The 72,089-nt window shown below is 39.2% G+C and overlaps 3 pseudogenes; 2 read left to right on the top strand and 1 right to left on the bottom strand.

Annotated features, from left to right (window-relative positions):
- Positions 1-16,214: 16,214 nt before the first annotated feature.
- On the bottom strand, positions 16,215-16,422 carry LOC118999311 (uncharacterized; annotated as a pseudogene).
- A 6,894-nt stretch (positions 16,423-23,316) lies between these two features.
- LOC118999312 (uncharacterized) lies at positions 23,317-23,445 on the top strand (annotated as a pseudogene).
- A 19,676-nt stretch (positions 23,446-43,121) lies between these two features.
- LOC118999305 (AP-1 complex subunit beta-1-like) lies at positions 43,122-67,780 on the top strand (annotated as a pseudogene).
- Positions 67,781-72,089: the final 4,309 nt, after the last annotated feature.

Here is a 72,089-nt window from a genome sequence, read left to right as displayed (position 1 = left end):
CAAAACTGAATATGATTATGTCTTAATTAAGAAGTACCTACTACTTTCTGGTTGAGTCAGTAAAAACAGCAGCCAGGATAGGTATAGTGGTGCAATAGTGCAAGTGGTGCTTGTTTGGTGTAGATTGGTCTTCAGCTAATCCCTGAAGTGAGTGTATGAGGCAAAGCTACTCTGAGCCAGAATAGTGCCAGCATGACTAAAAAGAAGAAAATTCTGCAGAAAAATGAACAGGATTTGGAGATTATTTGGATACTAGAGAATGGTATGGAGAAATTATTGAAATCTTGTGTTTGGAGCCATTGGACTTGGAAAAATGTTATCATCATTCAGATAAATGGGGTAAGGAGATGAGAAAGGGAATTGCTAAAGAAAATGATCAGTTCCACTTGGAAATATTGCTTGTAAATCTAAGAGGAGCAAAAATGTAAATGCCATGCTAATGATATAAGATATTAAGCTAAAAATTGATTAAAAATAATGGAAGAAAAGTGAAAACTGAGATTGAAGGTAACTTTCAGGGAAAGAGATCAGTGTATATCAGGGTGGAAGGATAAAATAGAGCCCTGGAAGGAGACACCAAAAGAAGAATCAGTGCAGCTAGAAAAGAATTCAGAACATTGTCACAAATAGAGTCAGACGCAGACAAATAAAGTCACTGCAAGTGAAGACTGAGGAAAGAAATTGCTTTTACCTTACCTTATAGAAATGTTTATAGACTGATAAGGACAAGATATTAAGGAGTGATAATGTTGGATCAGATTTCCAATGTGTTGAGTCTGAGAAGCCACTAAGAACTTTGTGATGTCATGCTGCTTATTCTTACATCAACCTCATATATCAGGGAGAGAAATTCAATTTTTTTAATTTTGCCTATTCTTAAGTATAGTATTTTGCCATGTATTAAGTACACTTTTTGCCCAAATTTTTGTGGGAAAAATAAAGATGTGCATTATATGAGGGTAGTACTAATTCTGTATCTGTATAAATAGTTTTAGATTTTATATAAATATTTTTAATTATTTTATTTATACTTATGCATTAAAAGTATAACTCCAGAAAGCAATAGTGATATCTATATGCAAAATAATACCCTGGAATATGATAATAAGTTTTGCTTCTAAATATAAAAAATAAATAATTGAATTAAAAAATTATAAGGTTTTTTTTTCTGAAAGTTTGGACCAAACACGTGAGTTACAGTATACACAGGAGTGCATTATACACAGCAAAATACAGCAATTGATTACTTCCAAAGTTGTACTTCCTCCATTAAGTGAAACCTACTTTAAATAGCCAGAAGATTTTTTTTAAAGATTTTATTTATTTATTTATCTTTAGAGGGGAAGGAGAGAGGGAGAGAAACATCAATGTATGGTTGTCTTTCGAGCGTCCCCTGCGTCCCCTGCTGGGAGTTGGCCTGCAGGGAACTGGATCACAACCCAGGCATGTGCCCTGACTGGGAATGGAACCGCGATCCTCTGGTTTGCAGGCCCGCGCTCAATCCACTGAGCTACACCAGCCAGGGCCCAGAAGATTTTTTTTTTTAATTTATGGCATGCCCTTCTGCCAACGTTTGGAATTCAGCAAGTAAGCTTTGTCAGGAAAAACCCCAACTTTATACAAGATGGTAAGAAGTAACAAAACTCAAAAGGAAATTACTAAAGAAGCAGATTAGCTTGTCACAGGTGCAAGAAATAGACAATAAGGCTCAATGTATCAGAGCAAGAAAATTTATTGCCCACAGCACAGCAAACCTCAGAAGCAAAGCATGGAACTACTGGATCTCCTAAATCCAAGTCCCATGGAATCCAATGGACCCATATGTCAGCTACATGTGCAATAGGTTATGCCACAGATGATAAATCCAGGGTTAAAGGCTCTGCACCTTGGTAGCAAACAGTAAACTAACCAATACATCACCTCCATAGAGTGAGTAGTACTACAGTAATCACATTGTGTCTCCTTGGCCTCCTTAATTGTCTATATGACTAGCTATTGAAACTGTTCATGGACAGAGTACAGGTGGGCCTTGAAGAATGTTACTATCAGCAAAATGTGGAAGTACACTCAGGGACCATAGCAGACTGCCTCTCTCAATTAATTGGAATTCTTTATATCTGTTAAGCTTTGTAAATTATGTAAATTTTGGTCAGCAAAAGTTTCTTTGGTATTCATTCTTTCTAGAATTAAATAGTCTAATGTTAGAAGTCTTTCTTCCTGTAACTATCAGTACTCCTCATTCCCCCAGCATCTGGAATTCCCAAACATCTTAGTCATTTTGACTCTCTCCTCTAGAATTTTTTCCATTTTTCCCAATCCTCTATTTGTTTTCTGTGGAATAATGACTGAATTTATTCCCAGATTTCCACATCTAGATGCACCATGGTTTAGAGCAGGAGCAAGCAAACATTTTCTGTAAAAGGCCTAATAGTACTGGCTTGACATACACTTTTGCAAGTCACATGGTCCCTATTACTACTATTGAAATCTGTCATTATAGTATGAAAGAAGCCATTGACAATAATACATAAGTGAATGAGCCTGGTTGTGTTCTAATAAGGCTTTATTTACAAAAATGGATTGTGGGCCAGATTTAACACAAAGGTCATAGTTTGCTGCCCCTGGTTTAGAATGATAATAGGATGTTTGTGTATGTTATAGAATTACAGACTAATATGTCTGATAAACAGAGGCAAGTGGTTTTTCAAATACAAACAACTGATCCAGCAACATATAGAAAATATACACCATGACCAAATGGGGATTATCCTATATATGCAAGATTAGCTTAACATTCAAATTAATAAATATAACCCCCATATTAACATCATACAGGGGGAAAACATAATCATCTCAACAGACATTTGACAAATTTCAGTACCTACTCATGTTAAAAAATTCTCAGCAAACCATGAACAGAAGGGAGCTTCCTCAATCTACTAAAAGGCATTTATGTAAAATCTACAGCAAATATCTTATTTGCTGGTAAAAAAAAGTCTAAATACTTTTACTGTAAAATCAGGAACAAGGCAAAAATTGATTTTCACCACTTCTATCTAACACTGTATTCAACATCCTAGTCACTGAAAAGCAAAAAAGTAAAATAAAATGAAACATAAGATACACAGATTGAAAAGGAAGAAATAAAACTGGCTTTATTGGTACATGCTGTAGCTGTGTACATTTTTTAAAATTCTAAAATACCTCCAAAAATGCTATTAGAACTAACAAGTGAATTTAGAAAGGGAGCAAGGTAAAAACACAATGTAAAAACTCATATTTCTATGCACTGGCAATAATAAATTAGAAATTTAAATTTAAAAATATACAATTTACAACAGCATCACCAAACATGGCATGCTTAAAAATAAATTTAACAAAATATAAGCAAGGCCTATACACTGAGAACATTTTCAAGAGAAATTAAAGTAAATATACATAAATCGAGAGATACACCATGTTCATGTATTAGAAGGCTAAATATTTATAAGATAATTAATAATCCCAAAGTTGGCTTATAGATTCAATACAATCCCAATAAAAATACCATCATGCTTTTTTGTGTGTAGAAATTAGCAAACTGAATCTGTAAAATATATGGAAATGGAAAAGATCTAGAAAGGCCAAAGTAATTTAAGATATAAGCAAATAAAACCAAACAAATTTTAAAGCAAACTATTTGATTTCAAGACTAACTACAAAGCTACATTAATCAAAGATAAGCACATAAATCAATGGATTAGGATAGGGAGTCCATAAATAAACGCACACATACAGAGTTAATTGATTTTCAATGAGACTGAATTAAAAATTCAATTGGGAAAAGGATAATCTTTCATGCAAGTGGTGCTGGAACTACTGGATACACACCTGGGGAAGACTAAACATTAATCTTTATCTCACACTGTACATAAAATTAACTTAAAATGAATGAAATCTGCATATAAAAGCTAAAACTATAACATTTCTAAAAGAAATCATGGAAAAAAGTTCAGTTTGAATTAAGCAAAGATTTCTTACATAGGATACAAAAAGAATAAGCCCTAATAGAAAGAAATGATAAAATGGACTTAATAAAAATACAAAATTTCTGCTCTTTGAAAGACATAAATAAGAAAATGACTGGGGTGGGGGGAGTGGTGGGGGAAAAATGCAGACAACAATAATTGAGCAACAATAAAATAATTTTAAAACATTTTTTAACAGAAAAGAAAATGAAAAGACAAGCCACAGGGTGGGAGAAAATATTTTCAATGCATACATCGGGTACAGGGCTTGTATCACGAATATGTAAAGAAGACTTACAGCTCAATAAGCAGACAAACAACCTCCCCTTTCAAAACATGTTCAAAAAGCATGAATAGAAAGTAAAATATGTATATATATAAGAAACAAATAAGTACATGAAAAATGCTTGACATTATTTGTCTTCATAGAAATGCAAATTAAAATCACATGAAATACCACTACACACCCATTAGAATGGCTAACCTAAAAAGACTGACAATCCCAAGTACCAGCGAGGATGTGCAGCAAATGGAATTTTCATATATTGCCTGCAGGAATGTAGAATGGTACAACTACTTTGGGAAACTCCTTGGAAGTTTCCTATAAAAATTGAACATTCAGCCCTGGCTAGTGTGGCTCAGTGGATTGAGTGCCAGATTGCAAACCAAAGGGTCGCAGATTTGGTTCCTGGTTGGCCAGGGCAAATGACTGGGTTGTGGACCAGGTCCCCAGATGGGGGCACACAAGAGACAACCAAGAGAAACTGATGTTTCTCTCCCTCTCTTTCTCCATCCCTTCCCCTCTCTCTAAAAAAATAAATAAAATCCTTAAAAAGGTAAACATTCACTAACCATATAACCCAGAAATCCTACCGCTAGGTATTTACCCAGGAGAAATAAAAACTTTCATCCTTGAAAGATTTCTACACAAATACTCATTGCATCTTTATTCTTAGTAGCCTTTATTCTTTTTCTGTAGTAGTATAACTGGTTCCCTGGAAGAAAAAATCCTGCTTTGTCAATCTCTTTGGTGTAACTCCCACCATGGTTCATTTCAAGCTACCAACCTGGTGTCACTGAACATGGAGTTGAGGAGCATGCACCATCAGCTCTTGCAAACAAGTATAAAACAATTTCAGCACAGTACTAATTTTTAATTTAAAGTTTGAAAGGACCCATTCATCAGCCAGTGAGTGGATAAACAAACTGTAGTGTATTCAATGTGATGGAATTCCATTCAGCAATTAGAAGGAGTAAACTGCTGATACATACAACATGGATGAATCTCAAAGGCAATAGGCTAAATGAAGGAACCCAGACACAAAAGAGTGCATACTGTATGCTTTCATTGTATGAAATTCTAGAACTAGAATTCTAGAAATTCTAGTTTGCATCTAGAAGATGAAGTTCATAGAACAGTGCCTGACACATAGTAATTTTTATGCAAATGTTTACTATATGAAGTATTTAACTAGTTTTTAGATGTTTAAATAATTATTTTGTTGCTAGGGATCCAAATATTGGAGTTTTTCAGGCTAGTGATATTATTACTGTGTGGGAGTAATACCATCATCTTCATGTACATACCACAGGAAGACCAGCCCTGGGAATGGAGAATTGATGATAGAGGAGAGACAAATAGGAAACCAATTTAGAGAGTGTAGAAAGGGTAAGAACTAAAAAATACTTTTTTAGTTAAAGATGTGTTAACAAGGGGACATATCAGTAAAAATGTTGCTGCGTGAAATATCTGAGATTTTCCTGCCAATGTTCTCCTCTAGGACTTTAATGGTGTTACAGCTTATATTTAAGTCTTTTATCCACCTTGAATTTATTTTGGTGTATGATGTAAGTTGGTGCTTGAGTTTCATTTTTTTTGCATGTAGCTGTCCAGTTCTCCCAACACCATTTGTTGAAGAGGCTATCTTTACCCCATTTTATGTTACCGCCCCCTTTGTCAAATATTAATTGACTGTAGAGAGTTGGGTTTATTTCTGGGTTCTCTATTCTGTTCCATTGGTCTATGTGCCTGTTTTTATGCCAGTAGCAGGCCGTTTTGATTACAGTGGCCTTGTAATACAGTTTGACATCAGGTATTGTGATCCCTCCTACTTTGTTCTTCTTTCTTAACATTGCAGCTGCTATTCGGGGTCTTTTATGGTTCCATATAAATTTTTGAAGTGTTTATTCTATGTCTGTGAAATATGCCATTGGTACTTTAATAGGTATTGCATTGAATCTGTAACTTGCTTTGGGTAGTATGGACATTTTGATGATGTTAATTCTTCCAATCCATGAACACGGTATACATCTCCATTTTTACTGATATGTCCCCTAGAGCAAGGACTATAAAGGAAAGAATAAACAAATGGGATCTCATCAAAATAAAAAGCTTCTGCTCAGCTAAAGAAAACAGCATTAAAATAAAAAGACAACCAACTGTATGGGAAAACATATTTGCCAATGATACCTCAGACAAAGGTTTAATCTCCAAAATATGCAAAGAACTAACATGACTTCACTCTAAGAAGACAACTAACCCAATTAAAAAATGGGGAAAGGACTTGAACAGACACTTCTGCAAGGAGGACATACAGAGGATCCAGAGACACATGAAAAGATGCTCAATATCACTAGCTATCAGAGAGATGCAAATTAAAACTACAATGAGATACCACTTTACACCGGTGAGAATGGCTATCATAAACAAAGCAATAAACAACAAATGTTGGAGAGGGTGTGGGGAAAAGGGGACTCTGGTCCACTGTTGGTGGGATTGCAGACTGGTACAACCATTATGGAAAACAGTATGGAATTTTCTCAGAAAACTAAAATTGGACTTGCCTTTTGACCCAGCAATTCCACTGCTAGGATTGTATCCTAAGAACCCTAAAACACCAATCCCAAAGAACCTATGCATCCCAATGTTCATAGCAGCACAATTTACAATAGCCAAGAGTTGGAAGCAACCTAGGTGCCTGTCAGTAAATGAATGTATCAAAAACCTATGGTACAGATACACAATGGAATTCTATGCTGCAGAATAAAAGAAGGAGCTCCTACCTTTTGCAACATCATGGATGGAACTGGAAAGCATTATGCTGAGTGAAATAAGCCAGGTGTTGAAGGACAAATACCCTATGATCTCACCTTTAACAGGAATCTAAACAACAAAACAAACAAGGAAGCAAAATATAACCAAAGACACTGAAATAGAGAACAGGCTGACAGTGACCAGAGGGGAGGGAATTTCAGGGGAAATAGGGGAGGGATTTAGAGGAACATATATAAAGGATAGATGGACAACAAGTGAGAAGGGTGGAAATGGGAGGGAGGGGGGAGCATGGGGGTGGGATGGGATGGGAGTAATAAACAGAAAACTGTACTTGAAAAAGAATTAAATAAAAAAATTGGAGAAAAAAAAAAAGATGTGTTAACAAGGTGCTTTCCAGGGTGCTAGAAGATGCAAACTAAAAATAGATGACAGAAAAAATATCAATGATTCTCTGAGTCTCTAAGTGGCGGGGGCGGGGGTGGCGGGGAGTGAAGGTGATTTTGATAGCGTTTACTCTGGTGAATATACTTATTGAAACTCATTGAACTATCTTCTAAATGGGTATAGTTTATTATATGTAAATTATATCTCAATACGGTTCATTAAAAATCTTATTTTCTAGTTTTTGCCCACTAACTAGGAAGCTCTCCCTCAATTTTATGTCCATTACTTTGGCTTTTCACTAATGGAAGAACTTAGTGATATATATAAAAATAAACATCTATATGTGCACTGTTACTTGGAGAGCATTCATAAAAATGCTAAACTGAGTAGCTCTAGCACCCTGGAAAGCACCTTGTTAACACATCTTTAACTAAAAAAGTATTTTTTAGTTCTTACCCTTTCTATACTATCTAAATTGGTTTCCTATTTGTTTCTCCTCTATCATCAATTCTCCATTCCCAGGGCTGGTCTTCCTGTGGTATGTACATGGAGATGATGGTATTACTCCCACACAGTAATAATATCACTAGCCTGAAAAACTCCAATATTTGGATCCCTAGCAACAAAATAATTATTTAAACATCCAAAAACTAGTTAAATACTTCATATAGTAAACATTTGCATAACAATTACTATGTGTCAGGCACTGTTCTATGAACTTCATCTTAAATTAATCCCTTTGATCCTCAGAACAATGCTCCGAAGTATGTACACTATCATTATCCCCACTTTACTAATGAAGAGACTGAGGTACTGAGTGGTTAAGTAATCTGTCTGAGGACACACAGCCAGTAGTGTGAGTTGTGATTCAATTATCTTTGCTTGCAAGGACCTTTGTTCTTCAAAACATAAGACTTTTATAATAAATACAAAAGTCATTTCTGTGATAAAGACAAAATGGGAGGAAACATTCTTTTCATCAGAGCCATACAAACTAAGAATCTGAACAGTATGTATAATACAAGTCCAAAATTGTTACTGCATAGCACACACGGAAATGGATAGATAGATAAAAATCCATCAAAAAGTTTTGGAACATAAAAACCAAATGACAACAAAGATTATCTCTAGGTGGTAAAGTTATATATGACCTCTTTTCTTTCTTCATGCTTTCTGTATTTTACAAATGCTGTGTAATAAATACTCATTACATTTATAATTTGAAACAAGTCACTGCCTTTTAAACTATGTACAAATTTCAAACATTGGCACTCTATGGTATTGAAAAATCAAGGAAGTAAGTAAAAATTTCTTCCCACAAACATCACAGTAAAGAGCAAGGAACATTCAAGTTATACGTGATGCGATACCTGTTTTATAGAATAATTTCATAAATTATTTTATACTACTCATAATGGTTTGGCTTTGTGTATTTTAACAAGGATAGCTTTTAAGCAAATGCTGCCAACATTATGACAATCAACTTGTTTTGCCATACACTTTGGAAAAGAGATGGATTAATTGAAAATTTATATGCAATAGCATGGCAGTAATTATATGTAGTGAGCCAAATTTACTTATGATAATAGCCTTAATTGGAAAATTCTTTAATGTAAAATTTTAATAAAGGCATTAAAAATTGGTAAATTTGAAGAACATCTAATCATTTCTGAATTATAATTGTAAATGAGTGCAGATGACCTAATCTGCTTACATAAATGATAATTATTAATTTAGCGATTGTACAAATGAGCTCAAAGCATGAACTACAATAATTACAATACAAACCAATAACTCCCTTGTCTGCCATTTGTGCAAATGATTAAATTATATGAGAAATATTTTGTCTATATTTTAAAGGCTAATGTAAATTTAAGAACTCAGGGAAATTATTCTTGTAATTAAAACTAATAGGTATCCACAAATACAGAAAACAAACAGCTATATGTGTAACCTTGAAGAAAATTTCATTTTACTTTAAATCCTAATACCATGCATCTTTTATTATACAGTAACTGTAACGAATAATGAATTACTAGAAAAACAATATTGCTTCCTGTAGTAGGTTACCACCTATGCTATTGGTTTTCAACAGCATTTTTCACTTACAGCTTTCCCCAAGAACAATGTCTTCTAATTACCATTTCACCACAAATAATTTTTGCATTTAGAAAACAATGCTATGGATTATCAGCTAACCAATGGCACTAAGTAGAAACTCGAGGTAATTTTCACAGCATCTTTAAATGCCTCATACCTTTCGTTATTTGTGATTCACATTAAAATAGTTTATGTAGGAAAAAAATGAGATGGGGAATATCAGAAAATTGCAGCTCTTTGGTCTTTTGTTATTAAGGATGGGAGGAAGCTAAAGCACAAAATCTCTTGTCAATTAAGGAGTAACACTACCCAGCACTGGTAACCCGGAGCCCATATTCAGTGTGCCACGCCCAGGATATGGGAGGGCCGAGGTAGAGCTCTGAGGAGGGAAGAGCCCCAGATGCTCAAGGCCCTCGCCTTTCATGCTGCGCTCCTGCTGTCCCTTACGAGCGTAGCCCCAGTTACATTCTGAAATGGGATTTTGAAAAAATCCCATTTCAAACAGGGAGCGACTCGCTAGCCCCAGGGTAGGCGCGGGCAGTGAAGGGCTCCGAATTTCGGGTGACACCGACACAGGAGAAATTCCAAGACTTCTATTTCCTTTTCTGGGGTGTGTGTTTTCAACCCAGGCTGTACACACAGTAGGCAAGGCTCGCAGGCAGGCCAGGCCACCTATATCCCTACACCCGCCCCCACATGCCTTGCAGACATATGAGAGCTGTAGACACAGCCTACAGGGGATAAGGGAAACCATACGAATGTTCTGGAAGGCCTGCCTGAAGGGGGCACGTGGAAACCACCACTAGAGCTCAAGGAGGCCTGAGCCCTCCTTGACCAGCCCTCCTTGAGCCCTTCTTGAACCCTCCTGCCCACAGCTCTCCTTCTTGCTGCAGCAGCCAAGTGAGTCACTAATCTTAGTGCTGGGTTTTGGAATACAGCCTTTGAAGATTAACAGAAGCTTCTTGAATCCTAGATTTACTACTTGACTACTTTGTATTTCACATTCCTTATTTGTAAAAGAAAGACAATTATAGAGCTTACATTGAGGTTGCTTTAAGAGTCAGTGAAATGATATGTGCATGTATCTGACATGTAGATGCTCATTATTAGCACTATAATTATTGTGTATGCATGACTCATGTTAACAGTGATAGACAATTGCTCCATTGATAACCTAATGGAAAGTGAAAAAAATACACCACGTTTTTTAGTTTCTCCAGCAATGGCCATGTTCCATGGAAGGCTCCAGATGCTGCCAGGAAACTGAGAACCTAAACTCTGGTAACCCTGCCTCTGTCCTCCTATCAATGTATAAACAATTCCCTGAACAAGTGCTGGAGAGGATGTAGCAAAACAGGAACCCAGGTGTATTGCTGGTGTGAATGCAGTCTGATGCAGCCACTGTGGAAAACACTATAGAGTTTCCTCAAAAAACTAAAAATGGAACTGCTGTTTGACCCAGTGACTCCACTTCTGGGAATATATCTTAAGAATTCCAAAACACTAATTTGAAAGAATATATGTACCCCTATGTTCATAGCAGTGTTATTTACAATAGTCAAGATCTGGAAACAGCCCAGGTGCCTATCAATAGTTGAGTAAATAAAAGAGGTATTGTACATTTACACAATGGAATACTATGCAATAATAAAAAAGAAACGATGCTTACCTTTTGCAACAGCATGAATGGACCTAGAGATTATTGTGCTAAACAAAATAAGCCAGTCAGAGAAAGACAAGTATCATATGATCTCACTCATGTGTGGAATCTAATGAATACAATAAACTGGTGAACAAAATAGAAACAGGAGCATGGACAAAGCATGGACACATTGAACAGATGGGTTGATCTCTGAGGGGAGGGGGTGGGAAGAACTGGAAGAGATTAGCCGAAGAACACATACAAGTATGCATATATGCATAGCCCATGGACACAGACAAAAATATGGTAGAGGTGGGGGCAGGGTCTGGATGGAGGGCGTAAAGTGAGGAGGAATGGGGGACATCTATAATAGTGTCAACAATTTAAAAATTGGAAGCAACCTAGATGCCCATCGGTTAATGACTGGATCACAAAACTATGGTACATTTACACAATGGAATTCTATGCTGCAGAAAGGAAGAAGGAACTACTACCCTTTGCAACATCATGGATGGAACTGGAAAGCATTATGCTGAGCGAAATAAGCCAGGCGGTGAAAGACAAATATCATATGATCTCACTATTAACAGGATTCTAAACAAACCAACCATGCAAGCAAAATACGACCAGTGAGACTCATATATGGAACAGGCTGCAGGGTCCAGAGGGGAGAGGGGAGAGAATTATAGGGGAAAAGGGAATGGACTCACATGAACAAGTATAAAGGACACATGGACAATAACTAACGGTGGGGGGTGGAAAGGGGAGGGAGGCGGGGAGCATGGGGTGGGGGGCGGGCAGGGTTGGGAATATAAGACAGAAACCTGTACGTGAACAAGAATTAAATAAAAAGTATATTTAAAAAAACAATTTAAAAATTAAAAAAAAAACCCTGGCTGATGTTTCCCAGTGGATTGAGTGCCAGCCTGTGAACCACAGAGTCACCAGTTCAATTCCCAGTCTAGGGCCCATGCCTGGGTTGCAGGCCAGGTCCCAAGTGGGGCGGGGGAGCGCATAACAGGAAACCACACATTGATGTTTCTCTTCCTTTCTTTCTCCCTCCCTTCTCCTGTCTAAAAATAAATAAACAAAATCTTTTTAAAAATAAATAAAATACCTTTAAAATTCTGAGGTATATCGCACCTTCAGAAAAAGTGCATAAAATATGTAAACTTCACAGGGCAATGCTTCTTAAATTTTAATATGCACAGGGATCACCTAGGGACCTGTTAAAATGCAAGTCTAGGGTAAAGCCTGATGTTCTGCATTTCCAATGCTTCTGGTAGCTTGCATTGAAACAATAAATATAAATCCAATCACCATCCTCATCAAGAAACAGAATATTGCTCTCACACCAAAAATACTTCAATCCATTCCTGGCCACTTTCAAGAATTAACCATTCTCCTGATTGCTGTAGTAATAATTAGCTTGCTTTTATTTATATTTTTGAACCTGTAGATGAGTTCCTAAATAACATGGTTTATGCTTGCTTATGTTTAAATTTTATATGAATGAAATTATGCATGTTTCTTTGTAAGTTGCTGTGTCTCAATAATATGCTTGTGAAATTTATCCATATTGATAAGTACAGCTGCTATTTATTCTTTTTCATTGTTGTAGGGTATTCTATGGCATGATTATACCATATATACCTTTTCAAACTTTTACTGAAGTATAATTGACATTATTTTGTTAGTTTTAGATGTACAACATAATGACTTAATGCTTGTATATATTGTAAAATGATCACCGTAGTAAATCTAATTGACATCCTTCACCATACATAATTACAGAATTTATTTTCTGTGATGAGAACTTTAAGATTTATTGTCCGCAATTTTCAAATATGCAGTACAGTATTATTAACTATAGTCACCATGCTAACACCTCCCTATTATTTATGTATTTAAATGTTTTAAATTTGGTTAAATATATATGTATGTAACATAAATTTGTCCATTTTAACCAAATTTAACTATACAGCTCAGGGGCTTTGATTGTATCCACATGTTGTACAACCATCACCACTATCAATTTCCAAAAGTGGTGATAACCCCAGGGAGAAACCATAACCATAAAGCAACAGCTCCATGTAAATTTTATTTTTTATATTTTTAGGCTTGTTCAGATGCAATTGACATATAACATTATGTAAGTGTAATGTGTACAACATGTTGACTTGATATGTTTATATATTGCAAAATGATTACCACCTTAGCATTAAGCAACACTTGCATCATAGCACACAATTACCATTTTTTGTGATAAAAATATTTAAGATCAAGTCCCTTAGCAATTTTCAAGTATATAATAATTAATTATAATAATCATGTTGTACATTAGATCTCCAGAACTTATAACTGAAAGCTTGTTCCATTTGACTAACTCTTCTAATCCTTCGTCAATCACTACAGCCCCTGGTAATCACCATTCTCATCTCAGTTTCTATGAGTTTGGGCATTTTAGAATCCACATATAAATGATATCACCCAGTATTTATCTTTGTCTGTCTGACTTATTTCACTTAACATAATGCCCTCAAATTCCATCTATGTTGTCACAAATGGCAAGATGTCCTTCTTTCTCATGGCTGAATAATATTCTGGTATATATCACATCTTTATCCATTCATCCATTGATGGGCACTTAGGTTGTTTCTATATCTTGGCTATTGTGAATAATGCTTCAGTAATGCTTCCTCTTCTTCCCCCCATTCTCCCCCTCCCTCCTGGTTACTGTCAGTTTGTTCTTTATTTCAATATCACTGGTTATATTTTGCTTGCTTGTTTGTTTTATTAATTAGGTTCCACTTATAGGTGAGCTCATATAGTATTTGTGCTAAGTGGAATAAGCCAGGCAGTGAAACACAATTAACTTTTTAAATTAACTCATTTAATCCTCACAAGAATCTTAAGAGATAACTACTATCGATATCATCTTGTTTCAAAGTTGAGAAAACTGAGAGACAGGAAGGGCAAATAAATTAAATAAGTTAAAACATGTAGTAAGTAGCAAAATCAGAATTCAAGCCATGGCTATCTAATTTCAGAATCTCTACTGTATGCTATACAATCTTTACTGTATGCTACACAATCACTACTATATCCTAACTTTGAAAAATTACACTAGCTTTGGAGGTTTAATTTCTTTATTTTTGAAATAGAGAAATCCTAACTCATTGGGAATATGAAATGAAATAGTGCATGTGCTTGGCATATGGTAAAAGTGCTCAATGAATGTCAAGTATGGTAGTTACTGTAGCCTTACTATAACTCCCAGGCCTGGAGAGGTCGGTAAAGTGTATGGCATATGAATCTGGTCTACAGACATTTGGAAATAGAATGTCTTTCTGGCTAAGCTGGAAAATGAGTCAATTCACTCTAAGGTAGAAATGTATCACCTCATTCTAATTTAAGATTGTAGAGAATAAAGGATTAGAGACAGAAGAGTTCAGATACTCCTACCCCCTCACAATGAAGCTTTACATTATATTTATATCCAGTAAAGTATCTCCAGGACTGGAAGGCACCTTAAAGACCTTAGAGAGGATGTATAAAGTACTTAATGAGAAATGCAGTATCATAGGCATCTATCAAGTTCCCTTTTCTGCTGGGGAGGGTCTAGAAGTCAAAATATTCAGGCCCTTCCTTTCCCAATTTTCACACAACTAGTTGTTATTTTAGTAGAAATTGGAAGAGGTGCTGAAAAGGCTGCATTTGTCTTCAGTTACATTTTTTTTCCTGCTTTATTTTCAGGTGTAGATCACTTATTGCCTTTTTTACCTCAGGAAGAACAGTGACTGAGGGGAAAAAATTCACTGATTTTAACAAATCCCAAGTGTGTGTTCAGTCTTCCTGGAGGAGATTAATCGACCTGCTGAGTGAGCAGAGTATTTCAATCAAAATATACAACTGGCACTTGGAGTATAGAAGGAAAAAGGAAAAAGCATGAAGTAAATAGAAATCCTTTTATTCTGAGAGTAGTGGCAACTCAGACAGCAGCTTATACACCTGGGTTCCTGCGATACTCTTTCCATCACAGCTGTGAACAGCTTTATGAACCTTTTGGCTGCCATCCTTTTACATCCATGAAGCTCTTCTGTTTTATGCTACCACCACCTGCTGTCCTATTCCTACCACACAGAAACTGTTCTCCTCTTTCCAGAAAGAAGTAATCTGACTGCAAGCCCACAATAGGAAGATTTTTAAAGGAGTTTAAACAGTGATATAGCTCTTTCAGGCTTAATTTTGAAATTAAAGATTTAAAAAATAAAATGCCTTGATTTTTAATTATTATAAATAAATTATATTTCTTTCTAGACATGTAATGACAGAGAGCTGAATGTGATTTTTTTTACTACAGCAACAAGAAATTATATAGGCTGTATTTTATTTATTCTATTTAACAAACTTTTCTAGCATTTACTGTTTGCTCTCTAGCCAGATACTATTTTAAGTGTTCTACCAAAATAAGTCTTGTAATCTTTATAACAACCCTGTTAGGTAGGTTCTGTTATTATTCCTATTTTAGATATGAGAGAACCAAGGCACAAAGACATCAAATAACATGCTCCAGGTCACTGTTGAGGATTATAATTGTGTTTAAAATATTAGGTTCTACTTCTAATTTACATTAACCTTGGCCATGTTACTTTTGTTGACTTTGCACCTCACCACTTACATTTACTTTCACCAAGTCACTTGCTTTGTCCTATGACATATGAACAGAGGTAAAATATTCTGAATGAAAGTGTTGAAGTCATCTTTGAGTTAACCATGTTCTTCTTTTCCCTTTATCCCATGAGACCAACTGTGTTTGAGAGAGGAGCCGTTCCCTCATATTGGTTCTGATAATGAAGACTGTTGGAGAAGAACGAAGCTGACCCAGAGGGTGCACATAACATGACTGAGAATTAAACCATTGTGATTGTAAGCTACCAAAATCCTTGGGTTTTTTGTTCATGTGTTTAGCAGTGTAACAAACAACCACAAGATCTCATTGGCATTTAGTAATAAACATTTATTTCTTGCTTTCAAGTTGGCAGGTCAATGGGGCAGCCCTGCTCCATGTGTCTCTTTCTAGGACCCAGGGTGGAGAGCCATTAACTATCAGTGACATGTTCTTCTCATGCAATGGCACAATTGTAAGAGGGCAAACTCAACTGTCCAAGCATATTTTAAACTGATAAGAACAGATACTACACTTGATCTTAGCCAAAAGGCCGAGAAGCGATGTCCAAGCATATTTTAAACATTCTACTGGCATTAGGTCCTCTAGCATCCTATTGGATAAAGCAAGTCATATGGCCAATCTCAAAGTCAGGAGGTTCAAAAGTATAATCCACTCACCATAATGCAATGAAAAGAGTATGAATATTTAATAACACTATTAGTATAATAAAGAATTGGGACCAAGTTATTGAATGGTTGCTAAAACCATCCATGGTTGCTAAATCATAACCTAGCTAAGGTAAATGGTTATGTCAATAGCCAAAATTTAAAATCAGGCAGCCTGGCTTTATATATTTCTGTATAATTTTTTGAGAATTAATTTATATACCATAAAGTTCACCCTTTCAAAGTATACAATTCTGTGGTTTATAGTGTATTAACAGAGAAATAGCCATACACTATTACTTTGTTACTGGTATTATTTCTTGTGCCATTATCATCACTAATTCCAGAGCATTTAAATCATCCCCCAAAAGAAACACCATTCCTTTAGCAGTCTCTTTCCATTGCTTCCTACTTCTAGCTCCCTGAAACCACTAATCTCCTTTCTCTCTATGGATTTGCCTCTAGAGAGTTCGTATCAATAAAAACATGCAATTTGTGACCTTTTCTGTCTGGTTGCTTTCACTTAGCATAATATTTACAAAGCAGATCCATGTGTAGAATGTATCTGTACTTCATTCTTTTTATGGCTGAATAATGTTTCATTATATGTATATATCACATTTTATCTATTCATTCAACAGTTAGACTGACCTTTGGGCTATTTACATTTCTGTTTATATTCTCATACTATATAACTGGGAGTGAAATTTCTGGGTCACATAGTAGGTTATCTAGTGCACTGGCATCCAACTATTCATAATATTTCCTTATAATTCACTTTTATTTTGTAAAGTCAGTAGTGTATCCTTTTTCATTCATGATTTTAGAAATGTGATACTAGTATCTTTTTCCTTTGTCAATATAACTAAAGATCTGTCAATTTTGTTTATGTTTTAAAAAAATACCCTCAGCTTTATTACTTTTCTCTACTGTTTTTCTGTCCTCTGTTTCATTTACCCTAAATTTTATTGTTGCCAGACTTGTACATTTGTTATAATTGATAAACTTAAAATTAAATATCATTATTGTCCAAAGTCCATAATTTGTGTTAGATTCAACTCTTATATGTTCTATTGGTTTTGACATATATCCATCATTATAGTATCATACAGAATATTTTCACTACCCTAAAAAAACCTCTATGCTTTGTCAATTTACTCCTCACTCTCTCCCACCTAACCCCTGGCAACCACTGATTTTTTTACTGTCTCCACAGTTTTGCCTCTTTTTAGGATGTCAAATAGTCAAAATCATATAGTATGTAGCCTCTTCAGGTTGGCTTCTTTCACTTAGTATTATGCATCAATGTTTTTCAATGCCTTTTCATGTCTTGATGGCTCATTTTTTAGCACTGAATGATACTCCATTGTGTGGATGTACCACAGTTATTTAACTATTCATTTACTGAATGATACTTGGTTGCTTCCAAGGTTTGGTAATGATAAATAAAGATTATATAAACACCTATATGCAGGATTTTGTGTGGACATAAGTTTTAAATTCCTTCGGGTATATAGCAAGGAGTGTGATTGCTATATCACATAGTAAAAGAATATTTAGTTTTGTAAGAAACAACCAGACTGTTTTCCAAAATGGCTGTACCATTTACATTCCCACCAGCAATGAATGAATGTTCCTGTTTGCTTCACATCCTCATCAACATTTTGTGTTGTCAGCATTCTGGATTTTGGCCACTCTGATAGGTATATAATGGTATCTCATTGTTGTTTTAATTTGTAATTTTCTAATGACTCAATTCTCTAAATCTTTTCAGATGATTCTTTAGCATCTGTATATTTTCTTTGGTGAGGTGTCTATTCAGACCTTTTATCCATTTTTAATTGGATTCTTTGTTTACTTATTGTTGAGTTTTAAGTGTTCTTTGTAGCTCTGTTAATTTTCCTTCATTTTTTTATTTCTATGAGTCAAATTGGATAATTTCAATTGATTTAAGTTCTTTGGTTCTTCTCTCTAATTACATTTGCTGATGAGCTCCTCTGGTGACCATTTTATCTCAGTTATTATATTCTTCATCTCTCAAGTTTCCATTTGATTCTTTTTTCTATATGTAATTTATGCTCCTTTATCAATATTTCATGAGACATCCTTCTCATAGTTTCCTTTAGTTCTTTAGACATGGCTTCATTTAGTTCTTAAATATATTTAAAATACCTGATTTTAATTCATTGTCTAGTAAACTCTACATCAGAACTTCCTCAAAAACATTTCTATTCATCACTTTTTTCCTACATATAGATGACATTTTTTTCTGTATGTTTGATATTTTTCTGTGGCAAACTTGGTATTTTAAAGCATATAATGTGGCAATTCTGAAAATTAGGTTCTCTCTACTCCCAGAATTTGTTGTTGTTCCTGTTTATTGTTGTGTGCTTGTTTAGTGACCTCTCTGAGTATATTATGTAAAGTGTATATATTTGTTTTGCATGTAGTCTCTGAAGTATCTGCATCACCTGGGAGAGGCCTTATTAAAACACTTCCTTTCTAACCTCAAGGGCTACCACAGAATTCAGATAATTTATACCATACAATTCAGCCACACTGATTTATGATTAAGAGGGTGGGCTTAAAAGCCAGGCTCCCTGGGTTTAAAGTCTTATACTTAGTAGCTGTATGAAATTCAGCAACTCATATTATTTTTCTATTTCCTTTTCTTATCTTTTAAAAAATGTGTTTATTTATTTTTAGAGAGAGGGGGAGGGAGGAAGAGAAACATCGATGTGGGAGAGAAACATCCATTGGTTGCTTCTCCCAAGCCCCCAACTGGGGACCTGGTCTGCAGCCCAGGTATGTGCCCTGATTGGGGCTTGAACCAGTGACCTTTCAGTTTTAAGGATAACATGCAACTAAGAGTCACACCAGCCAGGGATCCTTTTCTTATTTTAAAAAAGGGTCCAGGACTTCCGCCAAGATGGAGGCATAGGTGGAAACACTGTGCCTTCTCCCACAACCAAGTTTGGATACAACAAAAGTTTCGTAGAACTAACACACACCCAGAGGCCAGAAAACCGAATTATACGGAAGTCCGACAGCTACGAACCGTTCAATGAGGACGGTAAGAGGTGGAGCCAGCAGCAGAGCTGGGTCAGGCAGGGCAGACCTAGGAGTGCAGGCAGCCCAGAACTAGTCAGGGTGTGGAACAGACTGACCAAGGTCGCACATTCGCGCACAGTGAGACGGACCACACAGGCCCCAGGGGGCAAACCCAGTGGTGGAGGGCTGACAGTGGTGGCACACTCGCGTGCCGAGGAGCAGGGCGCGTGGCCCTGGTGACGGTGGTGGCTGCAGTGCTGGTGGGGGTCGCGGCGGCGGGCGCCGGAGGGAAGCCATTGTCCCTCTTTGACCCCGCCCCCACATACAACCTCACAACCCAGCGACTTAGTTGCCCTGCTCTGGTGAAAACCTAGGGCTCTGATCCTGCTACTTAATAGGCATGAACAGCCCAAAGGATGGCTCAAGAAGAACTCAAAGTCCCAGAGCCAATAACTCTAAGTGACCGAGAAATTGCCAGCCTCTCAGAAGCACAATTCAAGACACTGTTTATCAGGATGCTCACAGAATTGGTAGAGTACAGTCACAAATTGGAGGAACATATGAAAGCTAAACTAATTGAAATGAAGGGAGATGTCCAGGAAACCAAAAGGAAACTGGGACTCAAATCAATGGAACGGACCAGAAGGAAGAACGAAACATCCAACCAGAAAGGAATGAAGAAATGAGAATTCAAACAAATGAGGAGAGGCTTAGGAACCTCCAGGACATCTTTAAACGTTCCAACATCCGGATTATAGGGGTACCAGAAGGGGGAAGGAAACAGCCACAAGTGGAAAACGTATTTGAACAAATAATAAAGGAGAACTTCCCCAGTCTGGCAAAGGAAATAGACTTCCAGGAAATCCAGGAAGCTCAGAGAGTGCCAAAGAAGTTGGACCCAAGAAGGAACACACCAAGGCACATCATAATTACATTAGCCAAGATTAAAATGAAGGAGAGAATCCTAGAAGCAGCAAGGGATAAGGGGATGGTCACCTACAAAGGAGTACCCATCAGACTGTCAGCGGATTTCTCAAAAGAGACCTTCCAGGCAAGAAGGGGCTGGAAAGAAGTATTCCAAGTCATGAAATCCAAAGACCTACATCCAAGATTGCTTTATCCAGCAAAACTTTCATTTAGAATGGAAGGACAGATAAAGTGCTTCTCAGATAAGGTCAAGTTCAAGGAGTTCATCAGCACCAAGCCCTTATTATATGAAATGCTAAAGGGACTTATATAAGAAGGAGATGATGAAAAATATTAAGAGTGAAAGGACAGCAAACTCACAGTTATTAACAACCACACCTAAAACAAAAGCAAACCAAGAGGACAGCTAGATGAGGAGTGGAACCATAGAAATGAAGAACACATGGAGGGTTAGAAACAGGGGGGTGGGAGGGGGAGAAGTGGGGAGAAGGCACAGAAAATAGCATAGATGGTAGGTAGAAAATAGATAGGGGGGAGGGTGAGAATAGTGGGGGAAATATAGAACCTAAAGAACTTGAGACACATGGTTATAAACTAAGGCGGGGAGAATGTTGGGGGAGGGAGTTTGCGGGTGGAGGGGAATGAAGGGGGGAATAGTACAACTGTAATGGTATAATCAATAAAATATATTTAAAAAAATAAAAATAAATAAAAAATAAAAAAGGGTCCATAGCCCTGGCTGGTGTAGCTCAGTGGATTGAGTGTGGGCCTAAGAACCAAAGAATCATGGTTTGATTCCCAGTCAGGGCACATACCTGGGTTGCAGGCCAGTTCCTGGCAGGGGACACATGAGAGGCAACCGTACATTGATGTTTCTCTCCCTTCCCTTCCCCTCTAAAAACAAATAAATTTAAAAAATTTAAAAGGGTCCATAATAGTACCTGCTTCATAGAGATATTTGGTGTGCATTAATAACTATATAATAAAAATAAGGTTTTAAAAATAACCCCTGTACAATACAAACAACATACCTATCATTATTAAGAGTATTGTCATTATTATATTTCTTCAACAGGTCTTTTATGCCTTATGTAGTCTCTGTCTGCACATTTCTTTCCCTTGGATTTCTTCTGGCTTCTCTCTTCTTGTCATTTAAATCTCTACTCAAATGCTACCTCCTCAGAGAGGCTCTCCTGACTACTTAAATGTAATGAATTCTTCCTCCAACATTCTTCATTACAATACCCTATTCATTTTATTCAGAGAACATGTTACTCTTTGAAAAATTTCATTTAATTACTTGTTTCTTCTTTATTGTGTGCTTGTCCAGAACATTCCCAAATATAATGCTCCAAGAGGATAAAGAACATGTCTACTTTTGTTTACTTGTCAGTGGGTTCTTAGTGCCTAGAACACTGCCTGATGCAAAATGGAAACTCAATATGTTTTGATGAATGGATTTCCTTTTCTGAGCCTTTATAGAAAAAACTAACAAAAGTTATGTAAAAGGAAATTAAGGACCTAAATAAATGGAGCAACATACAGCAGTTCCTCAAGAAATGTTTTTTTTAATATTTTATTTATTTATCTTTAGAGGGGAAGGGAAGGGGAGAGGAAGGAAACATCAAGGTATGGTTGCTTCTCGTGCATCCCCTGCAGGGAACTGGCCCCTGTAGGGAACTGGCCCCTGTGGGGAACTGGCCTGCAACCCAGGCATGTGCCCTGACTGGGAATCGAACCGCGATCTTCTGGCTCACAGGCCCACGCTCAATCCATTGAGCTACACCAGCCAGGGCAAGAAATGTTTTTTTTTTTTTAATATCCTTTTTTTATAACTTTGATGAGAAAAAAATTGATTCCTGCCCAAGGTTACTATCTGTGTGGAGTTTGGATGTTCTCCATGTCTGCATGGGTTTTCTCCAGGTCCTCTGTTTCCTCCCACTTCCCAAAGGTATGCATGTGAGGTGAACTGCATGTCTACACTGTCCTAGTCTGAGTGAATATGGGGTTGTGTGAATGCACATTTCCAGGGAAGGGGTTCCTGACCATAGTGGGTTCCCACCTTGCCAGGATAAGCTTCTGCCACCCAAGACCCTGAACAAGAATAAAAAAGTTGAAAGCATGCTTGTTTTTATTTTCTTAAATGTGTATATAGTTCACATTCATTTCAATGTTTAATATTAGAAGTGTTTGGGTGATGTTTTTTCTTTTTTTAAAGATTTTATTTATCTTTAGAGGGGAAGGGAAGGAGAGAGGGAGAGAAACATCAATGTATAGTTGCCTCTTGTGCTTCCCCTGCTGGGAACTGGCCTGCAACCCAGGCATGTGCCCTGACTGGGAATTGAACTGTGGTTGTTTGGTTTGCAGGCCCATTCTCAATCCACTGAGTTACACCAGCCAGGGCTGGGTGATGTTTTTATTTATTTAGAAATTCGGTGATACTTTTTGTGACCAGAAATATTCCATAGGAACTTAACTCTTGTTTATATCAATTAGCCAATGGTGAAATTGTTTCATTATATGTGGTTTTGCAATTTCCAAGAACCTATTGATGATGATATTAAGTGAGGACTTACTGTACTATATTCTTGGATGAGAAGACACAATGTCATAAATATATAAATTCTTACCCTAGGCAGGTGGCTCAGTTGGTTGGAGCATTATCCATACACCAACAGATTGTGGGTTCGATCCTCAGTCAGGGCACATACCTGGGTTGCACATTTGATCCCCGGTCATGGTGCATAGGGGAGGTAACTGACTGATGTTTCTTTCTCATATTAATGCTTTTCTCTCTCTAAAATGGATAAACAATCATTTCTTGGCCTTTTGGCTAAGATCAAGTGTAGTATCTGTTCTCACCAGTTTAAAATCAATAAACATATCCTCAGGCAGGATTTTTTTTCACAAAAGATACAAAATATTTCTCCTAACTAGTCTATAATTTAAATGAGTTATAAATATGAGTTTTTCATAGAACTTAACAAGTTAATCTAAAATTCTTATGAAAGAATGCCCTGGCTAGTGTAGCTCAGTAAATTGAGTGCAGGCCTGGGAACCAAAGGGTCATCAGTTGGATTCCCAGTCAGGTCGTGTGCCTGGGTTTCGGGCCAGGTCCACAGTAGGACTGTGTGAGAGGCAACCACATATTGATGTTTCTCTCCCACTCTCCTTCTCTCCCTCTCTCTCTAAAAATAAAGAAATAAAATCTTTAAAAAATAAAATAAATAAAATTCTTATGTGAGAATAAAAGAATAAGAATAGTCAATATAACTTTTCAAAGAATTTGGAGGAGAAAGTTGGAAAAGGGTAAAATTGCAAGAAGAAATAGACAAATGGATAATTATGACTAAATATGTCAGTAATTCTCTCTGAATGATATAACAAGTAAGCAAAAAACAAGCAAGATATATTAGTTTGGAAAAACATTATAAACTGCCTCGACCTAATTGTCATTTATATTATACTCCACATAACAGCAGAATACACATTCTTTTCATGTGCACGTGGAGCATTTATTAAGACACAACATATTTTTGGCTACAAAACAAGTGTTCATAAATTTTAAAGTAATCAAATAAAATAGTTTTCTGAGTCAATGGAATTAAAATGGAAATACATAAGAGAAAGCTAACTGGAAAATTCCAGGACTTCCGCCAAGATGGAGGCATAGGTGGAAACACTGTGCCTTCTCCCACAACCAAGTTTGAATACAACAAAGGTTTGGAGAAACAAAGACACAACCAAAGGACATAAAATTGAATTATACAGAAGTCCGACTACATCTAACCGTTCAACGGGGATGGTAAGAGGGGCGGAGCCAGCAGGGTCGGGCAGGACAGGGCCCCCGACCCAGGCGCGCAGGCAGATGGGAACCAGTTGGGGTGTGGGGCAGACCGTGGGCGCATATTCGCGCACAGTGAGACAGACCACGCAGGCCCCAGGGGGCGAGGGCTGACGGCGGTGGCACACTCGCTTGCAGTGGGACGAAACGCATGGGCCCGGTGACGGCAGCAACTGCGGCACTGGTGAGGGCCGTGGCGGCAGGCAGAGGACAGGACGCCATAGTCCCTCTTTGACCCCGCCCCCACATATAGCGTCACAACCCAGCGACTTAGTTGCCCTGCAATACCAGTGAGAGCCATTGTCCCTCTTTGACCCCGCCCCCACATACAACCTCACAACCCAGCGACTTAGTTGCTCTGTTCTAGTGAACACTTTAGGGCTCTGATCTTGCTATGGAACAGGCACGAACAGACCAAAAGATGATGCAAGAAGAACTCAAAGTCCCAGAGCTAATACATCTCAGCAACTGAGAAATTGCAAGCCTCTCAGAAGCATAATTCAAGATACTATTTATCAGGATGCTAACAGAACTGGATGATTATAGTCACAAATTAGAGGAACATAGTCACAAATTAGAGGAACATATGAAGGCTAAACTAATTGAAATGAAGGGAGATGCACAGGAAACCAATAGTGATGGAAAGGAAACTGGGACTCAAATCAATGGAATGGACCAGAAGGAAGAACAAAACATCCCACCAGAAAGGAATGAAGAAATGAGAATTCAAAAAAATGAGGAGAGGCTTAGGAACCTCCAGGACATCTTTAAACGTTCCAACATCCGGATTATAGGGGTACCAGAAGGGGGAAAGAAACAGCCACGAGTGGAAAACTTATTTGAACAAATAATAAAGGAGAACTTCCCCAGTCTGGCAAAGGAAATAGACTTCCAGGAAATCCAGGAAGCTCAGAGAGTGCCAAAGAAGTTGGACCCAAGAAGGAACACACCAAGGCACATCATAATTACATTGGCCAAGACCAAAATGAAGGAGAGAATCCTAGAAGCATCAAGGGATAAGGGGACAGTCACCTACAAAGGAGTACCCATCAGACTGTCAGCGGATTTCTCAAAAGAGACCTTACAGGCAAGAAGGGGCTGGAAAGAAGTATTCCAAGTCATGAAATCCAAAGACCTACATCCAAAATTGCTTTATCCAGCAAAACTTTCATTTAGAATGGAAGGACAGATAAAGTGCTTCTCAGATAAGGTCAAGTTCAAGGAGTTCATCAGCACCAAGCCCTTATTATATGAAATGCTAAAGGGACTTATATAAGAAAAGAAGATGAAAAATATTAAGAGTGAAAGGACAGCAAACTCACAGTTATTAACAACCACACCTAAAACAAAAGCAAACCAAGAGGACAGCTAGATGAGGAGTGGAACCATAGAAATGAAGAACACATGGAGGGTTAGAAACAGGGGGGTGGGAGGGGGAGAAGTGGGGAGAAGGCACAGAAAATAGCATAGATGGTAGTTAGAAAATAGATAGGGGGAGGGCGAGAATAGTGGGGGAAATATAGAATCCAAAGAACTTGAGACACGTGGTTATAAACTAAGGGGGGGGGGAGAATGGTGGGGGAGGGAGGGTGCGGGTGGAGGGGAATGAAGGGGGGGAATAGAACAACTGTAATGGTATAATCAATAAAATATATTTAAAAAATTCCAAAATATTTGTGAACAAAATGAACAACAACAACAAAAAAACACTTCTAGATAATCCACGGGTCAAAGAAAAAACCAAGAGAAAAATTAGAAAGTATTTTACACTGAATTAAAATGAAAACACAACAAATTAGGAGTATGGTATGCCACTTAAGGGAGTACTTTAAAGGAAATCTATAGCACTACAGGCCTGTATTTTTAAAAAATGGTCTGAAGTCAATGACCTCACCTTGTCCCTTAAGAAAATTAGAAAACACAAAAGTATCTATAAGAAAGGAAAAATTTTAAAAAACAGAGTAGCAACTAATGAAATAGAAAATAGAGAAACAATAGAGAAAATTAATACATCAAAAGCTGTTTCATTGAGAAGATCAATAAAATTGATAAACTTTGTTTAGATTGATCAGTGAAAAAGAAAAAGGACACATATTGCCAATATCAAAAATGAAAGAGGAGATATCATTACAAGTGGTACCTAGAAGCTAGGTGGAGGAAATGTGTCAAGGTAGGAATAAATAATCAACTGCTGCATCACGTGCTGATTATAAGTAAAAAAAAAAAGCCAGTTGTAGAATTCACATGTCTATTACCTTGATAAGACCATTTTTTGGTGAGTAGTAGGAACAAAAGCCTGAGTGAATGAATCTCAAAATAGAATGAGAGATGAATAATTTGAGTCCATGAGTATAAACATTTTTGAGAAATTTTACTGCAGAGAGAAGTGAAGAATTAGGGCAGTATCTACAAGACGGAGTTGAGTCAAGAGTGTTCTTTTTAAGATGGGAGAAATAACATGACTGTATGCTAATGAGAATGACCCATTAGAGAGAGAAAAATTGAGGTGCAGAAGGGTGAAAGGAGAATCGTTCTCGCCCTGTCTTTGAGAATGCGAGGAGAGTAAAGTCTACTGTGTATGAGGAAACATTATCCTTAGCTAGTAGCACAAATGGCTCATCCATAATTACTGAATAGAAAGCCAAATATAATTACAGAAGTTGCAGGTAGATGTCTAATGTGGAAATGGGAACTCGTGGATTATCTTTTCTGATTACTTCTATTTTGTCAAGAAAATAGAAAACAAAGTCATCAACTGTGAATAAAGATAGGAGAAAAGATATAGAAGTTTGAGGAGAAAGGGGATGTCTCATGTCCCTTTGAGTTCTGACATCTGTGATCTTCAACCACAAGGCAAAATACAGAGAAGCTTTACTTTTTCTCCTTTGTAGGGAAAAGCAAACTCTGTATAATGTCCTTACTTAACATCCATTAGCTGTAGGAAAAGCTAAATAAATTTTGACCCAATCACATTATGAAATAGGTTGCAGCAGATTAAGAAAGGAGATCTACTTGACACAGAAAAATCTCCAAGCTTTGTTAGGAGGTAGAGTACAAATGCTCTTTACTTCTCATTGTTGTTTTCACCCTTACTCCCTTAAAAAATACCTCAGCTTTGAATATTTAATTAGAATAAACCCCTCACCATGCCTGTTGTTGCTGTTGTTCACAGACAACTCCCTCATTTTGTTGTCATAAAAGTGAGCACTTTTCTGTAGTTAAATACAAACACAGATATTAATTAGATCGCTTCATTTCTTTTACAACCACAAAGGACCCAGAGAAGTGAAAAAAAGGCAGAAAGGAATAATACTCTATGATAATTGTTGCTAATAAGCAAAATTCACATCTCTCCACCTATGTTTCTGAGGATTTTATGCAGTATCCTCATAAAAACAAGTGACAGGGTTCCGCCAAGATGGAGGCATAGGTGGAAACACTGTGCCTTCTCCTACAACCAAGTTTGAATAAAACAAAGGTTTGGGGAACAAAGAGACAGCCAAAAAACAGAAAATTGAATTATACGGAAGTCCCACAACCACTAACCATTCCATGGGGCCGTTAAGAGGGGCGGAGCCAGCAGTGGAGCAGGGTCAGGCAGAAAAGATCCTCAGACCTAGGCGCGCAAGTGGCCCAGACCCAGTCAGGGTGTGGGGCAGACTGACCGAGGTCGCACATTCACGCACAGTGAGACGGACCACGCTGGCCCCAGGGGGCAAACCCAGTGGTGGAGGGTTGATGGCGGTGGCACACTCGCATGCAGTGGGACGAAATGCGCAGGCCCCGGTGACGGTGGCAGCTGCCGCACCTGTGGGGGCCACAGCAGGAGACAGCAGACCAGACGCCATTGCTCCTCTTTGACCCCGCCCCCACATACAGTGTCACAACCCAGCGACTTAGTTGCCCTGCTCTGGTGAAAACCTAGGGCTCCCATCCTGCTACTTAATAGGCATGAACAACCCAAAGGATGGCTCAAGAAGAACTCAAAGTCCCAGAGCCAATAACTCTAAGTGACCGAGAAATTGCCAGCCTCTCAGAAGCACAATTCGAGACACTGTTTATCAGGATGCTCACAGAATTGGTAGAGTACAGTCACAAATTGGAGGAACATATGAAAGCTAAACTAATTGAAATGAAGGGAGATGTCCAGGAAACCAATAGCGATGGAAAGGAAACTGGGACTCAAATTAATGGAACGGACCAGAAGGAAGAACAAAACATCCAACCAGAAAGGAATGAAGAAATGAGAATTCAAACAAATGAGGAGAGGCTTAGGAACCTCCAGGACATCTTTAAACGTTCCAACATCCGGATTATAGGGGTACCAGAAGGGGGAAGGAAACAGCCACAAGTGGAAAACGTATTTGAACAAATAATAAAGGAGAACTTCCCCAGTTTGGCAAAGGAAATAGACTTCCAGGAAATCCAGGAAGCTCAGAGAGTGCCAAAGAAGTTGGACCCAAGAAGGAACACACCAAGGCACATCATAATTACATTAGCCAAGATTAAAATGAAGGAGAGAATCCTAGAAGCAGCAAGGGATAAGGGGATGGTCACCTACAAAGGAGTACCCATCAGACTGTCAGCGGATTTCTCAAAAGAGACCTTCCAGGCAAGAAGGGGCTGGAAAGAAGTATTCCAAGTCATGAAATCCAAAGACCTACATCCAAGATTGCTTTATCCAGCAAAGCTTTCACTTAGAATGGAAGGACAGATAAAGTGCTTCTCAGATAAGGTCAAGTTCAAGGAGTTCATCAGCACCAAGCCCTTATTATATGAAATGCTAAAGGGACTTATATAAGAAGGAGATGATGAAAAATATTAAGAGTGAAAGGACAGCAAACTCACAGTTATTAACAACCACACCTAAAACAAAAGCAAACCAAGAGGACAGCTAGATCAGGAGTGGAACCAGAGAAATGAAGAACACAAGGAGGGTTAGAAACAGGGGGGTGGGAGGAGGAGAAGTGGGGAGAAGGCACAGAAAATAGCATAGATGGTAGGTAGAAAATAGCTAAGGGGGGCAAGAATAGTGGGGGAAATATAGAATCTAAAGAACTTGAGACAAATGGTTATAAACTAAGGGGGGGAGAATGTTGAGGGAGGGAGTGTGCGGGTGGAGGGGAATGAAGGGGGGAACAGAACAACTGTAATGGTATAATCAATAAAATATATTTTTAAAAAATAAATAAATAAACAAGTGACAGGGACACAGGAGAACTAGAGATGAGAACCATAAAGGAAGCACTCTTTTCACACAGGAAGCTCTCTGTTACAGGATTTTAAAAGACATTTAATGTCTTATTGGATCAAGTAATAAAACACTAGTTAATGCAAAGAGTATTGATCATGTGAAGCCAATGGTGTTTTTATTGCTTTATTTAAGAATCGTTTTTAATATTTCTAGGTCAATTACAGCTTGTAATTCTGTCCTCCCTACCATTTAAAAGCATAAAAGCAATAAGTAACTTTAAGGATAAAGAACTGTTTGCAAGCACATTTCAGTCAATTACCAACCACATTTATGACCCTGGTCCCTAAGATTATAATAATACTGAAAAATTTCTGTCACTTAGTGACATTATAACTGTCTTAATGTCATAGCATAATGTATTACTCATATATTTGTGATGATGCTTGTGTAAACAAACCTGCTATAGTGTCCCTTGTACATAAATGTATAGCACATGCAATTATGTACAGTACATATTACTTGATAATGATAATAAATGACGTTACTAGTTAAAAAATAAATAAGAATGAAAATATGATAATGTGAACAATAAAGAAAAAGGAAGAGAGAAATGGAGAAGGAGGAAAAAGCAGAGAAAGAAAAGGACAAAGAGAATGAAGAGGCAATGATAGGAATCTCTTCTTCCTTTAAAGAAAGAAATCAACTGAAGAATCAAGTGTAGTAATATTACAAAATGGACTTCTGGAGTAGATTTGCTTGCTTTCTTCTATAAGGTTATATTTTCTTTTTACACTATCAAAGATTTTTGCAGAATATGATATTACTTCTAGCTTGTAAATTCCTTGAGGGCACAGGCCGTGTCCTATAGATCATTCTACTTCACATAGCATCTAGACAATTACAAGCCACAGTGTAGGTTCTCAATAAATATCTGTGAAGGAATGACTGCAGAAGCTGAGGGATATTAAATACATTTAAAAAGAGTAAAAATTGTAGCTTAATAAAATTTGAAATGCATATTACCAAATTATTTTAGATTGTAAATTCATACATTTTAAAGTAAATTTCATCTACATTTTGCCAAATTATTCATATTTTGTTTATTTGTGCATTAACTTTTTAATTATTTAATATGCATTGAAATTTTTATGGTTCTTTAAAACTTTCATTTTTACGTGTTTTCTTAACTTTTTAAAAATTTTTAAAGTTTTTTTCTAAGATTCTATTTATTTATCTTCAGAGGGGAAGGGAAGAAGAGAGAGAGAGAAATATCAATGTATGGTTGCCTCTCATGCATCCCCTATTCGGAACTGGCCTGCAACCCAGGCATGTGCTCTGAGTGAGAATCGAACCACAATCCTTTGGCTAGCAGGCCAGAGCTCAGTCCACTGAGCTACACCAGCCAGGGCTTGTGTTTTCTTAACTTTTATTTTGAAAGTTTTAAAATACAAAAATTTTAAAAGTATAGCTTTTACCTACATTTATCAGTTGTTAATAATTTGCTAGATTTATTTTATAGAATTATTGAATATTAGAAACATTCTTTTGGAGCCACTTTAATAATACAAATATTGTTGAAGCTTTTTGTAGAAAACAGAAAGGGTATTTCATCAACTCAGGTGATGAAGTCAAACTTTAAATATTTCTAAGACTTTAAGACCTTGATGAAAGAGACTGCCAGACCTATTTTAGTTCAAAATTTCAAGTCAACTTGAGACAAGAATAATTAAAACAGTTTTTTAACATTTACATGAAGCATGGTTACATTTTTTAATTGAAACATGGATTGTTTTTGTTATAAATCTATAAATAATTTTGATTAATGGATGTAACATATATGTTCATCTTTTAATTGGTGGTATATATTGAGTTTGACCTTTAAAAAATAAATAGATAATTTGGCACAGAACCTGGCACAAAAGCATTTTGTATTTTATTTTATCTATGTTATAGAGGAGAGTTAAATTTATAAATTTAGAATTGAGTATGACATTTGTACTCTGCATCAAGGTTCAAAGGATATTCTAGGATAAGCAATAAACATTTGAAACCAAATCATTTATATTCTGGGAATTAGTCAAACATTTGAACTAGTTTCCTGCAATGAGGTTGCCTTTGCTCACAGTGCATGTGGGGCCAATACATGGCTGTCCTACCACTCCTAACAAGGCTGGCTAGGGGATGCCTGGCCAGAAGGAATGTGTATTTTAAGGGGAATGGATTGTAACTCCTTCCTTATCTTCTTTTGGGAGCGGCTTCTTGTCCTGTGACTGCTTGATGGACTTTTCCTTCTGTACGTGTACACTGATGTAATGCAATTCCAGGCCACATATAGGATCATGCAACCTGGACCCATTCTGCCTTTGTCTGGGACCCTTTATAACATTTCAGACTAGAGGAGGTGCAGTCTCTCTTGCATGAACCTGCCACCATCAGTGCACTCCCCTCTAATGTGAGTAATAGACGGCATGTCCACATCTGCCAGTTTTCTGGGTGTTTTTTTTTCAGAATATCATGAATATTTAAGCAGATCTCTGTTTGGGGGCTCCTGAAGTACAATTGGCATCGTGAACAGAATATTCCAGAAAATACGCGTCAGGTAGACTGAATGTGATAACATGCAGGGTTGGGGAGGCCAGGGGTGAATCCTGGAAATAGCGGGAATAATCCCCAGGTGGTGGACAGTATTGGGAGGATGCCCCCAACATGGGCCTTACAGAGGACCTGTGTGGGGAAAAAGGAAAAAGCAGCTGAAGCAAAAGTATGGAAGTTAGAGGCTGAGCTGAAGTTAGAGAGAAAAATAAGGAGATGAGATTCTAATGCTACTCCTAGTCCCTTCCCGAAATTTTGCCTTTGCTTTTTTTAATTTTAATTTTAATTTTTTAAATTTATTTTTATTGTTGTTCAGATAGTTATCCCACCTTTTCCCCCATTGATTTCCCCTGCCCTGCCCCCCAGCCCTGTTATCACAATCAATCCCCCCCATTGTCCATGCCCATGATTTAAATTTTGTGTTTTTTTTTTTAAAGAAGTGGCTTAGGTTGCATTTTAGACTAATCAGAATTGTTTTGGTAAAGGTATGGTAAACAGGATAAGATTTATGCAATGTATTCATGAATTTGTCAATTTAAAGAATGTTGATTAATTATGTTTAAATTATGGAAAATATATGTCTTCAATAATAAAAGATATAAATTATGGTAATATATTTTTAAGGGAATTGAATTAAAAGTAGATTGCTTTAATTTTTGAATGAGTTAAAAATGACTAGGAAAATTGCAGAAAAAAATTTGTAGAAGGAAGAAGCAAAAAGACAAGCAAATGAGAACATCATGTGCTTCCTCTACCCAAATTAGTAAATCAAATTATGTGTATAGTCTTTATGTGTTCAGTCTTTATTGGTATGGTCTTTATGGGATATGTATCTGTCTGTGTATTACCTATGGTGTGTTTTCTGCTTCTAGATGGCATAACTAAGATGTAATACTTCGATGGCATAAAGAAACTAAACACTTATATAAATTAAGCAGGATACTGTGGTCTGGACAGATTACTTGATGTGAAACTAGTTTTAAGTTTAATTACTGTCTTCTAAGGTTATTAGCATAAAATATGTGTTGTTTTACAAAAGGTTTATGTTATAATCTTTTGGTTAAGTTTGTTTGACTGGCTTTGTTCAGTTCAAATTTTCAGAGACTTTTTAATTGAGAAATGGCATTAGATTACTCCAATGGGCCCCTGGAATACCTCAAGTATTTGTTCCCCCTCTCTTATGAAAAAGAAGTTTTGGAACTAATTAGGCCTATTTAGTATGCTTAAAGTACATGGGAGGCTCTGTTAAAGAAAGAAATAATAAGTATGTTCTATTTGTATACACCTATTTTTATCATCAAAGTAGATGTTCTAGTGATGTAAGTTCTGATATACTTTTATTTGTAATTTTAGTTGTTATCTTAAAATGTTGTGGTAGGGAAGCAATTTCTTTGTCAACTACATTATACTCTATTTTGTAACCATGTCATTTTAAGTTTTTTTTATTTAAAGAGTCATTGTTTAGCTCTAATGCATTTTCAAAAATATATTATATCTTTGAAGGGGTTCATGGAATGGACTCAGACTCGTTTTGGGTTGCATATTTCTGATAATGGATTTTCGGATCATACCTTTGAACTGAGTGAAGATTGCTGGAGCTCTGTGAAATGACTGGATTTATAGAGGTGCTTGCAGATGATCGGAATAAACAACAGTTAATTGTATGACAAAATAAACTGAAGATAATTGTGGCTTTTATAGATTTTTGTTGAAAAATACTGTTAGAGGTTCTGGCCAAGATGGAGGCATAGGTAGACATGCTTCACATCCTGGCACAACAAAAAGAAGGATAACAACCAATCTAAAAACAGTAAACAACCAGAAGTGCCAAAAATCAAACTGCATGGAACTATGACAACCAAGGAGTTAAAGAAACATTGACCCAGACTGGTAGGAGGTAAAGAGATGGGAGATGGGCAGCCAGGGAGAGAGGACCCAGGGCAAGGCAGCAGAATGCATGGACAAGGCAGGCTGGCTGAACAGAAAACTAAAGACTCAAAACCTCTATCTGTAAGGTACCATGCAGGTGGCAAAGGCAGAAGAAACTTCCAGTCTCACAGGAGAGTTTGTTGGAAAGTGGAGCTAGAGCAGAGTGAGTGAGTAGCATTGTTCCCACTCTGACCTCTCTTCCAGAGGCACAATGCAGCAAAGAGGGTTGCCCTGCCCTGGTGAATACCTAAGGCTCCACCCCCTTACAAATATAACAGATGCCCTGAGACAAAGATATATGGCCCAGATGAAAGAAAAGATCAAAACTCTAGGGAAAAAGCTAAGCAACAAGGAAATAGACAACCTATCTGATGCAGAGTTAAAAATACTGGTAATCAGGATGATCACAGAACTGATTGAGCCTGGTCGCAAAATGAAGGAAGAAATGAAGGCTACCCAGAGTGAAATAGAGCAAAATATACAGGGAACTAACAGTGAAGTGAAGAAAAATGGTATTCAAATCACTGATTGGAACACAAAGAAGAAATAAATATCCAACCAGGACAGAATGAAGAAACAAGAATTCAAAAAATGAGGAGAGGCTTAGGAAAACTCTGGGACAACATTAAGCAGTCTAACATCCAAATCATAGGGGTACCCAAAGGAAAAAGAATAAGAGCAAGAAACTGAAAACTTATGTGAACAAATAATGAAGGAAAAATTCCCCAACCTGGCAAAGGAAATAGACTTCCATGAAGTCCAGAAAGCCCAGAGAGTCCCAAAGAAATTGGACCCAAGGAGGAACACACTGAGGCATATCATCATTAAGTTACCCAAGATTAAAGATAAAGAGAGGATCTTAAAAGCAGCAAGAGGACAGGAGACAGTTACCTACAAAGGAGTGCTCATAAGACTATCAGCTGATTTCTCAAAAGAAACCTTACAGGCAAGAAGGGGCTGGAAGGAAGTTTTTGAAGTCATGAAAGGCAAGGACCTACATCCAAGATTACTCTATCCAGCAAAGTTATCATTTAGAATGGAAGAGCAGATAAAGTGCTTCCCAGATAAGGCCAAGTTAAAGGGGCTCATCATCATCAAACCTTTATTATATGAAATGCTAGAGGGACTCATCTAAGAAACAGAAGATCAAAAACTATGAACAGTAAAATGACAGCAAACTCACAACTATCAACAACTGAACCTAAAAAAAGGAAGAAAAAAAAACTAAGCAAAAAACTGGAACAGAAACAGAACCAGAGTAATGACCATCACATGGAGGGTTTTCAGTGGGGAGTGGGAAGAGAAGAATGGGGGTTGAAAGGTACAGGGAATAAGAAGCATAATTGGTAGACATAAAGTAGACCGAAAGAAAAGGTTAAGAATGGTATAGGAAACAGAGAAGCAAAGGAACTTTTATGTATGACCCATGGACATGAACTAAAAGGGTAGGGATGATGGAGGGCAGGGGTGGTGCAGGGTGGCGTGCAGATAAAGGGGAGAAAAATGGCAAAACTGTAATGGCATAATCAAGAAAATATACTTTAAAATAAAAAGAAGAAAATCAAAACCATGAACATTAAAAAGGCAACAAATTCACGACTATCAACAACTGAATCTGAAATAAGAAAACTAAGCAAACAACTTGAATAGGAACAGAATCATAGATATGGAAATGATTTGGAGGGTTATCAACTGGGAAGGGTAAAAGGGAGGATGGGGAAATAGTGTAGGGATTAAGAAGCATAATTAGTAGGAACAAAATAGACAGGGGGAAGTTAAGAATAGCATTACAAATGGAGAAAACAAAGAACTTATACACTTGACCCATGGACATGAACTAAGGGGGTGGGGAATTGCTGCAGGGAAGAGAGGTACTGGGCAGAGGGGCACAAAGGGGGAAATTTGAACAACTGTAATAGCATAATTCATAAAATATACTTAAAAAAACCTAAGCACAAATACCACCTACTTAAAAAAGTATCTCTGACCCCTCCCACCATGACACAGTCAAGTCTACTATAATACCTGGTTTTATTGCCTTCCTGGCAGTAAAATTTGTTAAATGAATGAATAAAAATATACCTGTGTTCTTAGAGACTACATTAAAATATAATTAGAAGGGGAATTGGAACCTTGTAAGGCTCCTTGAAACTCATACTGCTATTAAAGGAGCAGGAAGCCTCTATTTTAGAAATCCATTTTTATGTTGCTTATTTATTCTATAATTGTTTTCTTTTGATCCCCCCCTGAGTGACGAGTAAAGTGCTCTTGGAAAATGTCAGCTCTCCCAGCTCTGCTAAGGGCAAGCACAGAAAGGAGTTTTTGTAGCTAATTGGACCCAAATCAGGAGACTAGGAATGAGGGTGGGGCATGAGAGTGGCATGGGGAATCCAAAGGAGAGACCCCCCAGGGGTGTGAAGCAGAAACAAGGACTGAGAGCACAGCTACAGCCTAGTGACACTTCTTAGGAGAAATGTCATGATTTACAGGTGATTGTTTTAATAAGGAAGGCTGAACTCTTACCACACCTGTCTGTCCTAACTGTGGCACAAGAGTGCTAAAATGAAGACAAAATCTCCACACATTGCTTGGCGCACAATAGGCATGCAGTAACTAATTGTAGCTTGCACTTGTTACTTGGCTACTATTTGCAAGGCACTGTGATAAGCTCAGACTCTGCATGATTTTATTTCATTCTTGTGTGAATTTTTTGAGAATAATTCTACAGAGGAGAAAACTAAGGCTTAGAAAGGCCAAATGACTTCCCTATGGTCACAGAACTAGTATATAGGAAGTAAATACAAGCCCATGCTCTTAACAGACTCTGTATTTGATGAACAATGAATCTCCAAGGTCCTTGCTGAATATAAGATTATAAGTTTTCCAGAATTCAACCAAAAAAGAACACAACTTGTATCAAAATCAAATACAACACTTTAGAATAGTGGTTCTCAGTCACGGATTTGGCCCCAAGGGCACATTTGGCAAATTCTGGAGACTTTTTTTTTTACAACTCATGGTGGAGGAGGTCACTACTGGCATTTAATGGATAGTGGCCAAGGATGCTAAAGATCTCAGAGTATACAGGATAGCTTTCTACAACAAACAACTATGTAGCCCAAAGTGTCTATAGTGATAAGTTTGAAAAACCTTGCTGTACAAAGAATGTTTAAGGCCAAAAAAAAAGTTGCATTGGAAAAATGTATCAAATGGAATGGAAAAGTTCTAGTTATCATTTTTTATTTTCCTTTCAGAATGGACAAGTTCAAAAATTAAATGTAAAGTATGCCTTTTGCAGTTTATAATGCAGGTCAAAACAGCCAACTCCTCTGAAAGTTATTCTCCAAATAGAATGTAGCAAACTTTTGGACTACAAAAATGACCACCCATGATTTTGTCCACCAACACATTCTTTACTTGTTTAATTCACGTTAATTCAGGGTGGCAGATAGGATTCAAAAATTTGTCTGAACTCAAAGCACTGACCTCTCAAAACACAGAAATACCTTCTCCAATGGCTTCAGATGCTGATGTATTAGTTACATAAATGGTAGCTTCAATTTTGATTAAAATTTTTTTCTTTTCTTTTTTAAAAATTATATTATTGTTGTTCAAGTACAGCCATCTGCATTTACCCTTCACCACTCCCCCAACCCCAGCCATCCCCACCTCTCTCCTCTGCTTCCACCCCCACCTTGGTTTTGTCCATGTGTCCTTTATAGTTGTTCCTGAAATGCTTCCCCTCTTCTCCCACATTTCCCCTGCCCAGCTCCCCTCTGGTTACTGTCAGATTGTTCTTAATTTCAATGCCTCTGCTTATATTTTGCTTGCTTGTTTCTTTTGTTGATTAGGTTCCACTTAAAGGTGAGATCATATGGCACAGGTGGCAAACACAAGGCCCACAGGCGGAATCTGGCCCTCCACCTTGTTTTATCTGGCCCAGTACCTTGTTTCTACCTGGTGGCAGCACCAAGCTCTCACTTAACTGTTAAGAAGTAGTTATATTTATGCAGTACTAAAATTACATTCGTCTCTTTGAAGGCAATCACGAGGCTGATGTGGCTCCCAGTGAATATGAGTTTGACACCCCTGTCATATGGTATTTGCTCCTCACTGCCTGGCTTATTGTACTTTTTTTTAAAGATTTTATTTATTTGCCTTTAGAGAGGAAGGAAAGGAGAGAAGGAGAGAAATATCAACGTATGGTTGCTTCTTGTGAGTCCCCTGCTGGGAACTGGCCTGCAACCCAGGCATGTGGCCTGACTGGGAATCGAACCATGATCATGTGGTTTGCAGGCCCGCGCTCAATCCACTGAGCTACACCAGCCAGGCCCCTGGCTTATTGTACTTAACATAATGCTCTCCACTTCCATCCATGCTGTCACGAAGGGTAGGAGCTCCTTCTTTTTTCTGCTGTATAGCATGGGCAAGCTGGTGTGGCTTAGTGGATTGAGTGCTGGCCTGCAAACCAAAGGGTCACTGGTTCAATTCCCTGTCCGGGTGCATGCCTGGGTTGCAGACTGTGTCCCCATTAGGGAGCATATGAGAGGCAACCACACACTGATGTTTCTCTCCCTCTCTTTCTCCTTCCCTGCCCCTCTGTCTATAAATAAATAAATATAATCTTTTTAAAAAATCAATTTTGATTAAAATTCTTAGCCACAGTAACATTTCCTTTTGCTTTTGTGGTGAACCCCTGTGAAATAAACAAATGTATCAACACGTGCAAGAGCAAGGAGGTGGGGCTCTGACAATTCTAAACTATTCACAAAGTTTTTCCATAATTGTGAATTCGAGGTACAGTTTTAATGCCCAAAAACAAATGGTTTGCAAAAACTCACCTTGGTGCTCTTTCCCTAAAAGTTTAGTGATAACGATTGCTTTGCTAAACTTTATGAATTACATTTAAAAAGAGAAAATGCCACTCTGATCCACTTTCTGTTGATGACAGCAAGATAAACTGTTGCCTCAATCTTGTGTTCCTCCCACAATGACTAACAAAGTGTTTGCAAGTGTTGCTCAGGGATCCAGCCTCTCATTAAAAAGAACCATCTTGCAAATACCAATCTGGAAACCTTCCATTGGCTTCTAGAACACATACAAATATGCAGTTTATGTTGTTTATGCCCTCTCTCTTTGTATCTGTAGCTATATGCATGGAATAAAATATGATGAAATAGAATTTAAGGAAATAACAACATACAGAAATTTTGCTGGGAAAAATATTTTATATGAAATACAAGCACTAATAAAAAAAAGTTCTGCCAGAGTCCAAAAGTTGGGAAGAATGGGAAGTAATGATTTACTGGGTACAGGGTTTTATTTTGGCTTGGTTTGGTTTTAGTAAGTGTTATAGTACAATTGGATGAGGATTTAATTTAATAATAAGTTATTTTTAAAAGAAATTTAGTGTCTTAGTCACATTTAAGTGTACAGTTCAGTGGTATTAAATGTGTTCATATTATTGTGCAACCATAATCATCATCCTTGATGAATCTGTTTTGTAACTTGATAGCAGTGGTGCTTGCATATTGTAAATCTACTAAATACCACTGACTTGTTCACTTTAAAATGGTTAATTTCATATTATGTAAATTGTACTTCAATTTTTAAAAAATGTATATATATATATATGCTCATATATATATATATATGCTCATTGAAATATCTGGTTATATATAATGCACATTCAGCTTGGTGTTCACAGTGTTAACCTGCATCCCCATCATCACAAAATGCTTCATGCATGTTTGCATACTTAAGGTGTTTCTACATATTATAATGTTCCTTCCTCTTTTTGATAAAACAAGGTTTAAACTAATAAAGGTAACCAAATTACCAAGAAATATAATCCAAGAATATTAAAAATATGTCATTGAATTTTAAATTACTGGTGAACCTAACTACTGAGAATGCAAGATGTGCCCTGAATGTTTAATTTAATTCCAGTTATTCAGCTCTGTAATGAACAGCAGTAGGTCTTTCACTCACTGAGACCAATATGATTTTTGCTAGTTTGCATGTCTATTTCAGCTGAAAGAAAAGAGAAAAATACTCTATGAAATAAGTGACCTTTCTATTAGTTGTAGATCACTTATGAGTTGCTTCAGACAAAATGGCTTTTTGTCCCATTGTCTTATCTATCCCTGTGTTATGGTGGTAACAACCATTCTGAAAACTCCATCTGCAAAACCAGGTGGGAAACTAACATGCAGTTACCACATTACTCTAGAGCCTCTTTTTAAAAAGGCTTCACCAGAAAGCGATAAACCCTTCCCCCTTTCCAAGGTCAACATAATTCAAGGTGAAAATTTTATTTATAGCTGGTTGGAGAAACTCTTCTCCCTCCCCCAAAGGCCAATATATCTCCTGAAGTGTCTGGTGTTTCCAGAGAGGTCCTTAAACTGAGAGATAGAAATAAATTATTTTATATACACATAACACAAAAAAGGAAAGTAGAAAGAAGTAACCCAATGAGCCAGTGCTAAAATCTTGACTAGACACTGACATAAAGCATGGTGCCTTCCCTCAGACTGGTTTCTTCTCCCTCTTTTCTTCCTGAATATACGTGTTGTGGGGAAGGGACCAGAGTCAAAGTTCAAAGTGCTTGTTCCCTTTCACTAGCAACCCGGGCAAGGAGCTCCGGACTTTCCCTTTCCTCCCCTTCCCTTCATCCCAAGAATATCTCCTGCATCCCTCTTCTGCTCCCACCCCACTAAATCCTCCATCTCCCCTGAAATTTGATTGACACTTTACCTCATCGAGTTAGTTTCTTGGAAGAAGTGATCTTGCTATCGAGTGTGAGCCAGTCCACACAAGGGTGGGGGGGGAGATAGCCAGGACCATTATAACACTATACACCAAACACAAACAACGATTATTAGATTGTATTTAATTTTTAACAAACACCAAGAGAAATAAGGCCATTTTCGTTTCCACTGGATCCCTGACATTTCCGTGGACATCTCTTGCCTGTGAGGATCCTCCCAACCTCCCTGGAGCCTCGAAGCTCTAGAGAGAGTTAGGAGTCCCAAAATAACTATTTAGTATAAACAAACCATTCCGCTTTAATAGAATTACCTCAGCCTGCTAGTAAATAATTTATAGTAGGCAGTAAATAAAATATGGTTCTATGTCTTTAAAAGAGTTGTCAAGTGGAAAACACCCACTAGAGGGACGTAAATCCTGAAGTTCACCACAATTAAAGTCACTAGTTGGGATTGAGAGCCCAGTAAAAGACATGTTTTTATACCCTGAAGGAAGGTGGTAGTGCTGCCTGAGCCAACACCTACAGCTCTCAAGGAAGGTTCAGGCAGGGAGAAGGGAAGAGACACAAGGTCTTTTGCACTTAGCCGAGGGACAAGTGATTAAAATGCAAAGAAAGGAGTCTGCACTTTCAGAATAATACTTTCCCTTTGAAAGCTTAGATGCTTTCATGTTCGTTATCACTTAATCCTTGTCACCACTCTGCTGGGACCACAATTCCCATTGTATTGATTTTAATTTTTTTTTGCCCTTTTATTGAATTTATTAGGGTGGCACTGGTTACCAAAAGATTATACAGGTTTTAGGTGCACAATTCTACAACACATCATCTGTACACTTGTACATTCACCACCCCAAGTTAAGTCTCCTTCCATCACCATTTATCCCCCATACCCTCCTCCACCTTCCTGCAACCCCTTTTCCTCTCCGAATTCCCTACCCTGTTGTCTATGTCCTTGGTTCTCTCTCTCTCTCTCTCTCTCTCTCTCTCTCTCTCTCTCTCTCTGTATTTGCAGATGAGTTTTTACAAGGCTCTGAGGCTAAGGGACAGCCTCCATGTACGCCTGCTGGGGACTACAAGTAGGACGCCAGAGTCCAGGTCTCTGAAAGTCTGGGTAGTTCTTTCCCTGGGCTCCCAGGAGTGACTGGTGCCCCTCTCCCTCCCGCCACCACCACACACACTTACACTGTCCAGCCCAACACACTTTCCTAGTTTTACAACCCTTCGGCATCTCTTCTGTGTTAGGTGACCTGAGGATCCCCTAAATAAATTTTTCTGGCCCCCTCTTCCCTCTATCACCCCTGCTCCTGGAAGGCGCATCCCCAGTTTGGAGAGGACAGATTTATGAACGTCTCCTCAGGGTTACCTCCAAGACAACCTTGACCATGAAACCAGAATCTTGAACACTTGACCTAAATTTTCAAGGGCATCTGTTTCCGTCTGTAATTGTCACCAGCCTCCATTTGAAATTCGATCCTGTGTCACTAATAGTATTAACAGGAGCTGAGGTCCAACCTTCCAATGGGAGACTGTTGCGTAGGATTTTACTTCCAAACGAAAGTAAATCAGTTTCTATAAACCTGCAGTAACCCCCTCCCTGAGTACAATAAAACTGTTGTCACAATCAATAAATCTCTAGTTTGGGGCAGTGAAAATTAGATAACTGTTCTCTGTCTCTTCGGCCCCCACCCCCATGAGACAAAGCCACTATTCAAAGAGCGGGGAGTCTTGTTAACCATTTCTGAAGTCCCTCGCTGTACCCGGAGCCTTTGAGACATGCACCTCTCAGTCATCGGAGAAAACCAGACGTTTAATTATGGTGAGTTTTGTTCGATCATTACGGATAATAAAGACAACCTTTTCTCTAGGTACAAATTATAACGCAAGCTGCTCCGGCATCTGCACCGACCGCATTTGTCTCCAGCGTGGTTTCTCTCACCTCTTGTAAACTGCCTCTGAATTTCTCCTTCTCTTCTGACTAGAAGATTTAATATGTTGCAAGAGATAGATTTCACGAAATGCGTTGTCCCTTCTGTAGCTACATCTGCTCCGACCTATTAAGAAAAGTAAGGCATTTTGATACTAATTGCAAATAAATTGTGATGTGTTCACCGAGTAATTGATTTAATGAAGTTCATTTGAAACTCCAGAGATTGGCCAAGTGAAAAGCCCCCTGGTGTGTCTATTGTGGAGGGAAAGGAAGGTTAGTTTTTCGTTTTCTTTTTTTCTAAAAAAAAAAAAAAAGAATACAGGTGGTGTGGCGAGTGGAAGGGTGAGAGGGTGGTTGGCAGAAATGTTACCTCCTAAATCGGCGAAGTGGCGGGAAAGAGCCGTGGGGATCAAGCCTCCCGCCCGCCCGCGGAGAGTACCAAGTCCGGCCAAACCTAGCGCAGGCAGCCTCGCACTGAGCGGGCCCGGGCAGACGGACACACGCAATTCTGTGGCAGACGTGGGCCCAGGAGAAGACGAGTGTGAGGGCCGTCAGCGTCCAGGAGTTGCTGAGGTAGCATAAGAAGCTACCTTTAGGTTTTGTCCCCGGCTTCCTAAAATGCTCTAGCGGGCTTCTAAACCCCTTTCTTGGCCGAAGGGCCAGAAGCCAGTTGGTTGGGAGGAAATGAGGGGCACAAGACGGCTCTACCCTCAGCTGTAGACCCAGGTCACAGCCAAGGAGAAAAGTGAGGTAGCTAGTTCCCGCTGCCGCAGGCAGGGCAAGGGTTCGAGTGTGCAGGGCCTGGGGCCCACCCACAATCAAGAATCCAGGACAATGGAGCCACTTTCCTGGCTCACGCAGGTTTCCTTTTCTGACCAGACCAGCTGGCAAATTAAAGGGCTGGAGCTTGCATGGTGCAGAATGGGAATAAGAAATTTCTGAACATTTCCTGTGTGCCAGACTATGTGCTTCACAATTAGCTCCCTCTTTCGGAGCAAAGGGTATTTTTTCCCTCCTCCTTAACAGATGCAGAAACTGAGGCTGGTAGAACCCTTGGCAGCAACTTTCCAACAATGTATTGGCTACTCTGGGCTATCCGCCAAGCCCAACTCTTTGGAAACGAGAAGAGAAGTTCTCGTAGAACTCTCCCCAGAATCCCCTAAATATTCTCCTGGGTAATTTAGTCTGGGTTGCTTGGGGGACAGTGTAGAATCAGCCTCAAGGCCAGGCCCATGTCTCTAAGTTGGAGGAGCACAGTGTGTGGCTTGAGATTGAATTTTTTGTTTCGTTTTGTTTTAAAGAAACAAGAGACTTCATCAAATAATCAGCTGGAACTGAGCTAGCCACTGGCTCCAAGTTTCTTAGAGTTGCCCTGCTGATGAACTTTCCCCGAGTTGCTTCCTCCCCTTTCCGAAGCCGCTAATCTGGGTCCCAAAGCGCCCACATGCCACATTGGTGCTGGGGGAGGCGCTGACTGTGCCCCGTTGTCAGATGCTGCAGGGACCTGCGAGTTCAGGTGGAAAAGAGAGGGGTATCCCTCCTAGATCCCTCTGCCAACTGCGGGGGAGACAGCACCTGCTCTGAGATAGAAAGACACCACATGCAGCATGCAGGCCGGTTCTCACTCTCGGATGAAGTGAGGAGTGTAAAATCCAGGCAAATGCAAATGCTCAGCGCTGGGATACAACTGCGGTCACGTTTCCTCCTCAAAAGGCAATACCCAGAGCGAACCTTAGCGAAGAAATCAGCCCCTCACTTTCCCTTTCGACACTTCCAGCTGGGTAGCGTTCCACGCCTCAGCCCGGAGCACCCGAGAAGCGAGTGGCACTGGCCTCGGTGGGGCCGCCAGAAATACCACCTTGTCCCTGGGCGCCCAGCCGGCTCCTTCCCAGGAAGCTGCGCTCATTACGCTTGTTTTGTCAGGGCTTGCCAGATGCGGGCCCACCCTAGTGGGGCATCTGAGCTGACCACATTCGTTGTTCGGACCAATGCACCTCTACTTTTGCCTTGGTGGGACATTTCCCCCCGTTTTTCGGCGTGCCGAAAAATAGAGAGGGAGACCCTACCTCCCCTGGCACGGGGGAACCCAACTAGCCGCCACGCCCCAGGCTCAGCGTTCCATATCTGGAGCCCCCCTTCCTCACCTCTGGGCCACTGAGTAGATGAACTGGGAGCAACTTTCTCTGACCAAAGGCCACATTATACTTTCTTGGGCCACGAGTTTCAGCCTTCCAACCCCAATCTCACCTGCTTCAGCCGGCTGGGAGGGCCCTGGGGGTCGAGGAAGGGGCGGGCTACGGCGCCACGGGGCTGGTTGGACTCAGGGGGCCAGGCTGCTAGAGGCTTTGGGTTTGTTGAGGGAGGCACGGGTTGGAAAAGGAGAGTTAGGATTTGAGCAGATTGGCCGCCCAGGGTTGTTTCGGGATGACCTTTTCTCCTCAAAAGGGAGCATCGGCAGCTGATAATCTCGGGTGAGGGGTGTGCAGCTTTTGTGAGTATTTTCCACATTGCTGGGGCCAGGGGAAGATTGGCCGGACTTTGGAAGGTATGGGAGTCGCAGTAGTCCGCATTGTTTGAAGTTGCAGTCTGCGTGCCCCAGGACTTTCTTCCTCCGGAGCCCAGTGGACGCCAGGACTCAGCTGCACCCAAGGTATGGGCTGTCCGCTACCTCCGCCCCCGCTGCAGCACCCCCTGTGTCACAGAGATACGACCCTTATGGCCTGACCAGTGCTCAGAGGGAGGAGCGGGGCGGGCTGGTGGTAGCTCAGTGTGCGTGCGCCGGGCCTGAGAAGCAGTCACCCGCAGGGTCTGGGCATCTGAAAGTGTGATTTGGAGAGCTGGGTGTGGAGATTTACGATCCTGGAGGACAGAGCGTGAAAAGGGTATCATCATCAGTTTTGACTGAAAGAAAGAAAACATATCTTTAACAAAAAGAAGGGCCCTTGCTATTCACCCGCGTTGTTAGGACAACGTGAACTATCCTTGAAATGATTAGTTCCACTTCAAAGGAATTTACATTCAACAGTGAAATCTCAGCCTCTTTTTACTTATTCGAAAAGACTTTTCACTACGGAGAGTCATACATTCCGTCCTTCTATTTATTTTTCCCTTATTCACTGTGCACTTGTATTGAATTAACAGAGAAAGTCGCACAACGCATTCATTATGTAGACCAGCCCTGGGTTCCGGGATTCCTGAGCTACAGGTAGACATAGCAGGGAAGAGGGGTGAAGGTGCTGGGGTCAAGGGCTGAAACCATTTGGGATCCTACCAGGCTTGGAGGATGGGGTGGAAAGTGGGGAAAACAGGTCTGCTAAACGGGAAGCATGCAAGCTAAAAAACTAACTCAAGCCCAATCCAAGTACAGTAAATGGAGATCTTGAAGGGTTGGTAGGGGCAGTTTGCACGCTTTACGTTTCTGGTGAAGCAAGTGGAGCTGAAGTTACCAGTGCACCCCAGAAATACATGTGAAAAATTGATCTGGTTGGCACAGCTATACCCAGCCCAAAGCTAATCTCCACAAATTGAGAAGACAAACCCCATCTCTCCAGGCACATGCATACATTCCCAGGGTGCATCTGTCCAAGTTCCACCCCTACACCTGGTTCATCACTTGACACCAAATCAAGGAAATCTCTAATCAAAGAAACAAAAGTGAAAAGTTTACAAGTGGCATGTCCTGGTGGGGGTGGTGGGAGGTGCTACTGCTGTCCCTGAGCACCTTTGGGCAGTGGCTGGGATAAAGTGCCAACCCCCACCCCAACTGAGCAGCACCCACCAACTTTCAGCTTCACTTCACACACATCTCCAACTCCCAAGTACTCTTACTTCAGCAGGACTAAGTTTTTCTCAACCAGAACCATGATACCAAACTTTTTATTGTCAATCTGTTCCAGTTTCTAATTAAATTGAAAGGAAAATCTGGGTTAGTAATTGTATTTAAGAGTTTGCCCTCTTTTTCCTAACATATCTTGATTCACACCCTTCCCCCACTAAAGAACTGAGCCCATGCCTTGAATTACTATCAACACTAATTCTAACACTTGTCCTTACTAACCAGGTTTTGGAATCTCCCTGGCTAGATTCAGAAGCAGTGACCTGAAGCTGCTTACTATGAATTAAAGGTGTAGCCATTTGACACCTGGTAGCAAAGGTGCAAGTTGGGGTAGTGACTGGAGAAGAGCCTAACTTTCCTGTATCTGCACAATATCTTTTATAATTGAATTTACTGGGGTGCTATTGGTTCACAAAACCATACAGGTTTTAAGTATAAAACTCAACAAAACATCATCTGCACACTATATTATATGCCCATGATCCCAAGCAAAGTCTCTTTCCATCCCCATGTCCACACCCACTTTCACCCACCTCCACCTACCCTCCAGCCCACTTTCCCTCTGGCTATCACCACACTGTTGCCTGTGTCTGTTATATCTATATCACACACAAATATATATATATATATATATATGTACATTTATATATAGCACACATTTATTATACATTTATTTATATATTATATATCACATATATGTTATAAACATCACATATCTATGTTATATATTTTTGCTTAATCCCATCACCTTCTTTTATCCAGCCCCCCAAACATCCTCCTGTTTGACAACTGTCAGTCTGCTACATGCATCCATGCCTCTGTTTCTAATTTGTCCATCAGTTTATTTTGTTCATATATAAATAACATCATATGGTATTGGTCTTTCTCTGACTGGCTTATTTCACTTAGCATAATAATCCCCAAGCCTATCCACACTGTCACAAAGGGTAAGAGTTCCTTCTTTTATATGGCTGAGTAGTATTCCACTGTGTAAATGTACCATAGCTTTTTATCCACTCATCTACTGAGCTAGGCACTTGGGCTATTTCCATATTTTGCTTACTGTAAATAGCACTGCAATGAACATGGGGATGCATTTATAATTTCAAATTAATGTTTCAGGTTTCTTTGTATAAACTCCCAGAAGTGGAATCACTGGGTCAAAAGGCAGTTCTATTTTTAATTTTTGAGGAACTCTATACTGTTTGTCACAGTGGCAGCACCAGTCTGCATTCCCACCAACAGTGCATGAGGGTTCCCTTTTCTCCACATCCTCACCAGCAATTATTCTTTGTTAATTTATTGATGGTAGCCATTCTGACAGGCGTGAGGTGATATCATTGTGTTTTTAAATTGCATCTCTCTGATGATTAGTGATGCTGGGCATTTTTCATATCTGTTGGCCATCTGTTTGTCCTTCTTAAGAAGTGTCTATTCATGTCTTTTGCCCATTTTTTAATTGAATCCTATAAGTTCTTTACTTATTTTGGAAATTAACTCCTTATCATATGTATCATTCTCCCATTCAGTGGGTTCCCTTTTCATTTCTTTTTGTTGTGCAAAAAGCTTTTTAGTTTGATACAGTCCAATTTGTTTATTTTTCCCTTTATTTCCCTTGCCCAAAGAGGTGTACCTGCAAAAATATTGCTATGAGAAACATCTGAAATTTTAGTCACATGTTTATTCTAGGATTTTTTATGGTTTTGTGATTTATTTGTCTTTAATACATTTTAAGTTTATCCTTGTGTATGATGTAAGCTGGTGGTCTAGTTTCATGAACAAGATCTTTGGACTGAATGAGAACTCAGGTTTTGTTCAGCATTCTGTAACTACTCTCATGTTCCTCCTTCCCCCTGGATCCTCCTGGATTTATTTTACCTTCTTGGTCTTACAGTTTTCTTTTATTTCTTCTTCTGCCCAGACCTGAAGTTTAACCTGAGACATCATGTGCCCACTGCCTCTCAGTCAAATGCTTTCTGGGAGGGATTGCTTGTCCTTTCATCTTCTGACTTTTTGTACTGAATTCAAATACAGTTGAGTCAGAACCCTAAGCAGAACTCTAAATGTGCCAACCTCCCAGGTAGTTCAAGAGAATGAAGGCAATCATGAAATTCTAACCCCCTACCCCACCCCAACTAGACTAATGTCTTAGACCTAACACTGAACTCCTGTAGACTTCCACTGGGTTGGTGTTTGTTCCTCACTAGTATGTATACTTCCCTGTGGGTAGCAAACACATTTCAGTACAATGTCCATGCCAATCAGGTTTCTTTGGAGGCGCCTCTCTTGATTTCAGGCAGGATGGTCAGGAGAGGGAGGGAGGGAAGGAGTGGGAGAGAGGGAGTAGAGAGAAAGAGAGAGCAGTGAAACAATACTGAGAGAGTGCTTAGGAGGCCTCCAGCTGAAAAGGCTTGAGAATGAGAGGCTCAAGGCTCCAACTCTGGTGGGAGGAGGGTAGGAGGAGGCATGTGAGAAAAACGACAAATCCTAAAGCACACCACAGGAGAGCTGGAGATCTAGGTAATGTATTCCTAATTACTTTTCATGCTGGGAAAAGGGGTTCCTTTAAAATTCTATTTTAAAAGCTTGTTTTTGTACTGAGTCATAGTCTGTATCTTGAAAGAGCTATTTATACATTTTAACTTTTTACATAGGGTGGGGGGATGGTAAATGCTATAAAGGTACTTTTCTGGCAAAATCTGTAGAAAAAGCAGAGCTAGGAAAGACCTTTAAATTTTTATTTTATTTTTGATTTTAGAGAGAAGGGAAGAGAGGGAAAAAGAGAGGGAGAGAAATATCGATGTGAGAGAGAAACATCAATCAACTGCCTTCCACAGAAAGCCCCAACTGGGGACCAAACTCACAACCCAGTCATGTGCCTTGACCAGGAATTGAACCTGTGACCTTTTGGTTTGTGGGATAATACCCAACCACACTGGCTGGGGCTGAAATGACCTTTAATAATAGCTTTTCTATTTTAGTAACAGGTGAGTATCAAAGACATTGATTTGCCCTGAAATATTCACCATTTCTTTATAAGAAATAAGGAAACTTTATTCATATTTCTGTTTAATATATCTCTCAGGTAGCTGAGGCTCCAGATGTGCAAATGTAAATTATAAGGACATGACTGTAAAGTAGACATCCTGTCAGCAGAGGGCATACTTGTCACTGTGAAACCCTATTTCCAGATTTAGAGGTGACAATGGTAGGTAGTTGCAGAAATGATGGGCAAAATCTCGTTGGAATGGGACTACAATGGAGATCTAGAAAATGATTTTTAAAATGTCTATTTCTTGAAACTGAATATAAAGAGAACAAGATAAGACATGTCGGTAAGTTTTACACCCATAATTATATAGTTTTCAAAAAGTAAAATATCTCAGGACTGGTAAAACAGACTTTTAAAATCTTGCTTCGATTGCTATGAGGTTGAGGTCAGAGTACCCACTGAACAAAGACCTGAGATTTTTCTGTGTGTCCATGATACCTTTAACCACTCAGGACTTCTCAAAATCAGAATGCAACTGGAAATGCTATAAAAAGTACTGGATATGACTCTGAAAGCCCTTTGTTCTAGTACCTTCCAGTGAGTTCTTAGGCAAGTTACTACCCTTTCCTGGGTTTCAGTTTCTTCATTTGTGATATAAAGAAGTTCAAATGGAACTATATCATCTCTAAAGTTTCTTCCTGTTCTAACAGTATGTGATTCTGAGAACAAAATGAAATCTGGGTCCACATTGAATTTAATCCTCATACTCTAGGATTCTCAAATCATGTTTTCTAAAAGAGTGACATGCAGACAGGGATGAAGGTAGCAAGCAATGCTGATAACTTTGTGATGCTAACTTTTTGCATTGTACAGCTGAGAGCGGTTCTGAGAACACTTCATCTTGCATGGTGGGAACAGTAGAATCTGATATGCTCTCAGGCTGAATCCAGGCTGCAAATGAGTCATAAGTAGAAATTCATGAAGGAAAAAAAAGCCAGAGACCAAGGCACTTTTCCCAATGGAAATGCTGAGGTCTTCGAACTAGGCCAAAATAATTTAAGTTAAAGCAGACTCAACGTTTCTCTGGCTGGTATGGTTCAGTGGATTGAGCACTGGCCTGCAAACCAAAGGGGAGCTGGTTCGATTCCCAGTCAGGGCACATGCCTGGGTTGCAGGCCAGGTCCCCAGTAGGGGACACATGAGAGGCAACCACTCATTGATATTTCTCTCCCTCTCTTTCTCCTTCCCTTACCCTGTGTCTAAAATTAAAATAAATAAAATCTTTTTTAAAAGAGTGGATTCAGCATCCCCCGGGCTCAGCCTAGAAATTTTTGGGAATCCCAGATTCAAGAATGTCAGTGTTGCCCTGGCTGGTATAGCTCAGTGGATTGAGCGTGGGCCTGTGAACCAAAGGATCATGGTTTAATTCCCAGTCAGGGCACATGCCTGGGTTGCAGGCCAGTTCCCAGCAGGGGACACACAAGAGGCAACCATACATTGATATTTCTCTCCCTCTCTCCTTCCCTTCCCCTCTAAAGATAAATAAATAAAATCTTTAAAAATCATTTACTTATTTAAAAAAAAGAATGTCAGTGTCACTTTTATAGATGGACTTGTGTTCCTCAGGTCTTTTTCAACCCATAGTGAAGTTTCGATATTCCTCTGATGAGCAATTTTCACACTGACTTAAAAACTCTGAATTGGGTTTTCTTGTTTCTGCCTAGAGTATATAATAGATTTGTTTACCATAAGGAGTAGGGCCACTACTAGTTTTGTTATTACTTTCTTAATTGGCATGAAACTTCTAAAATTGAAAACAATAAAGCCACATGCAGCTGTGGGTGTGCATTTGCTCACTGGCTGACTACCTTAGGATATATTATGAATAGGCAAAATTATGATATCCTGGAAGGCCTAAAGTCTGCTGTGTTCTAGAACCTGCCAATCTCTGTGCTTTCCACTTTGCTTCCCAGCTTTATATGTCAAAACAATGGGTTCATAGATTATGAAGCTTCAGAGAGACTAGCCTGGCTTTCACTAAAGTCAGGTGTTTGGGTGCAAGGGCTGTCATTTACATTAGGCTCTCACTGTCCAGTCAAAAGTCATATGTGGCTAATGAGATTTAGAAACATAGCTCAGCCCTGGCTGGTGTGGCTTAGTGGGTTGGGCATCACTTTGCAGACTGAGGAGTCGCCTTTTCAATTTCTGGTGGGGGCACATGCCTGGGTTTCAACCTAGGTACTCAGTTGGAAGCAGGAGTCAACCAACTGATGTTTATCTTACACATTGATATTTCTCTCCCTCTCTCCTTTCCTTCCCCACTCTCTAAAAATAAATAAACAAATAAATAAATAAATATTTGTAAAAGTGTAGCCCAAGTTGAGGTGTGCTATAAGTGGTAAGTGCACACCAGATTTGGAACAGCTAATACAAACAATGCTAAATATCTCAATGTTTTTTTAATATTTTACACATGGAAATGATAATGAGTTTAATATAGTATATTATTAAGATTAATTTTAGCTGTTTCTATTTATTTTAATGGGGCTACCAGAAAATTAAAATTACACATAATTCACGATTATGCCTCAAATTCTTTTTCTATTAGGCAGCACTCTCCAGAAAGTTAGGAAAGAGCTCCTAAATACCTACTCTGTGCTGAGCACTAGAACAGACCATATTTTCTTGCTCTTTACAGCTCCAGAGTCAATTATAGTACCTGACACATACTATGTCAGGTAGTTGGTTATTCACAAGTAAATGAGTGAATAAATGTATGCCCCCTCTAACACTCCAATCCTAGCAAACATTGACTTTGGAAAAGGCATACAAAACGAAATGGTTTCCTCAAGCACTCCACCCCACCATTGTTTGATTGTGAATGAAAAGAGCTTGGGAAATTGCAGGAAACCTTAGTTCAAGAGTCAGCGCAGCAAGTCATTCACTCACTGTGAGATCTTAAACAAGTTCCTTTTTTCCCAACTTCTTTTTCTTCCTTGATATAATAAGGGTAGGCCAGACAGTCACTCTAGGCCTCTCTAGTGCTGATATTCTGAGTCTATGACAGGTGTGGGGTGGGTACCTTTAAGAAGAGACTTTCTCTAATTCTTATTTGGCTCCCTCTTGCCTGCTTTATGTTTCCTTATTTTCATTTTACCTTTGTGCATTACAGTCTCTTCCCTGTCCCCACTAAGCAATTTCAGTACTATCCTTCTCCTGTTTTTTTTTTTTTTTTTTTTTTTTTTTTATTGCTCTGCTTCTACAGTTGCTGTAGATGTGAAAGATGTTGAGCTTTCTGGCAGTGGTAAGTAGTCGGTGCTGGCAAATGAGAGGCCCAAGATTTAGAACACTGGGGAGATAGGGCAAGATTCCAGTACAGATATTTCAAGGCAACCATCACAATTTCAGCTTCCCTTGCTAACATTTGCTAACCTGTTGGTGCTCTTTAACATTTCCTCTAAAATTAGGGGTTCTGTAGTGCCAATTTGAAGCATTTGCTCATCTAGCTGTTGAATGGGAACAAGCCACCAGATCAGGGGTCATATACCCAAATGCCTTTTCAGAGGTCAGCCCGAGAACATCAATGGGTAGGGTGGGTTAGTATAAGCCAATGAAGAATGGTAGATGCTGTGGCAAACCAAAGAGTGCTTGTTCTGTCTAAAGGCATTCAAATACTTCTTCCTTTTAAAAAGATGCTGTGGTGACTAAACAAAACACAACTCTGGACTGAATTTGGCTTATATCCAATATACTTCAAAGTTTGCCATCTTTTTTGAATTTTTAAAAATTATTTTATTGTTGTTCAATTACAGTTGTCTCCATTTCCCCCCCAACGAACCAAACCCACCTCCCTCCCTTGCTTCCACCTTCCCCAGTGGTTTTGTCCATATGTCTTTTACAGTAGTTCCTAGAAACCATTCCCACCATTGTCCCCTCTCCCCTCACCTCTGGTTATTGCTAGATTGTTTTTTTTAATATATTTTATTGATTATGCTATTACAGTTGTCTTATTTCCCCTACCTTTAGTTCGTGTCCCTGGGTCATATATATCAGTTCTTTGGCTTCTACATTTCCTATACTATTCTTAACCTCCCCCTGTCTATCTTCTACCTACCATTCATGCTACTTATTCTCTGCACATTTTCCCCCCTTCTCCCTACCCAGTCCCATACTGATAACCATCCATGTGATCTCCATTTCTATGATTCTGTTCCTGTTCAAGTTGTTTGCTTAGTTTGTTTTTGTTTTAGGTCTGGTTGTTAATAATTGTGAGTCTGTTGCCATTTTACTGTTCATATTTTTTATCTTCTTTTTCTAAACAAGTCCCTTTAACATTTCATATAATAAGGGCTTGGTGATGATGAACTCCTTTAACTTGACCTTATCTAGCAAGCACTTTATCTGCCCTTCCATTCTAAATGATAGCTTCGAGGGACAGAGTAATTTTGGATGTAGGTCCTTGCCTTTCATGACTTGGAATACTTCTTTGCAGCCCCTTCTTGCCTGTAAGGTTTCTTTTGAGAAATCAGCTGACAGTCTTATGGGAACTCTTTTGTAAGTAACTGTCTCCTTTTCGTTTAACTGCTTTGAAGATTCTCTCCTTAATTTTAATCTTGGGTAATGTAATTATGATGTGCCTCAGTGTGTTCCTCTTTGGATCCAACTTGTTTGGGACTCTCTGAGCTTCCAAAGTCCCTTGTTTGGGACTTCTCTGGACTTCTTGGAAGTCTATTTCCTTTGCCAGATTGGGGAAGTTCTCCTTCATTATGTGTTCAGATAAGTTTTCAATTTCTTGCTCTTCCTCTTCCCCTTCAGGTACGCCTACGGTTCAGACACTGGAACATTTAAAGATGTCCTGGAGGTTCCTAAGCCTCTCCTCATTTTTGGGGGATTCATGTTTCTTCTCTCTGTTCTGGTTGAATGTTTCTTTCTTCCTTCTGGTCCACACCGTTGATTTGAGTCTGATTTCCTTCCTGTCACTGTTGGTTCCCTGTACATTTTCCTTTATTTCACTTAGCGTAGCCTTTAGTTTTTCCTCTAATTTGTGACCATATTCAACCAATTCTATGATCATCCTTATTACCAGCGTTTTGAACTGTGCATCTTATAGGTTAGCTATCTCTTCGTCAGTTAGTTGTATTTTTTGTAGAGTTTTGATCTGATCTTTCATTTGGTCCATTTCTTTGTCTTTATGTATAAGGGGTGGAGCCTTAGGTGTTCCCCAGGGCAGGGCAACCTGAATTGCTGCATTGGGACATTGTATGTGGGGGAGGGATTCAAGGGTCACATACTCTGTTTACTCTGCTCCTGTCAGTTTTTAGTCACTTCCTCAGCTACCTATAATCAAATTGGGCCCTTCTGGTACTGATTCCTTTACTTACTCTGAATTCCTTTACTTACTCTGAATTCCTTTACTTACTCTGCAACCTGAATTGCTGCATTGGGACATTGTATGTGGGGGAGGGATTCAAGGGTCACATACTCCTTTACTTACTCTGCTCTCTGTCAGTTTTCAGTCACTTCCTCAGCTACCTATAATCAAATTGGGCCCTTCTGGTACTGATTCCCAGGTGGGTGGGCTTGTGTACATTCTAGAACCCTGTTGGTCTCTCCAGTGAACTCTCCTGTGAGTCTGGGAGTTTCTCCCGCTGCCACCTCAACCCGTGTTTTCCATCAGAGGTTTGAGGCTTTATTTCCCTGTGCTGGAACCCTGGGTTGTGTGGTCTGTCTAGCTCCCCAGTTGTTTGTCCTGGGGAGCATGGCACTCGAATATGGGACCGCCCAGTCTGCAATCCGATGCCTCATTGTGTCTGCAGCCGCTGCCTTGCCTGCCAGCCACAGCCTTGCCCACCCAGGTCCTCCAGCCACTGCCTTGCCAAGAGACCTCTTTTCCCAGCTATCTGTCTCTGCCCCTCCTACCAGTCTAGATGAATGTTTCTTCTTTAAATCCTTGGTTTTTGGACTTCCATACAGTATGATTTTCTGTCAGTTCTGGTTGTTTTTTGTTTTGAAATTTATTGTTGTCTTTCTTTGGTTGTGTGAGGAGGCAAAGTGTATCTACCTATGCCTCTTTCTTGGCTGGAAGTCAGATTGTTCTTAATTTCAATGTCTCTGGTTATATTTTGTTTGTTTTTTTCTTTTGTTGATTATGTTCCAGTTAAAAGTGAGATCAGGTCTGGCTAGTGTAGCTCAGTGGATTGAGTGCAGGCCTGTGAACCAAAGGATAAATGTTCAATTCCCAGTCAGGGCACACGCCTGCGTTGTAGGTCAGTTCCCAGCAGGGGACGCATGATAGGCAACCATACATTGATATTTCTCTCCCTCTCTCCTCTTTCCCTCTAAAGATAAATAAATAAGAATATTTTAAAACAGTGAGATCAAATGTTATTTTTCCCTCACTGCCTGGCTTATTTCACCTACCCTAAAGACAGGCCCTATGTCTTAGCCACCCTTGTAGCCTTAACACCCAATGCTAGGTCTGGTACTCAAAGTTTACTGAACTGAACTACTGTTGTGCACAGTTATGGAACTGAGTGGCTCCTTTCCTAAATATTCATTTTTTTCATCTATCTATCTATCTATCTATCTATCTATCTATCTATCTATCTATTTATCACAGATCTATTGCAAGTATGTTTTCCACTGTGCAAATGGAGGGGGGAAATATTTCAGCAGATCCTTTTCTTGTAACATTTTCAAAGAAAGACATCCTGAGTGTTATTTGCTGAGTATTAGGCACTCTTTTATGTGCTGAAGACACACTGGTAAAATGATAGAAAACCCCTGCTCTCACAGAGATCACAATCAAGAATGGCAAAGGCGGGGCTTTGGTGGAGGGCAGATACCACTTCTTTGAGGAAGCTTTCCATGGCTCCCTGTCCTACTCACTTGCTTCTCTTGTACAAAGTGTGTACTCCTGGCCAAAGCCTTGGTTATTCCATATTTGAGTTGCCTGTCTGCTTGAAGTTCTTTCAATCTGGACTTTGGACTGCTCACAAGCAAAGACTCAGGCTTTATCATGCTGCATCCACAGGGCATAATATGGTTCCTGCCATAGAAGTAGCACACAATAAATATATGCTACTTAGTGGATAAATAACTGACAATTCTATCTATAGTTTGAAAATAACCAATGAAACTCAAGGATATTAGAGTCATAATAATTTGTAGTTTAATTAGTTGAGGTAGAATATGAAGCAATAGGGTACTAGAAGACCAAAGAAATAACATATTGGCTCTGGGGTAGTATAGCGTCCATGCTATAATCTGTTCTCATTGCATTCATTTGAACATTCCATTTAGGGTTATATAAAACACAATAACATTGTAGTTCTGTGGAAAACCACTCAATTTTGGAGGAGGCATTAATTTGAAGCAGAAGTTTAAAAAGATTCTGGGAATATATTTATTTTACCCTTCCCACTACATTTGTAAAGACATAATCTAAGTCTAAATCCATGTCCATATCCATATACATGTCTATCTCTAATTTATTTTGCTGTTCAGATTTAAAAATGCTACTGAACCTGAAAAAAATAATGTGGGGAAACAAAAGCATATGAGGTTAGCCCATGGGTTAATTGCCTGCAAAATATGTACCTGGATTTGAACCTTTTTTATACTTTGGGGTTTTAAAAAATAGAGTGCAAATTATTTTAAAGATTTTGTTTATTTTATTTTTAGAGAGAGGGGAAGGGAGTGAGAAAGAAGGAGAGAGACACATCAATGTGTAGTTGCTTCTCATGTGCCCCCTACTGGGACCTGGCCTGTAACACAGGTATGTGCCCAGACTGGGAATCAAACCGGTGACCCGTTGCTTCACAATCCAGTACTCAATCCACTGAGCCATACCAGCCAGTGCAAATTTTTTATTTAAATGTAATTGTTGGGGGAATCGAGCATTATTTTTTCAGTTGTACTAATATGAAATGTCAAGTACACTTAGATTCTTATAGTTGTTGAAATTCCTTTTTCTATAGCTTTTGTAATTCCTTTCCTATCTATTTTTCATTCCATTTTCTAAAATAGCACCCTCCTAGCCTTAAATACAAAACATCATCACAGACATTTTTTGAGAACATCTTACATTGGGACAGTGTTTGAAGCAAGTCCCTTTTTTCATAGCATTTCCTGGAAAATTGTTTTAAACTAAATGCATGCTAGTTTTATAGCCTTCCATATCTCCATTTTTCCTGTTATCATTTACTTACTAAGGATCCAGAGATTGGTGATTTCACTTAGGCAATGCAAATGTCCTGGAAAATACTTTCTGTTTTCTTTCCTGTATGTATCCCTTTAGTTCTGTGTTCTCCCAGAGCCTTTAACTTTGGGCTAAGGCAGATTGCAGTCAGCATCTACACCTCCTAAAATGCTACAGAGTCTGCATTTTGCAACTCTGGTGTTGGGTAATCATGACACTCATGGTCTTCACCCACCTCCATGCATGTCTCTTGCACACAAGCATAGAGTTCTCATTGGTTTATGCCAGAGAACTTCATTAAAAAAAAAGGAGCCCTCTGAGTTGAGGGTTGGGGCCTTGGTGGGAAGTTCCCTCCTCAGTGATCACAATGCACTTCATTAAACATTCTTTTCTGTCCCATTTTTTCCAGAGATGAGACTAGGGGTCTGTCATGTTGGAGGACTGCTAAGAATAGTATAGCTTCCTCTGGACCTGCCCCATGATTCTCCTTGACATTTCAACCCAGACATGTGTTTGTTCGAATTGACTGAGTTTCTGTTGTCTGAGAAATAAGTTTAAAGTAATTCAAATATGAAGCTGAGTGGTTGGCTTGACCCCAGCTTACAGGAACACTCTCAACAATTGAAAGTACTTCCAGCCATTCATGTCTCCTTCTCTCTCTTCCTTTCCCTATAACTTTCCTGGATAGAAGAAATGGACAATATAATGACTTTTCCTGTCTGACTTTAACCAGGGAAGAGCTAAAAGGGTATCAGTCATTTCCAAGAGATATGAAAGGTGTATGTGTATGTGTGTGTGGTGGGCTAGGGACACAAGGAAGACAATGCAAATCAGTCTAAGATTTTTCTGTCTCCTGGACATGCAGGAAACCATTACTATACCACTCAGGCTGTGCTCTCTGGCTGCTACCACCAACCCCACCCTTTCCTCTGGTATACATTAAAGAGCCAACAGCACAACAAATAAAAAAGGAGAAATTTTTGAATTAAAAACTGAACTCAACAATGAAAAGAAAGAAAAGAGTAAGGAGGCTGTGAAGCAAGTGACTGCTGCTATGACTGTGGGGAAGGATACTAGCTCCCTCTTTCCAGATGTAGCGAATTACATGCAGTGTGACAACCTGGAAGTAAAGAAACTTTGTATATCTTTACTTGATAAACTATGCCAAGAGTCAAGTAGACACAGCCATCATGGACATCAGCAGCTTTGTGAAGTACTGTGAAGATCCCAATCCTCTAATTCAAGCCTTGGCAATCAGAACCATGGGGTAAATCTGGGTGGATAAGTTTATAGAGTATCTCTGTGAGCCTCTCTGCAAGTGTTTCAAAGAGGAATCCCTATTTTCAGAAAACAGCAGCTGTCTGCTTGGCAAAACTCCGTGATATCAATGCCCAAATTGTTGAAGATCATGGATTTCTGGATTATCTGCCAGACCTCATGGAAAATTCAAAACCAACTATGGTAGCTAATGTTGTGCATTATCTGAAATCACTGAATCTTACCCAAACAACAACTTACTCAATTTGAACCCACAAAACATTCATAAGCTGCTGACAGCCCTGAATGAGTACATGGAATGAGGCGAGATTTTCATCTTGGACTGCCTCTCTAATTAGAACCCTAAAGGTGACTGGGATATTCAGAACATCTGTGAGCAGGTAACTCTTGGGCTATCTCAGGCCAACTCAGCAGTGGTGCTTCCAGCAGTAAAAGTCCTAATGAAATTTCTAGATTTGTCACCCAAGGCCTCTACCTGCTACAATACGCTGCTGAAGAAGTTGGCCCCTCCACCTGTCACTTTGTAGTCTCAGAGCCAGAGGTGCAGTACATTGCCTGGAGGAATCAACCTAATTGTCCATAAAAGGCCTGAAATCTTAAAGCAGGAAACCAAAGACTTATTTGTGAAGTATAATCATCTCATGTATGTTAAACTAGAGAAGTTGGACATCACGATTTGAATGGCATGCCAAACCAATATTGCTCAGGTTCTGGCAGAACTGAAGGAATATGCTACAAAGGTTGATGGTGACTTTGTTTGAAAAGTTGTGTGGGGCATTAGACAGTGTACCATCAAGGTGAAGCAATCTGCAGAATATTGTGTAAGCACACTGCCTAAGATCAGGCAGACCAAAGTAAATTATATGATCAAGATGCAATTGTTGTCATTAGGGACATCTTCTGCAAGTACCCCAATAAATATGAAAGTATCATTGCCACTATGTGTGAGAACTTAGATTTGTTGGATGAACCATATGCTCAAGCATCTATGATTTGGATTGTGGGAGAATATTATGAACAAATTGACAATGCATATGAATTGCTAGAGAGGTTCCTGAAGGGTCTTCATGATGAAAGCACCCAGGTGCAGCTCACTCTGCTTACTTCCACAGTGAAGTTATTTCTTAGGAAACCATCAGAAACACAGGATCTGGTAAAGCAGGTCTTCAGTTTGGCAACACAGGGTTAGGATAATGCTGACCTTTCACCAGTTGCTGGCACAACAAAAGAAGTAGTCTTGTCTGAGAAGCCATGATCTCTGAGGAGACAAAACTTATTGAGCCAACTCTGATGGATGAGCTAATCTGCCACATTGGTTCTTTGGCCTCTGTGCTCCACAAGCCTCCCAATGCTTTTGTGGCAGGAAGTTACAGAATCCATTGCAAACACTTGCCAATATATTATGTGAGCATTGAGTGCAGGTGACAGCATTGTTGGCACCACCACTGCCACCAACCTGGAGCAGCCTCAAGTTATTCCCTCTCAAGGTGAACCTCTGGGGGAGTTTTAAAATCTTTTTTGGGGGGTGCTTTATCTAATTTAAAATTTTATATTAGATTTATTTATTTTATTTTACTGTTCTTCAGGTGCAGTTGTCTATCCTTTCCCCCATCCAATCTCCTCCACCCCAGCCATCCCACCTACATCTCCTGATTCCACCCCCCTTGGTGTTGTCCATGTGTCATTTATAGTTGTCCCTGAAAACCCTTTCTCCTTTCCCCCACATTATCCCCTCCCCCTCCCCTCTGGTTACTGTCAGTTTGTTCTTAATTTCAATGTCTCTGGTTATATTTTGCTTGCTTGTTGTTTTGTTGATTAGATTCCACGTATAGGTGAGATCATGTGGTATTTGTCTTTCACTAACTGGCTTATTTCATCTAGCATGATACTCTCCAGTTCCATCCATGCTGTCCCAAAGGGTCAGAGCTCCTTCTTTCTTTCTGCTGCTTAGTATTCCATTGTGTAAATGTACCATGGTTTTTGGATCCATTCATTTACTGATGGGCACTTGGGTTGCTTCCAGCCCTCGGCTATTGTAAATTGTGCTGCTATAAACATTGGGATGCGTAGGTTCTTTTTGATTAGTGTTTGAGTGTTCTTAAGATATAATCTTAACAGTGGAATTGCCAGGTCAAAAGGCAGTTCCATTTTTAGTTTTTTGAGGAAATGCCATACTGTCTTTCATCAGTGGCTGCAACACTCTGCATTCCCACAAACAGTGCACTAGGGTTCCCTTTTCTCTACATCTTCTCCATCAGTTGTTTTTCTTGATTTCTTTATGATAGCCATTCTGACTGGTGTGAAGTGATATCTCATTGTGGTTTTAATTTGTATCTCTCTCATGGCTAGTGTTGCTGAGCATCCTTGCAAATGTCTGTGGGCCCTGTGTCTGTCCTCCTTGGAGAAGTATCTGTTCGGGTCTTTTGCCCATTTTTTAATTGGGTTGTTTGTTTTCCCGGAGTGAATTTGTGGGGGTTCTTTTTATTTATTTTTTATTTATTTATTTATCTTTAGAGGGGAAGGAGAGAGGGAGAGAAACATCAATGTATGGTTGCCTTTCGTGCGTCCCCTGCTGGGAGTTGGCCTGCAGGGAACCAGCCTGCAACCCAGGCATGTGACCTGACTGGGAATAGAACCTCGATCCTCTGGTCGCAGGCCCATGCTCAATCCACTGAGCCACACCAGCCAGGGCCACGAGTTCTTTATATATTTTGGAGATTAAGCCCTTGTCTGAGGTATCATTGGCAAATATGTTTTCCCATACGGTTGATTCTCTTTTCATTTTAATGTTTTTTCAAGCTGTGCAGAAGATTTTTAATTTGATGAATCCCATTTGTTTATTCTCTCCTTTATGTCCCTTTCTCTGGGGGACATATCAGTGAAAATATTGCTCTGTGAAATATCTGAGATTTTCTTGCTTATGTTCTCCTCTAGGACTTTTCTAGTGTCACTACTTGTATTTAAGTCTTTTATCCACCTTGAATTTGTTTTTGTGTATGGCGTAAGTTGGTGATCGGGGTTCTTCTTTTTTTTTTGCATGGAGCTGTGTGACTCTCCCAACACCATTTGTTGAAGAAGCTATTTTACTCCATTTTATGATTCTGCTCTGTTTATCAAATATTAATTGACCATAGAGACTTAGGTTTATTTTGGGGCTCTCTATTCTATTCCATTCATCTATGTGTCTGTTTTTATGCCAGTACCAGGCTGTTTGGATGACAGTGGCCTCATAATACAGTTTGATATCAGGTATTGTGATCCCTTCTACTATGTTCTTTCTCAAAATTGCTGCAGTTATTTGGGATCATTTATGGTGCTATAAAATTTTTTGAAATATTTGTTCTATATCTGTGAAATATATCATTGGTACTTTGTTTTTTAATATATTTTATTGATTATGCTGTTATAGTTGTCCCACTCTCCCCCTTTTATTCCCCTCTGCCCAGCATACCCCATCCCACCCGCATTCCCCCCTTTTAGTTCATGCCCGTGAGTGGTACATATAAGATCTTTTTGTTCTCAATTTTCTATGCTATTCTTAACCTCCCCTTGTGTATTTTCTACCTACCATTTATGCTACTTATTCTCTGTACCTTCTCCCCCTCTCTCCTCGTTCCACTCTCCCACCGATAATCCTCCATGTGATCTCCATTTCTGTGAATCTGTTCCTCTTCTAGTTGTTTGCTTACTTTGTTTTGTGAGGTTTTTTAGATTCTGTTGTTAACAACTGTGAGTTTGTTGTCCATTTACTGTTCATATTATTTATGTTCTTTTTCTTAGATAAATCCCTTTAACATTTCATATAAAAAGGGCTGGGTGTTGGTGAACTCTGTTAACTTGACCTTACTGGGAAGCACTTTATCTACCCTTCTATTACAAATGATAGTTTTGCTGGATAGAGTAATCTTGGATGTAGTTCTTTGCCTTCCATTACTTGGAATACTTCTTTCCAGCCCCTTCTTGCCTGTAAGGTTTCTTTTGAGAAATCAGATGATAGTCTAATGGGAACTCCTTTGCAGTAACTCTCTCCTTTCCTCTTGCTATTTTTAAGATTCTCTCCTTCTCTTTAATCTTGGGTAACTTAATTATGATGTACCTTTGTGTGTTCCTCCTTGGGTCCAACTTCTTTGAGTCTGTCTGAACTTCCTCAATTTTCTGAAAGTATATTTCCTTCACTAGATTGGGGAAGTTCTCCTTCATTATTTTTTAAAATACATTTTCCATTTCTTGCTTTTACTCTTCTACTCTGGCACCCCTATGATTCAGATGTTGGAATATTTAAAGACATCCTTGAGGTTCCTAAGCTTCTCGTTTTCTTGAATTCTTGTTTCTTCATTCTGTTGTGGTTGAATGGATCTCCAAACTATTGTTTTGAGTCCTGGTTTCCTTACTGTCACTGTTGGTTCCCTGTAGTATTTTCTTTATTTCACATAATGCAATCTTCATTGCTGCCTGGGTCTTCCTTATGCTGTTGAAGTACCCACTGAGTTCCTGGAGCATCCTGATTACCAGTGTTTTGAACTCTGCATCTGATAGGTTGGCTATCTCTTTGTCCCTTAGCTGTATTTTTTCTGGAGCTTTGAAATGTTCTTTCATTTGGGCCATTTTTTTTTTATTTCAGAGTGCCTATTACATATAAGGGGAGGAGCCTTAGGTGTTCACCAGGGTGTGGCAACCCATTTTGCCACATTGAGACTCTGTATGTGGGGGAGGCATTCAAGAGGGAACAGTTCCACTTGCTCCACTCTCTGCTGGTTTTCCGTCCCTTCCCCAGCTACCCACAGTCAAATTGAACCCTTCTGGTTCTGGTTCCTAGGTGGGTGGGCTTATGTACATTCTAGGATACTGTGGGTCTCTCCCACAAACTCTTCTGTGAGGCTGGGAGTTTCTTCCACTTCAGCCTCAACCCCCATGGGTGTTTTCAGTCAGAGGTTTTGAGGTTTTGTTTCCCCATGCTCGAACCCTGGGTCGTATGGTCTGTCTCACTCTCTAGTTTTTCCTTCCAATTTATCTGCACCTGAATGTGGGAATGCCTGGTCCACAGTATCATTGGTAACTTAATAGGGATTGCATTGAATCTATAAATTGCTTTGGGTAGTATGAACATCTTGATGATGTTATTTTTCCTATCCATGTACATGGTACATGCTTCCATTTGTTTGTCTTCCTTAATTTCTTTCTTCAGTGTGGTATAGTTTTCTGAGTACAAGTCTTTTACCTCTTTGGTTAGGTTTATTCCTAGGTACTTTATTTTTCTTGTTGCTATAGCAAATGGAATTTTTTTCTTATTTCTGTTCCTGATATTTCATTGTTAATGTACAAAAATGCCTTTGGTTTTTGAATATTAACTTTGTACCCTGGTCTTGTGCCTAATTCACTTACTAGGTCAAGTCGTTTTTTGGTGGAGTATATAGGATTTTCTATGTACACTATTATGTCATCTGCAAACAATGACTGTTTTGTTTCCTCCTTTCCAGTTTGGATGCCTTTTACTTCTTTTTCTTGTATGATTGCTGTGGTTAAGATTTCCAATACTATGTTGAATAGAAGTGGTGAAAGCAGACATCCTTGTCTTGTTCCTGATCTTAGTGGGAAAGCTTTTAGTTTTTGCCCATTGAGTATGATGTTGGCTGTAGGTCTCTTGCATATGGCCTTCATTATGTTGAGGAATGCTCCCTGTATCCCCACTTTGCTGAGAGTTTTTATCATAAATGGGTGCTGTACCTTATCAAACGTTTTTTTCTACATCTATTGATATGATCATGTGATTTTTGTATTTCCTTTTCTTTATGTGATGAATTAGGTTTATTGAGTTGCAAATATTGTACCATCCTTGCATCCCTGGGATGAATTCCACTAGGTCATGGTGCATGGTCTTTTTCATGTATTGCTGGATGCAGTTTGCCTATATTGTGTTGAGGACTTTAGCATCTAAGTTCGTCAGCAATATTGGCGTGTAGTTTCCTTTCTTTGTCTTTATCTGGTTTTGGAAGTAGGATGATGCTGGCTTCATAAAAAGAGTTTGGGAGTCTTCTGTGTTCTTGGATTTTTTGGAATAGTCTGTGAAGGATAGGGGTTAGCTTTTCCTTAAGTGTTTTGTAAAACTGTCCTGTGAACCATCTGGTCCAGGGCTTTTGTGTGCTGCGAGTTTTTTGGTGACTACTTTGATATCGTCTGCTGTTCAGGCTTTCTGCTTTTTCTTCATTCAGTGTTGGAATATTATGTTTTTCTAGAAATGTGTCCATTTTCACCCAGGTTTCCAAATTTCTTGGCATACACTCCTTTGTAGTAATTTCTTATAATCCTTTGTACTTCTGTTTTATCAGTTGTAATCTCTCCTCTTTCATTTCTGATTGTTTATTTGAGTTCTCTCTGTTTTTTTCTGGAAGAGTCTAGTTAAAGTTTTGTCAATTTTTATTATTTTTCAAAGTACCCACTCCTGGGTTTATTGATCCTTAGAATTGTTCTTTTAATCTCTATGTCACTTTATTCTGCTCTGATCTTTGTTATTTCCTTCCTTCTACTTGCTCTGGGCTTTGTTTGTTGTTGTTCCTTCAGTTCTTGTAGATGTAGGGTTAGGTTGTTTATTTGAAGTGTTTGTATCTTTTTTTATGTAGGCCTGTATCACTATGAACTTCCCTCTCAGAACTGTGTTTACCGTGTCACATAAAATTCGGACTTTTGTGAGTTCATTTTTATTTGTTTCCAGAAACTTTTTGATTTCTTCCTTGACTTCATTCTTGACCCATTCATCATTTAATAGCATGCTATTCAATCTCAATAAATTTGAGTGTTTTTGAGTTATTTTTCTTGAGTTTGGTTTCTAATTTCAGTCCCTTGTGGTCAGAGAAATTGCTTGATATGATTCCAATTTTTTTGAATTTGTTGAGGCTTGTTTTGTGTCCTGTCTTGTNTATTTGAACAAATAATAAAGGAGAACTTCCCCAGTCTGGCAAAGGAAATAGACTTCCAGGAAATCCAGGAAGCTCAGAGAGTCCCAAAGAAGTTGGACCCAAGAAGGAACACACCAAGGCACATCATAATTACATTAGCCAAGACCAAAATGAAGGAGAGAATCCTAGAAGCAGCAAGAGATAAGGGGACAGTCACCTACAAAGGAGTTCCCATCAGACTGTCAGCGGATTTCTCAAAAGAGACCTTCCAGGCAAGAAGGGGCTGGAAAGAAGTATTCCAAGTCATGAAATCCAAAGACCTACATCCAAGATTGCTTTATCCAGCAATGTTTTCATTTAGAATGGAAGGACAGATAAAGTGCTTCTCAGATAAGATCAAATTCAAGGAGTTCTTCATCACCAAGCCCTTATTATATGAAATGTTAAAGGGATTTATATAAGAAAAAGAAGATGAAAAATATGAACAGTGAAAGGACAGCAAACTCACAGTTATCAACAACCCCACCTAAAACAAAAGCAAACCAATAGGACAGCTAGATCAGGAGTGGAACCATAGAAATGAAGAACACATGGAGGGTTAGCAACAGGGAAGTGGGAGGAGGAGAAGGGGGGAGAAGATACAGAAAATAAGTAGCATAGATGGTAGGTAGAAAATATACAGGGGGAGGGTAAGAATAGTATGGGAAATATAGAATCTAAAGAACTGGAGACACGTGGTCATAAACTAAAGGCGGGGAATGGTGGGGGAGGGGGTGTGCAGGGTGGAGGAGAATGAAGGGGGGAATAGAACAACAACTGTAATGGTATAATCAATAAAATATATATTTTTAAAAGAATTGTGCTTTTACACCTTTGAAATCTTGACTTCGGTCTCCCAGGTGATGTGCCACAGGTAACTTCCAGACATGTGGGAGCAGTGGATCTCTAGGAAGAAGGATTGGATAGTCTGCTTAGCAATGACCGTAGTGGGAACATTGGAGGAAATCTGGTAGTGAGACAGCCCTTTATCCCATCATCAGTGCCTGCAACGTTTGCATCTTTACCTACTCCTGTTTTGATCAGCAGTGGTCTCAATGATCAATTTGAACTCTATAGGGATAGGCATAGCACATAGTTCCTAAGGCTCTCTGGCTGCCTGCAGTAAAGGGTAAAAGCTTGGAGATTTCTTGAACATTTACTCATAGTCAAGAGCACATCTATATGGAAATGAACTTCACCAATAAAGCTTTGCAGCACATGGCAGAATTTGCAATCCAGTTTAACGAGAAAAGCTTTAGCGTCATTTTCAGCACTCCTCTGGCTATCCATACACCACTGATGCCAATCCAGAGCATTGATTTCTCCCTGCGTTCAACACCTTCTACCCATTCATAAAGATGGAATCTCTGAATATCTTGCAGATATCTGTAAAAAAAATTTTGATGCCTTCTACTTTAGCTTTTCTCATCCTACTCATTGTGTTTTTTGTAGAACATGGCAAAATGGAGCGCCAGGTCTTCCTCGTTACATAAAAGAATATTCCCAAATAAAAATGAACATCAGTTTCAGATTAAGGAATATCATTTAAATGCGAACACTGTTTCCATCAAGTTGCGAAACAACATTTATCCTATTACTAAGACAAATGTGGAAGGGCAGGGCGCGCTTTACTAATCTCTGAAGTTTGCTAATGGCATTTGGATCTTAGCTGAGCTATGTATCTATCCAGAAAACCCCAATTATATGCTTTTGCTGAAGTTTAGAGCTCCTGAAGTCTCTCAGTACATCCGTCAGGTCTACAACAGCATTTTGAAAAATGAATAGACTGGTCTGCTTCCCTCCAGCCACCCTGTGATTGGTGCAAGAAAAAAACTCTTAACTGGAAGAAACTATATTGCAGTATAGAATATGACCTTAAATACACTGAGGCCATCCACCAAGGTAGTGACTAATCCAACCTGTGCTAAGTTAGAGCACAACCTGTTAAACACTGTTTTTTAAATCCTTATCTGAGGATATGTTTATTGATTTTAGAGAGAGAGGAAGGAAGAGAGAGAGATGCAGAGAGAGAGAGGCACTCATGTGAGAAAAAAAAAACATCTTACATTTGCCCCTCTCAAGCGCTCTGAATGGGGATCAATTTCTCAGTTTCCTAGCGGATTTTTAAGCTTATTGAAAACGAGGGTCATGTTTTGTCCTTATGTGATCTGCTGAACATTGGGCACATAGTAGACACCCAATACATGTTCAATGACTACATGAATAAATGAAAATAGTAGACAATTTACTACTAGATTGTAGGATTCTAGACATAAGTATTATAGGGTTTTAGATAGTCAATTACTATGGATTAGGATACTCTACCTTTAGTAAGGTGTTTATTGTCCAGTAGCCTCTCAATTAAGGTTTTTATTTTAACCATGAATCACTAGTTGCAAGGAACAAACACTCACCCAACCTAGCACAAAAGAAGAAAAATTTAACTCTGAATGGTGTGGCTCAGTGGGTTGGGCATTGTCCTATGGACTGAAACATTGCCAGTTCAATTCACAGTCAGGGCACATACCTGGGTTGCAGGGCAGGTCCCCACTTAGGGGTGTGAGAGAGACAACTGATCAATGTTTATCTCACACATTGATGTTTCTCTCCCTCTCTTTCTCCCTCTTTTTCCCTCTCTCTAAAAATAAATAAATGAAATACTTTTAAAAGAAGAGTTTATTAAAAATTAATGATACAAATGGGAGGGAGGTGGGGAGGGCTGGGGTGGGAGTAAAAGGCAGAAAACTGTACTTGAACAACAATTAAAATAAAATAAAAGACACAAGAGATTGTCAAAGAACCCAAGGTCAGTAAACAAAGAGAGTCCCCATAGGAGCTGGAAAACTATCAAAATTTGACACTACATGGAATCACAGTTTCTTTCCCATGGAATCTCTGATTTATCTTCTCTCACTGCATATCTGCTTTCTCAATTCACTCAATTGGTTGTACATGTAGTATCATGGACATCCTCAAATGGCTAAAAAGCTCCATTTTTCTGGGGCCTCACTTCTGTATTTCTAGGAAGAGGATTTTATTAGTCCATGTTGAATTAGGTGGGCTCAGTTTAATTAGTTAGAATGGATGGGTTCACTTGGTCAGCTTAGGCTTATATCTTCATCAGAGACTATAGGCGAGAAGCAGTTCTTAGAGAAAGAGTGTATGGGTAAGCAGGCACCTTAAACTTGCCTACTAAATGTTTACTGCATCAAAGAAAAAGGAACATGTCTTAGAGGAAGGGGGTAAATAGATATTTGTTTTAAGGGCATTGTAGGTAACCTTAAAGTCCAAGATCATCAAAACATGTATGGGCTGTAGGAGAATTTCATTTGCCTGTGTCTATCAATCTTGCATGGTACTTATAATGGGTTGACCTTTGGAAAGAGCTTAGTGCAGTGCCTGGCATATAATAAGCACTCAATAAATGTTAGCTACTGTTAATTATAGATATTACAAAAAAAGGCTGCATTGCTGAACATTTGGATTTGTGGGCTCCTAGATGTGAAGAAACTCCTATAGAGTCTGCAGGCCCTAAGAACTCAGAATGAAGTAGAAGTTTGAAAGTTACATTGTAAAGTGATGGTCATATAGTTATCATTGTTTAAACAGCTAACTTTATTTTGCCAACTATTTGTAAGAAAGCACATTCTCAGATTCCACTGGTTAAACATAGATGAAAACCCAAGGATCAAGCATGTAAATGAGGTTGTGTAGTATATATACTATTTCTTAAAAGATATTTGGGGCAAAGGATACTTCCCTGGGGTGATCACAGTGATCTCACCTCTCAGCTAGCTGATAGAAACCAGAGAGATGAGAATGCAACTGCTCAGGAGTCATGCTGTTGAGTCAAGAAGATGTTTAAAAGAAGAGGAAGTGTTATGGAGATGAGAGCTTTCAGGTAATTATCTGAGGAAAGGTGATTCAACACAGGGCATACAAGACCCTAACTCAAGCAAATGAAAAGTTGAGGGTTTTAAAGCACCCTAAAGTCAAGAGGAATGTAGGACTGGATAGAGGCAGAACCTTTGCTATTTGAGCAAGGTGCTGTGAGCCTAGAAAAGACATTGTGTTGGGCTGGTACTCTAAACTCCATTAAAGCTGGCTTTGGGTCTGTCATGTTCATAAATATATTCTGAGAGCCTAGCACAGTACCTGCCACACAGGATTGATTTAAGATACAACTTGATCTAGCTAACATTCATTCATTGATTCATTTATTTATTTATGTAATAGTTCATTCATTTGTCTATTCATTCAAGAATGCATGCCTCACAGGCTTCCTCAACCTCAACACCATTGATATTTTGAGACAGACTATTTTTTTTTTTGTGGTGAAGGGTTTTTCTGTGAATTGCAAGATGTTTAGAGCATCCCCAGCCTGAACCCACTAGATGCCAGAAGCAGACCTCTCCAAGATGTAACAACCAAACATATCTCTAGATAACACCAAATGTCCCCTGGGAGGCAAAGTCATTCCTTATTGAAAACCACCTCTACCAAAATCCAGGAGTTTCACTGAGATTCCCTGAGAATCGTAGTTTCAATCTGAAATCAAAAGCTATGCCTGGTGTTCAGCTTTTCCTTGGGTAGAGGAAGCTGGGGAAAATAACTTTTTCTTGGACTGCCAGTGCATAGTTTGTAACTAAGGATAAATCTTCAAGAACTCAAAGCAAAGATGTTCAAAGTTTTTTGCCCCCGTACCCTTCTAAAATAATTTCTAAAAGACTTCTGGTGGTGTAGACAGAAATGGTTCACCTAAAAGATGATGGTTCAGCTCTAAAAGATGGTGGTGTAGGCAGAAATGGTTCACCTCTTCACACCACTACATTAAAATTACAACTAAAATATAGAATAACCATCACTCAGACCACCAGAAATTGAGTTTAAGGGAAGTGTGACAAGTACAGGATTAGAGAAACCACATTCATCCAGACTGGTAGGAGGGGAACATGGAAGAAGCTGGTCCCTCACTGAAGTGTGATGGATAAAAATTCAGGAAGGATATTTTAGGAACAAGAAGTCCAGGCCTTTACCAGGCCACTGATCCCAGGGTTCCAGTGCCAGGAAGATAAGTCCTCACAACTTCTCGCTGCAAAACCCAGCAGGGATTGAGTAGGTGGAAGAAACTTCTGGAACCCCAAGCAGTTCCTCTTAAAGAACCCACACAAGAACTCACCTACTCAGACTCACTCCCTCCAAGCTCTAGAACCAGGGTAGCAGCTTGAAAGTTACCAATGGTATACAGGGAAAAACAAGTGTCTGCCATCAAGGTGAGCAAAGGCTGTTGTGTTTTTCTAAACCCTCCCCCTCCTTGAAACTGGCAAACTGGTGTCATATCTGAGATTCCATCAACCTGTCTAACACTGTTTGACCCACCTTGGAGATCCCCAAAGACTCCCCCACCCAAGTTACAGGCCCACCCAAGCTGCTTTTTCAAATGAATGGCTTATCTTGGCTCATGCTGCACAGCTTCCTAAAACCTCTCAAACAATCAACAGCTGGCCTCAGTGAGCCCCAGGCCCAGCACTGTCAACATTAGATTCACAGCTTGGCTTTGCCTGGGAATCTCCAAGCCAAGCACAAGTAACTGCCATCTCAGATTGCTTTATAGCTCAAGAAAGGTGGCCCCAGAAAAAACACAGGTGGGGGCTCACCTTGGCTTGCACCACCGAGGAAACCCCAGGGCCAGTGCACCCAGTGAACAGCTACAGACCACTTTGGAGTGTTACCACTCTGTCCCTGCACAGCCAATCCTCCACGGAAGGCAGAGGTTGATGAGCAGGAGTCATAGCCAGTCCTTGCAGCTGACTAGCCTGGGTGAATCCCTACCATTGATCTGTCACCAGCAACCAAGGCTCAACTACAAGAAGAGGGTGTACTCAGCCCACACAAAGGGCTCACCCTGAGTACCCAGCTTGGGTGATATGGGAGACTGTGCCACTGGATCTGACAGGGCACCTATTACATTAGGCCCACACTACCAAGACACAGAGTCAAAGCAGCTCTACCTAATACACAGAAACAAACATGGAGGCTGCTAAAATGAGGAGTCAAAGAAATATGGCCCAAATAAGAAAACAGATCAAAACTC

Source organism: Sturnira hondurensis, unplaced genomic scaffold (assembly GCF_014824575.4).
Source record: "Sturnira hondurensis isolate 20B ecotype Veracruz unplaced genomic scaffold, ASM1482457v3 Scaffold0014759, whole genome shotgun sequence".
NCBI lineage: Eukaryota > Metazoa > Chordata > Mammalia > Chiroptera > Phyllostomidae > Sturnira > Sturnira hondurensis.
Note: the sequence above shows the minus strand (reverse complement) of the source record. Positions and strands in the feature narration are given on the sequence as shown.